The 68,267-nt window shown below is 43.4% G+C and overlaps 1 protein-coding gene across 1 annotated transcript; it reads left to right on the forward strand.

Annotated features, from left to right (window-relative positions):
- Positions 1 to 11,138: 11,138 nt before the first annotated feature.
- On the forward strand, positions 11,139 to 59,835 carry LOC311229058 (RPA-related protein RADX-like). The gene is made up of 16 exons (XM_084315068.1): positions 11,139 to 11,889; positions 16,997 to 17,139; positions 19,355 to 19,547; positions 24,131 to 24,239; positions 24,362 to 24,474; positions 38,153 to 38,272; positions 38,385 to 38,480; positions 38,697 to 38,864; positions 42,036 to 42,187; positions 42,828 to 42,925; positions 44,075 to 44,122; positions 46,519 to 46,655; positions 47,407 to 47,640; positions 52,037 to 52,213; positions 56,566 to 56,717; positions 59,716 to 59,835. The coding sequence occupies exons 1-15, from the start codon at positions 11,310 to 11,312 to the stop codon at positions 56,700 to 56,702; spliced, it is 2,505 nt and encodes an 834-aa protein (XP_084171194.1). The 5' UTR covers positions 11,139 to 11,309; the 3' UTR covers positions 56,703 to 56,717; positions 59,716 to 59,835.
- The last annotated feature ends 8,432 nt before the right edge of the window (positions 59,836 to 68,267 follow it).

The raw sequence follows: 68,267 nt of genomic DNA on the forward strand, positions 1-68,267 counted from the left end.
AACTCTCACTATGTGACAAATAGTCCCGACTGGAAGGATGAGGCATTAGGTTGTGCTTCAGAAGGAAACTGTCTTTCTATAAACTGTAAGTTACATTGTTAATTTAGTTTGTATTCACTTGTCTAGTTTAAGTTAATTCAATTAAAGAAATTGTAACTACAATATTGTATCTACAATTACATTTAAAACATTGTTTGTTTTTCAACCATTCAACCAATCATATAATTTCTTTATATATTTAAGGCTACATCCTGCTACCTTTTTCAGCTTCTCTATTTCAAGGCAATATTTACAAAAACTAAACTAAAACTAGTAATTTCCTATACAAACATGTTTCCTACTATTTATGCATAATAATCATCTGTTCTGTGCGCACGCGAGGGAACATGTATGCGCATGCGTGCACGTGGCGTCCAGGCAGTGAGGCAGCGTCTATTCTTTCCCCAATACATTTCCAGTTCCGCGTTCTGCGATCTGATTGGCGTCTCTACATTTCGTAGCTCCATTTCTGCAGATCCCTCTCTGATTGGCCCACGCCTGTTTCTACACTGGTTAAGCTTAGGCACTCTTTCGAAGTTGGTTAAGGTTAGACTCAGAGTTTGTCTTAGAGCAGGGCGATAGAACGCCAGGTAGTTTGCAGGCTGTTCGACGCGGAAATGGGCAAAGACACAGCTCGTCACGCGATTGGGCAACAGTGGCCAATCAGAGAGGGGTCTGCAGAAATGGAGCTACGAAATGTAGAGACGCATCTGATTGGCCACGGACGTTTCTGGTGCGATCTGATTGGCCACTGACGTTTCTGGTCATGTGACATGTGCGCCCAATCGCGTGACAAGCTGTGTCTTTGCCCATTTCCGGGTCTAACAGCCTGCAAACTACCTAACGCCTAGTTTATCACTGGTTAAGCTTAGGCACTCTTTCGAAGTTGGTTAAGGTTAGAGTTTGGAATCAGGGCTGGCGTTCTATCGCCCTGCTCTAAGACAAACTCTAACCTTAACCACCTTTGAAAGAGTGCCTAAGCTTAACCGGCGAAAGAACTTGCCGTCACACGATTGGCGCGACCAGAAACGTCAGTGGCCAATCAGAGCGCAGAAGGCGAACGCGGAACTGGAAATGTATTGGGGAAAGAATTCAGGCGTCCAGCGTGTTCTGATATTACGACTGCATCCCTGTCTGTGTACACAGGAATGCATTAAGCAACTGTGATTTCCGAATTGCAGGCTGGCTTGACCGCAGTGTCCACTTGCACTGGTACACCGTACACTGGTCCATGGCACTTACTACCCAGCTTTGTAGTAGTAGTTTGGGGGAATAGTACAGCAGTAGGTACATGGCAGTGGAGGTTTCTCTATGACAACACGTGAAACACAAATTCACTCATAATTCATAATTATTATTAATTTACATATATATATACATTTATTTTATTTATATATAAAAAAATAAATTTTTTAATTATTATTATTTTATATTTTTTTATTATAAAAGTTTTCCTCTAAAAAAAAATGCCAGTGAATTTTTTCTTTTTAAAAAATGGCCAAAATTGACAGCTCTGAGCAGGCCTGCACTGCAGTAATGACTGCAGTAATTATTCGTGAAGAAAACTTCACAGGTGTGACCCAATGTTATATAAATAATAAATAACAGCCAATCGAAATAGGCTATTAATTTCGTCTAAGCACGGTCTGTGCAGTTAAACTCTTGCCTTTGAATGGAGGATTGAATGATTGACAGCCCTTGCCATCCAATACATGGAGGTTGAATATGATTGGCAGCCTTGCAAATCCAATCAGAGATTGCTGCATTGCAAAGTCAAAACGGGTCCATCTGCAGGGTAGGTTTAGCTCTGGCCAATCTCAAGTTTCTCAAGTTTCTTTATTAGTTGTCATACAGAAGTACAGAATACTTTTATACAAAATGTAACAGAAATAAGCATTTTGTATAAAAGTATTCTGTACTACTGTATGACAACTAATAAAGAAACTTGAGAAACTTGAGATTGGCCAGAGCTAAACCTAATCTCCGACCCTGCAGATGGACCCATTTTGACTGTTTGAAAGAGCAAGGAAGTAGTTTAGTTGTTGTTTAGTAGAAGTAAGCTGTACAGCTATAACAAGTAAAGTCAAGCTAAATTAAACTTTGCGCCAACATTAGGACCGAAGTATAAACCAGCAACTGAGCAACATGAAGAAGTGGATTTATGCATCTGGATCAGAAAAAACATTGTGGATGAAAAAGTAAGTAGGCTAGTGTTTGTAAAAGCTTGTATGCTAACAGTAGCTACCCAGCTTAGCCTACATCACAATGATAATCACCAAGCTAACTTACTGTACACACTGTAGGGCTGGGCAATTAATCAAAACAGAATCGCGATATCGATTCATAGACCTATGCAATCTCATTTCTAAGTTATTACTATTTTTTTTTATTAATTTTTTTTTTTTTTTTTTATTATTTTATCTGGGTTGAACATGATTTGTGGAACTCCCTCTGGTGTTGTGGTCGTGGTATTCACTGACCTTTGGGAAGTATTTCGACATGCACATGGGTATCTTAGTGGTGTAGTGTATCTTGTAGACCAGGCAAGTTGCTGTACTCTTGTCGTCTACTCTAAGCCATCTTAGGTTGTCAAAGTGGGCAGGGGTGAGGTGGGTTTTAGGAGTAAGGTCAAGCAGTAGTCTGACCAGTTTGTTTTGTGATGTTTGTAATCTTGTTTTTAGTGCCTTTGAGGTGCTTTGGTACCATGAGGTGCAAGCATAGTCGTAGTACCCTTGAATGAGTGCTCCTGTTAGAGTCTTCAAGGTATTCTTGTTTACCAGAGAGGAGATCCGGTACAAGAATCTAGTTTGTTGGTTGACTTAGTTTTATTACATTGGATCCCATTTTGTCACAGGAATGATTTGCCTCTATAGGATGGAACCCATGTAGGGAATTTCATCTTTCCTTTTAAGATAAGATAAGATATTCCTTTATTGATCCCCTTGGGGAAATTCAGGCATCATAGCAGCATGGGGGAAGGGGGGGGGGGTACAGGTAGTGAAAACAACACAAGCTGTGTAAACAAATAGGTCAATATAATTTACTATCTAACTAACTGAAATATATTTTCACAGTGTCACATAAGGTGCAGTATGCATAAGGTAGTGTTATAATTTACTATCTAACTAACTGAAATATACATTATTCATTATTCACAGTATCACAGTATCCACATAAGGTGCAGTATGCCTAAGGTAGTGTAAGTTGTCCTCCTTGGGTTCCTATAAGTCCCAGGTTGATGTCTGGCAGCAGTTGCTGCCCACTGTTGTGGAGCCTGATGGCCACTGGTATGAAGGACTGTCCGAGGCGGTTAGTTGAGTGTCGGGGGGGTATGAGTCTGTGGCTTCCTGGTCACCTTCACCTAATATGTTTTGATCTGGTCAGGTGCGCTGTCACCTAAAATGTTTTGATCTGATCAGGTGCGCTGTCACCTAAAATGTTTTGATCTGGTCAGGTGCGCTGTCACCTAAAATGTTTTGATCTGATCAGGTGCGCTGTCACCTAATATGTTTTGATCTGGTCAGGTGGGCTGTCACCTAATATGATTTCATCTGGTCAGGTGCGCTGTCACCTAATATGATTTCATCTGGTCAGGTGCGCTGTCACCTAATGTTAATATGTTTTCATCTGTGTCCACTGACCACTGACACACAGTGGGGGATGTTTTAAAAATATAATTTAATATATAATATAATATAATAATTTGTGCTTCACCTAAAAATTTGGTCAGCAGCCTCCACTGGTACATGGTGGTAAATGGATGGCTTAGAGTAGACGACAGAGTACAGCAACTTGCAATGGGCCTGGTCTACAAGATACACTACACGACCAAGGTACCCATGTCAAAATACTTCCCAAAGGTCAGTGAATACCACGATCACAACACCAGAGGGAGCTCCACAAATCATGTTAAACCCAGATTCGGCTCAAACAAGGGACTAAACACGTTTCGCAATTATGCCACATCAATGTGGAACGCCCTACCCAAAGCTGTAAAGGAATGTGAATCACTACGCACTTTCAAAAACACTCAAAAAACACCTATGGGAGACTGCAATTCGAAACTGGACCCTACAAATGTCTTAACCCAGTTGTACAGTAAATTACCATGTATGGCTTTGTCAGTATTCCAATGTACAGTGTCCCCCCCCACCTCCAATGTACAGCCCCCACCCACCCAACCTCCTCCAATGTACAGTTTCTACGTCAAATGTATATAGACTCTTTTTCTGGACACTTTTGTATCACAAACAGTACTGTATTTGCAAATCTGATATGTCATAAATGTATAGATGTAGCAGTACTGTCTATCTGTATGTCATATATGTTATGATGAATTGAAAATGGGGGACCCTGATGTAAACAAGACGAAAGTCTTTCTCTGGTCTGCATCCCCTTAACAATTGTGTGTATTGAGCCGTACTGTTTTGTACCCCATTCTGCAATCTGTGAATAAAATGTTCAATCAATCAATACGCATATTTAAGGGGACCGCAAGGATGGTGTACTGGTGGGTGGTGTCCGACCGATCGTGGTGGCTGGTGGGCAAAAGCAATAACTATGCCCTGGTTGAACTTAGCATGTCATTGGCATTTCCACAAACACTGCAACGTGTACAAAGCAATAACATTATTTAGCAACCAAACGAAAACACAATTGTTCAGATTCTTACCTGCATATGGGGAAGTGATTAAGTGAAGAATCAAACACAGGACACGCGGTTGCTCTGGTTCGCTCTTCGTTCGCAAGTAGTTCCTTGCAAGGCAAGTATAATCGACCACCTATTCATTGATCACGTTTCAGACCCAAGTCATAGAAAACAGCATAACTGGCGTTTCCAGCGAGTAGGGGATATCTGCAGAGCCGCAAGCGTCTCTACAATTCGTAGCCGCATTTCTGCAGACCCCTCTCTGATTGGCCGAGCGCGCGCATGCGCATGAGCCGCGACAAGCTCCTCTAGCCAGGAGTCGAAACTCCGTTAAGCTCCAGAGAGAGAGGCTGAAAACCCACAGTTGTTGCCCGACGGATGGGAGCCGAATCCCGGATCCGAGTTTTCTGATGAATAGCCCCAAAACATGGAGGTCGCGAACGCAATTTATACGCATGGAAGCAGTGGCGTAACTCTCTCTCAATGTGTGCGGGGGACAGATTTGGAGGCGTGGCGAGTGACGGCGATGGGGGGGGGGTTAGGGGGGCGTCTACCTAGAGTTTTTTTTTCTTTTAAATACCAGGGGTGCAATACCGCATTTTCCCAAGCGGTGGCGCCATTTCTCCATGTAAACGACACACTGAGTGAATGAATGAATGAAAACTTTATTTAACAGATTGCAGAATGGGTACAATACAGTACGGCTCAATACATACAATTGTTAAGGGGATGCAGACCTGAGAAAGACGTATGTCTTGTTTCCATCAGGGTCCCCCATTTTCAATTCATATAGACATTTATGACATACACAACATACATGACATTACAATGGGGTTGTATCCTACCCAACCCCCCCCCACCTCCAATGTACAGCCCCACCCCACCTACCCAACCTCCTCCAATGCAGAGTTTCTATGTCAAATGTATACACTCTTTTTCTGGATTTTTTTTAGTATCACAAACAGTACTGTATTTGAAAATCTGGTATGTCATAAATGTATAGATGTAGCAGTACTGTCTATCTGTATGTCGGTGTGTCATATGATGAATTGAAAATGGGGGACCCTGATGGAAACAAGACGAAAGTCTTTCTCAGGTCTGCATCCTCTTAACAATTTATGTATTGAGCTGTACTGTACTGTACCCATTCTGCAATCTGTTAATAAACTTTTCAATCAATCAATCAATCATGGACTTATGAACTACGATTATTTTCAAGAGAAACAAACAGGCAAATAGCTATAGCTATATAGTCAATCTGGACAAATACATTAGGCCTATATTAAAAAAAGAAAATCTGCTAAAATGCTGTTACTTGCCTTCCTGTTTCGTGGTGGTGTCGTCACTGCTGCTGGTTTAGCTCTGGGCGACAGCGTAGCAAAACTTAGTTTGCTTTGAAGAAGTAGCTTTCTCCTCTTGGGCGACGGTGCCATCTCGTTGTTGCATGCACGCAGGTAGGAGTCGGACATCGCACTGACTGAATGTCTTATCTTATCTCTCTTTATACCGTATGTGATGACGTATTTTAACACACACCTCGGCTGAGGGGACGACCCAAGCTATTATTATGCAAAGACGAGTACTTTAGCGAGTGGGTACTTGGCCCGTGCAAATGCGACCCCCATCTACTCCTCTTTGCATAATAATAGGACAGGTAGTCAGACGGGGGGGGGGGGGGGACATAACTGCATTCTGAAAAAATGCGGGGGACACAATCCGAAGTCCCCCGTGCGAGTTACGCCGCTGACATGAGTTAACATATGCAAACATAACTATAGACAAGCAACATCTGGGCTGTTTCAGATAACATCATATAAAACATCTGGGCTGTTTTCAGATAACATCATATAAAACATCTGGGCTGTTTTCAGATAACATCATATAAAACATCTGTAGACTTATTTTTGTTGACAACCGCGTCTATACAGTCAGCAGAAGCGTTGATGACACAAGCGCTTAAACTTTCTGAGACAGAACACCGTCTGTCATACAGTAAATGGTAAATGGCTGCATTTATTCACTCACACATTCACACACACACACGGCGGAGGCGACCATGCAAGGTGCCAACCTGCTCATCAGGAGCAGTTAGGGGTTAAGGGTCTTGCTCAAGGACACTTCGACACGCTGCCCGGGAGGAGCGGGAATCGAACCGGGAACCTCCGGATTACCAGACAACTGCTCTACCTCCCGAACCTCTGTCGCCCCCATAAGCCCTGTCTGCTGTCTTGCTCTGTTGTTCCTGCATCTCTACCAGATGGAATACAAGTTATCACAACATGAAGGAAGGAATCCCACAAGGGAGACAGGGTGGCCTAGAGGTGAAGAGGTCGAGCGGTTTGAACTGGTGACTGGAAGGGGGCTCTTTTATTACATCTACGGTGTGCTTAAGTGCCCTTGAGCAAGGCATTGAACCCCCAAACTGATCCAGGGGGCGCTGCACTGTGGCCGACCATGTCTTTGGTTTTTGTTTTGTTTTGTTGTTTAATAATCAAGTTATCTGAAAATCACTCCTGATATATAAATACATGGCACCAAAATAGATGAAATTAAATCTGGATCATCAACCTTTATTTATTCTCGAAAAGACAATTGAGGTCACCCTCATTTTCAATGTCATCAAGACTATATAGTATAAAATTAACATAGGCATAAAATCAGCACACAGATTGACAGAATGAAAAAAACAATGCATACATTGCAGACATAAGAATAGGTAAAAAAAAAGTAGTAGACAATAAAAGTAGTGCAATGTAAACGTGCAGACTTAATAATGGCATCAAATAAGTACAATGTCACTCAAAGGCACCCCCCCCGGAACAGTCAGTCCCCCAAAACACCCCACACATCACACTAATGTTAATGTTACCAGACACATGCTAGGCTGCATGGAGCGTGCACTCCGTGCAGTTGGTTGCTCAGCTGAACACACAAGCTGCAGAGAACACATGTATCTGGTGAGAGAGAGAGAGAGAGAGAGAGAGGGGGGGGTATTTATGCATGTTGCGACTAAAACATGCAACAGCTGTCTGATTTAAGAGTTTAAGTGTGTCTGTGTGTGTGTGTGTAGCAGTCTCCCCAGACTAACATCCTACATTACACAGTTGTTTCAATGACAGCATCACACTCACTGAAGGCGGGTTAACGGCCAGCTCTTGCTGAAAAGAAGAGAGAGTTTCTATGTCCAGCGGTGAGTCCCTTGCAGGGGTGTAAAGTACTTGAGTAATTGTACTTTTTATTTTATTTTTTTTTATCTTTTTCCCCCTCCTATTTCCTTCGTTTTTCTCCCATCCCAATGTTAGTCGTTATGCCAATTCCCAATCCCCTTCCTGGTCGCTGCGCACCTACTGTTTCAGTATATCTTTTATTAAACTGAGGTTACAGCAGTGCGCATGTCAACACATCACATCCGGTCAAGCACCACTAGGTGTCCCTCTAACACAGGCTATAAACATATGCCTGTAACAGTTTGTACATGTCAAAATACTTCCCAAAGGTCAGTAAATACCACAACCACAACACCAGAGGGAGCTCAACAAATCATGTTAAACCCAGATTCGGCTCAAACAAGGGACTAAACACGTTTAGCAATTATGCCACATCAATGTGGAACGCCCTACCCAAAGCTGTAAAGGAATGTGAATCCCTACCCACATTCAAAACCGCTCTAAAAGAGCACCTACGGGAGGCTGCAATTCGAAACTGGCCACCATAAATGTCCAAACCCCCCCACCCCCTCCTAATAGACAGTCTCCTCCCCACCGTATGTATATATTCTCTCCCCACCGTATGTATATTTCTCTCCCACCCACCCACCCCCTCCTAATGTACAGTCTCCTCCCCATCATATGTATATACTCTGTCAGGATCTATGGGTAACAGTACTGTATATTTGCATATCATATATGTCACAAATGTAACAGTACTAAATACCTGTATGTCATGTATGTCCCTATGCCATAAATGTCATGTATGTTGTGTATGTCATAAATGTCACTATGAATTGAAAATGGGGGACCCTGATGTAAACAAGAAAAACATCTTTTCTGGTCTGCATCCCCTTAACAATTGTGTGTATTGAGCCGTACTGTATTGTACCCATTCTGCAATCTGTTCAATAAAGTTTTCATTCATTCATTCATTCATTCAAGTAAGTAAAGTTGACGTATTGTAAATAGAACATTACAACATATACATTGTGACGTATTGTTCTAATAGAACATTACAACATGTACATTGTGCCTAATATTGTTCTAATAGAAAATTACAACACATGCATTGTGACTTATTGTTCTAATAGACTCAAGCATTATTTACAACACATGCATTGTGACTTATTGTTCTAATAGAACATTACAACACACATGCATTGTGACTTATTGTTCTAATAGAACATTACAACACATGCATTGTAACTTATTGTTCTCACATTGTGACATTCATTGTTCCAATTAGTTACATTTTGTAATTCCAGTCCATCTAAAAGCATGTGCACCAGTGTTTTGGTGTTTGTTATATTGAAAGTAGAAAGTATTAGTATTTATCAGCAAGTGCTAGTGAAAATAAAATACAAAAAAGAACCCTGGTCAATCCCCACTAGCATAAATGTGCTATCCGTTGAACAAAGTACCTTAGCTAGTTATCATTGCTCAGAAACTTCATACCATCTTCTGTCCGACCTACGTCTACTCTAAACCATGCCTGTTCTAGTTCATTGCTGGGTTAAGTACTTATATTCTATTCACATATATGCTTACTACATGTATCTATTCTATTCACCTATATGCTTACTACATGTATCTATTCTATTCACCTATATGCTTACTACATGTATCTTGCTCCTATGTCCGCCCACCAGAAACACGCAAACTGTCTAACACCTGTCCCCGTCTCCCTGTGAGTGGATGTCTCATGGTGATGGTCAAGATGAAGCGATCCTCTCTATGTCACCCCCATTCTTCAAGTGGATCCGAACAGAATACATACTCATGTGCAAACGGAATATGACTCTGATATTTTGAGCTCTGAGTCTTGACATTTAGCCTTTATCCTATTTTCATACTAGCGCTCGTTTCCCTATGCTTTTTCTTTTGTTGTTCTTAGCTCTATTCTATTAAAATCTTTCAAAAAATTTCTTATGTACCCCAGTTGCTATTGCATGTACATATTTGTATTTTATTAGACGTATATGTACATACATACCAACTATTTCGCCTGTTTTATTCTCAACCCATCGATCATCCATAGCAACACTACTATCACCGACATCCAATAAGGGGGATCCCCCCTTGAACGGCCCTTCTAAGGTTTCTCTCCTCCAAATTTCCCGAATACAAGGGGATCAATAAAGGAATATCTTATCTTAAATTGCCTGTGGTGCTTTTTTCCTATTGCTAGGTTTTAGTGAGTTTTTCCTTACCTTCGCTGGGGTATGTCTGGGAGTGTTGCATTTATTTATTTTGGATTTCATGGTGGGTTTTTTGTTCTTGATTTATTGTGATGTTTCTTCTTGATTTGTTTAAAGAAGACTTGTCCGGCTGATTCCATGGAGGCACATCTAGGAGGGAGGGTGTGGGGAATGGAGAGAATTTTGATTGTAATACACACAGGCCAAAATATGCTGGTAGACATGAAAGGATTCTGCATAGTATGCCTTTATATGTGTTTGATAAGCTTGTGTGGAGATGAATCCTTGTTAGCGGACTGAAATATCAACAGCACTCCGTACAGATGCCTTACTTATAGCTTGGTCTGGGTCAAATTCCTTGAAAGCAAGTCTACAAGACAATAAATACCGACATACACAATCATGAATGCAGCATAAGGAAATATATAGCTAGTGTAACAGAGTGGATTTGAACCTGGGACCACTAGTCTGCTACCGACTTGTCGTTAGTATTTTACACTACAATACAGCCTCCTCTGCTGGTTGCTAGTGAGTTTGCAGCAGGTGCACCAAACTTGCCCTTTTCTTTTTCTTTTTTTTTTTTTTTACAGAAGATTGGTGGAATATACTTTCAATGGGTTGAAATTATATTTACTGTGAATTAATAACTCGTCGTTATGCTATCAAATCTACTACGGTTCCAATATGACGATTTTTTTAAAATATAAAATGCACGGGAACTATTAGGAGGTGTAGTGGTTACGTCATTATTATGGGCCAAACTCGACTAAACTTTTTAAACCGGAAGTTACGTTTCCAATTTCTGCAGTGTGCGGCAAGGAAACTATAAAAGAAGGAAGAGTCAATGCATCGGAATAATTCCAGTTGTATGACACTTGGTGCGCGCTACAGTGTTGACACTTCCTTCTTTTATAGTTTCCTTAATGTGCGGGGGGAATTTTGAACCAATCTTTGGAGGATGCCCGCGATGGCACGGCTAGCTAGTAACCGCTAATGTTAGCCAACGTTACCGCTGACTTTGTGTATTCAACTGTGTATCTAACATCGGAAAGCCAGCATTCAGGCCACTGTATTATTATTAGTCTAACTGCTAGCTAGCTAACGTTAGCTATCAAGCTGAAGCCCTTGCGTTTAGCTAAAACAACGTTTGTAACCGAACAAGGAAGCAGTGCTTAGCTATGTTAACATGAGATAACGTTAGGTAAGTTAACTGAAATGGAAAATATACAATCGTCTATTTCTCAAGGTTCTTTCTTACATGCGACATTTGAGCTGATACGGTCTACTAAATGTCCCTCTTTGAAGCTTCAGGAAGGGGGTCCTCTCGCTGTCCTATCGATACAACGATATCTGTCGGACTCTGAACGTACTTGTGAACAACAAGTCGACAGTTACAGCTACGACGTGACCATCACCGATGGAGTTTGGAAAACAAAATGCTTCCTCGACCCCAGTTTAAATCATCTGGTGCACAGAAACATCCTTCAGAGTGGAATCGATGTCAACATGACCGAATGCTCCTTCGTTCACACCGAAAGAAGACTGGCTCATGCGTACATTTGCATTAAAGGTGTGAAATGCAGGCCATCGAAATCAGACATTCTAACCAGGGGTGTGGATGTGAACGCTCTCCCCTCATTGCCGACGCACGGGAGCGGGGATGTGGCGTCGTGGCGGAGCGACGTGCCCCTCCAGGTGGGACGCAGCCACTACCTGGCGCTCTGGAACAACGAGGACCCCGCAGGAGGTGGCGCGTGGAGGGCGCGAGGAGCCCCGTCTGACGTGGTGCTGGACGGTGAGCTTGGGAGTGTCGATACAGTGACTCCAAGTATCGATATCAAAATATACATAATATGTATATATATATATTTTTTGCCTGTTAATCGAATTTGACTGCAATACAAATATTGGAATGAGGTGAACAGACAGAAAACATTATCTTTGATAAAGCATTTTTTTTTTAAATATATTTCTATATTGCAGATGTTAACACTTTGATTGCCCAAGGTTAAATTCATGATATACCATCCCTTGCCAGCTCTATTTAACATGGACAAGTTCCCCTTCTTTGCAGGGCTATAACTTTTTAAATTCTATCGCTAGATTGCCATTATTAGGGCCCATTCAATGTCCTATATGTATTGTTCATGGTGTAGCAACGTTAAACTTTTTCATTCACATATTCATACTAAAATATGGTCTAAGGTATAAGTATGTTTTCATCTCTTTCTGCAGCTTTCTCCAGAACGTGATATATAGCCCCAAATGCATTATATTGATGATCAAATAGTTTGGTAGGAATCTGTGCGAGATCAAAAATGTCAACTGGACGTACTTCTAGAATTTACTACACGTCATCTGATGTTGACCGGATGGGCGAGGGGGTGTTTATAATTCCGTGGGCAACGTTATACCATTCATCTAATGTGGGTCATATGTTCATCATAGCAGTTTATATCGAACACGGTAATACTACACGGTCTGTTTTTCTAACAGAATGATGGCAGGGACAGAGGAGAAAGTGCTTGTGTTACTACAACATTCTATAATTTAATATATAGTGTGTTTTTCTAACAGAATGATGGCAGGGACAAGTGCTTGCTTCATTCATTTTTATTCAGAAAAAGCAACTCAAAATCGACATGCTATCCTGCATTTGGATCATACAGATGTGATCAGATTATTAGGCACAGCAAGTTAGACATTACAGCAAGTTTATATGTAACGGAGATGAGGTCACCTTTTTTGCGTTGTGTTTAACTTTCTTCGATGCCCCGAGGGAGTTTAGAACCCGGGTCTGCCGTGACACGGGCGACAGACAGGTGACAGCACAGACCGCTACACCAAGGTGAATTCACTCTTCATGACGTGTAAAGTGTGTCTTTTTAAGTGGAGTGAGTTTAACTCGCAGTACCGCTACTCGCCAGTCACTTCACAGCGCTTGAAGTCCATCGTGAGTCTTCGTGACTGACAGTGCCTCGCGCTACCATCTGTTATATATAGGGATGCTCGATATTGGCTTTTTTACCGATACCGATATTCCGATATTGTCCAACTCTTAATTTCCGATACCGATATCAACCGATACCGATATATGCAGGGTTTCCCCGTCCAAAAAACTGAATAATTTCAGGTAACTAATAATTTCACTGGATATATAACAAATATTGTTATTGTTTTTTTTTTTTTTTTTTTTAAACCGATACCGATATTTTCCGATATCACATTTTACTGCCGATATCGGCCGATAATATCGGTCGGCCGATAATATCGGACATCCCTAGTTATATATATGTTGGGATTATTAGGATACACATTTATTTGTCTTTCCCAGTACTCCACGGGATTCTCCAACGCAAAGAAACTCGTAATGAATTCCTATGTCGACACTTGTGTTGCCGGGATGTTCCGGGGAACATAGGGATGATCCCGTGTTGGGAACCAACCCCGAAGCCATTTCCTGAATCAGTGACGCGGAGTGAGGCTTCGGGGGCGGTACACCCCCGACCGAGGCTTCGGACGTCATCAGTACGTCACCTGATACGCGCCTCGATTAGGGATGGGTACCGAATTCGGTACTTTTGAGGTACCGAACCGAAACACGTCGGTACTACCGAGTATCGAATCAAGTGAGAAACCGAAAAAAATATATTTATTTATTAATTTTTTTTTTTTTCCTTTTTTCTTTTCATGTCAACGTTCACACGCACAATATATGCTTACCTAGGATTTGACTTGATTCAACAACAAAGCAGTCGGAGCAATGACAAGCCGAAAACTGTCGAAATTGTAGTTATTTGAAGTTTGGATTTTTTTTTTACGACTGAGGTAGGTACATTAAATTTCTTGAGACTAAAGTACCGAAAAAAAGTACCGTTGGGTACCGGTATCGATTCACAGGTACCGGTATCGGTTCAAATGTGAAAGGTACCCATCCCTAGCCTCGATACAGGCTCCACTTAAAAAAAGCTGGATTGCTCGACACAAGCTCCGAAGCCTCGCTTCAAACGTCACATCACTAGAGATCAGCACTGTGTGTCAAGGCTGCGGAGGGGAAATATGATTTCGATCACAGAATTTTGAAATATTGATATCAAAGACGAGTTACGGCGTCCTCTGCAACTTGAGCATGGCGGGGAATGATGAGTTCCGGCGTTTTCGGCAGTTAAAGTGTTAACAACGGTTTTTGTTGAGGGCATACTTTGCATTTGAAAAAAGGTAATACATTGCAATATAGCACAGTATCGTGATATTACAATATTGTGACTACTACTAGTATTGTGTATGTTACACCCGCTAAGTCCCTAGTGTAAGAATGACAACTGAGAATGTAGGTTTAAATGGCAATATTATTTATTACAAAGTCCTGGTTTACAAAAGACATGTAGGCCCAAGTTGACTAACAGCCAGGGCAGGGGCTATTTCCACTGCACACCTGTGGGTAGGATTCACTGCACAGCAAGACGGATTAAAACTTCACACAATGAATGAGTAAATAGGTCAGGGTGATTCAAGGCGTATCAGACGCTTGTGCTCAAAGTCACTGCAACCAGTGCTGCAGTGGTGATTTCATAAGGGGTTGCACTGTGTTTTAATGACGCGCATTCGCATAAATGTTCCCTCGTGAATAAAGATGATTCCTAATTGCCTCTAGGAATGGAATGTAACCCATTTCATTCACAGGTTTTGTGTTGAATGGTCCAACTGTAGTATTTGAACTAGTGATGGCGAGATGAAGCTTCATGAAGCATTGAGGCTTTCCATCCAATTGTACCACACATGTGTCGAAGCTTCATGATGGTGCATTTGCTCTACTGTGCCATCAAGTGGACAATAAATGTAGAACAGGCAGAGTGATGATGATGCCAATAAACAAATAATAATGTGTCTGTTTATCTAACAGAATGATGGCAGGGACAGAGGAGAAAGTGCTTGTGTTACTACAACATTCTATAATTTAATATAGTGTGTTTTTCTAACAGAATGATGGCAGGGACAAGTGCTTGCTTCATTAATTTTTATTCAGAAAAAGCAACTCAAAATCGACATGCCATCCTGCATTTGGATCATACAGATGTGATCAGATTAGGCACAGCAATTTAGACATTACAGCAAGTTTATATGTAACGGAGATGATATCATATGGTCACCTTTTTTGCGTTGTGTTTAACTTTCTTCGATGCCCCGAGGGAGTTTAGAACCCGCCGGGTCTGCCGTGACACGGGCGACAGGTGACAGCACAGACCGCTACACCAAGGTGAATTCACTCTTCATGACGTGTAAAGTGTGTCTTTTTAAGTGGAGTGAGTTTAACTCGCAGTACCGCTACTCGCCAGTCACTTCACAACGCTTGAAGTCCATCGTGACTGACAGTGCCTCGCGCTACCATCTGTTATATATATGTTGGGATTATTAGGATACACATTTATTTGTCTTTCCCAGTACTCCACGGGATTCTCCAACGCAAAGAAACTCGTAATGAATTCCTATGTCGACACTTGTGTTGCGGGGATGTTCCGGGGAACATAGGGATGATCCCGTGTTGGAGACGCGTTGCGCACCAACCCCGAAGCCATTTCCTGAATCAGTGACGCGGAGTGGGGCTTCGGGGGCGGTACCCCCCGGAGTGGGGCTTCGGGGGCGGTACCCCCCGGACCGAGGCTTCGGACGTCATCAGTACGTCACCTGATACGCGCTTCGATACAGGCTCCACTTAAAAAAAGCTGGATTGCTCGACACAAGCTCCGGAGCCTCGCTTCAAACGTCACATCACTAATTTGAACACACCTGACGACCTGAGCTATTGTTATGCAAAGTAGCCAGGTGGGTACTTGGCGCAGAGTCGAGTGAAACGCATTCTTGTGTGCACGCGAGTGCATGTGTGTGCGCAAACGGCGCATGCTCCTGCTCAAAGAGGTGGAACGGCATGCAACCCCGTCCCATGACCACTGCATCACTGACTGCAACCATTAACGTTTACACACATGCTTAAAATCACTGCAACCAAACACTAAGCCTGCCCTGACGCCTGACCAACGGTCTGACTGGGATTCACTAAACATTGGGGAAGCGGTACTGTGGGGGAATAAACGGACGAACAAATAAACAAACGAATGGAGAAAAAAGAACTAGTCTGCCCTAAGGGCAACACCTATCTCTTTTGCCCGCTACCGGCACACTAGCCAGGGCGAACTAGACACAAAATAAACACCAAAATAATAAACCAAACGTAATCTTACGGCAAGAGCAGTTGTACCACTGATGCTTTGCCGGGAAACAAACATAACACTATTAAAAACACTTTATTATTAAAATAATTAACATACATAATTATTAGACAAACATTACATGCTAAAACTAAGTGCTGCATTAAAATACCTGGTAAACTATGCACCATACATGAGTGAGGTGTGCACATGCCTCACTGCACCGGCCGGAACAAACAACTTCACCTCGCGTTCCTCCCGCAGGTAGCCCTATATCAATGAACCAGTGGCTCATTGAGGCCCCTCTTTTCCCAGTGGCACCACCCGCCACATGTAAATGGTAAATGGCTGCATTTATATAGCGCTTTTATCCAAAGCGCTTTACAATTTGTTCCTCACATTTTACCCATTCACACACCGATGGCGGAGGCAACCATGCAAGGTGCCAACCTGCTCATCAGGAGCAATTAGGGGTTAAGTGTCTTGCTCAAGGACACTTCGACACGCTGCCCGGGAGGAGTGGGAATCGAACCGGGAACCTCCGGATTACCAGACGACTGCTCTACATGTGCTGTCGAGGTTGTAGGAGCATTTTGGTCATGGTCAACCCCCCCCCCCCTGTTTGAAAGCCAACTAAACAAACAACATTTTTATTTATTTTTTACGTACAGTGTATCTAATGTTCTCTTTCAACAGTGTCTACTATTACCCTCCTGTGTCACCTGGAGTCGGCCTTCAGAACCCAATCAAGATTGCGTCCTCTCCTTGTCAGAGTACTACACAAATCCAGATTGCGGTATTATGGCACATTCAAACACCAAATTGATGTTCCCTACCAGGTGAGTTTTAGATTTAAGAAACTGAGATTCATGGCTTAAAGGAATACACCAACATTATGGGAAATGTGCTTACTGTCTTCTCCAGAGTCTGACAAGAAGATGGATATCATTTTCCTCTGTGCGTTCAGTAGAAAGCTATCCGGCAAATGAATGGAAGCGGATACGAACCACTGGCCACTAGCTGTGACAAAATGGCATCCAATGTAATAAAAAAAGTCAACCAACGAACTAGATTCTTGTACCGGATCTCCTCTCTGGTAAACAAGAATACCCTGAAGACTCTGGCAGGAGCACTCATTCAAGGGTACTACGACTATGCTTGCACCTCATGGTACCAAAGCACCTCAAAGGCGCTAAAAACTAAATTACAAACATCACAAAACAAACTGGTCAGACTACTGCTTGACCTTACTCCTAGATCCCACCTCACCCCTGCCCACTTTGACAACCTAGGATGGCTTAGAGTAGACAACAGAGTACAGCAACTTGCAATGGGCCTGGTCTACAAGATGCACTACACGACTAAGGTACCCATGTACATGTCAAATTACTTCCCAAAGGTCAGTGAATACCACAACACCAGAGGGAGCTCCACAAATCATGTGATAACCAGATTCGGCTCAAACAAGGGACAAAACACGTTTTTCGCAATTATGCCACATCAATGTGGAACGCCCTACCCACAGCTGTAAAGGAATGTGAATCACTACCCACTTTCAAAACCACTCTCAAAGAGCACCTACGGGAGACTGCAATTCAAAACTGGCCCCTGTAAATGTCCTAACCCATCCACCTACAATGTACAGTAAATGTCCTAACCCAATAATACACAAGACTAGGGCTGGGCGATATGGCCAAAAATGATATCGCGATAACTATCGATAACAATATATCATTCGATATTATCGATATTGTTATAAGCAAAAAAAAACAGATGTATGTTTATTTTGCAGCAATTCTTTGTCGTCGCCATATTTAGTGTTGCATCCCCTCACACTCCAGTTCTCAGGCTGCAGCTGGTTTGAAAGCGAAAGTAAACCGGCTTCTCTGCTGGCTGTGGCTCCAGGGGAGTTGAACAGTTCTGGCTCTGCTAGTTTATTTTCTATCTTTTGGCGCTTTTTTGGTGGACAAACCACCTCGCATGTGCACCGTGACTCGCGACTGGAGACTAGCTCTACTAGCACACATAGCCTACTGTGTACAGACTGTTTCAAACTGTATTTTAAATTAGAAAGCAAACCAAATAAATGGACGAGAAAAATAAATCAATTTGGTCCGTATTGTCATTTGGACAAGCAAAGCCATGACTTTTAAGTTGCAGGCAAGAAAGACAAGTCTGTCCACTGTCTCTGGTTTTAAAACTGCCCTGTTGCAGGTCACAAAAAAAAAAAAAAAAATAATAATCGATATTTTTTTCCCCGATATCGATTATTAAAATATATCGCGATAATTATCGTTATATCGCCCAGCCCTACACGAGACCCTCTTCTTGGGTTCAAGTAAGGTTTCGTCGATAATCCAATGTACAGTTACCCCACCCCGCCTACCCACCACCCCCCCCCTCCACCCCACCTACCCAACCACCTCCAATGTACAGTTTCCCCCACCCAACCCCCCCCCCCTCCTCCACCCCACCTACCCGACCTCCTCCAATGTACAGTTTCTTCGTCAAATGTATATACTCTTTCTTAGACTCTTTTTGTATCACAAACTACTGTATTTGTAAATCTGGTATGTCATAAATGTATAGATGTAGCAGTACGGTCTATCTGTATGTCATGCATGTCAGATATATGTTATGATGAATTGAAAATGGGGGACCCTGATGTAAACAAGACGAAAGTCTTTCTCTGGTCTGCATCCCCTTAACAATTGTGTGTATTGAGCCGTACTGTACTGTACCCATTCTGCAATCTGTTAATAAAGTTTTCAATCAATTCAGCCTAGCTGTTGGCAAATAACACCTCCTGGAGTTTTAAGCTAGGCTAGTGTTCCGTATCCGCTTCCATTCATTTGTGCTAAGCTACGCACAGAGAGGAAATTGGTATCTATATTCTTGTCTGACTCTGGAGAGGACCGTAAGCACATTTCCCATAAAGTTGGCGTGTTCTTTTAAAGTTACTTCAAGTCTCATCTCGTTGTTTAAAAATGTTTGCATACATTTTTTATCCCAGATGATTTATTACAATTGGGTTATTCTTCTTTTCTACCATAGGCGTATTTTGAAGTTGCTGACCAGAGTGGAATAATGTCCCTGGTGCTTTGGAATGAACTCTGTCCAGAGTGGTACCAGAGACTGACCGTAGGAGCCGTACTGTATCTACAGGATTACTCACTGAAGAGAAGCTACCGACTCAGGTCACATCCTCAAATGGACCACCACAGAATGGCCTTCTTTGATGGAGTAGGTATGTAGTAGGGATGCTCCGATATTGATATTGGATATCGGCCCCGATATGACTAAAATAGCTAGGTATCGGAGACGATTTTAAATATTTGTTTAAAAAAAACGTTTTTTGTTATTTAATTTGAATAATAAATAACAATTCAGTACATTTATATCTGTGTTATTTTGTTTCACTAAGTTAGGAAAGTAATGTTTTAAGTCTAGCCTGATGTTGCCTTGCACAAAAGAATGATCCCAGTTAGGGATGCCCCGATCACGTTTTTTGCCACCGATACCGATCCGATACCGATCGTTTTTTTTTTTTTTTTTAAATAAAATATATATATTATATAATTAGACTTGTACTTGTATTATCTGCGAGACGTCGCCACCACGCAACAAGTCAAAATGCTCGCTATCTGCAAACAGCTCCACTGTCTGTGTGTACTCGAGTAGCCTCCAGCTACGGCCAGGATTCTCCGGCGCTGCAGCTGGACCCTAGTATTGGTATAAATCACATTCAGCAAGCCCTCAGCTCGAATACGCATCGAATCAATGTTATAAGACATTGATATCGGGAGCTATCTGTAGCTACTGCTAGCCGACTAGATAACGTTAGACAACGCCTCGGTGAACTATTTAGTTTAGAGCTAACGTGAGGTAACTTATCATGCACTCGACTATTGCTGGAGCATTTGTTGATATCAGCAGCCATCAGTAGCTAGCCAGCTAGATGACGTTAGACAATGCCTCATGTAGTCACTGGGTCATTTAGTTTAAGCGGTAACGTTAGCTCGGTAGGTACTGGTAGCCAACGTTGGCTCACGTCGCATCATGCACCAGACTATAGCAGACTGCGAGGCTCTTGTTTACATGAGTGCGGGAGGGGCTGGGGAGGAGGAGGCGCCGTACGCTGCAAGCAGCTCTGTGTGTCTGAGAGAGAAGTCAGCAGTGACTGTGAGATCTCCGCTAAGAATTGGATCATGTTTTTCGATCGGTTTTGACGATCGGCGAAAATAAAGCATTATCACCGATCGCATATTTATACTGATTATCGGCCGATAACGATCGGTGGCTGATCGATCGGGGCATCCCTAATCCCAGTCTCTTCTACATAGTGAGGCATACAGTTTATTAATTGAACAATGCGGATCGGTACTCGGTATCGGCTGATACCCAAAGCCCAGGTATCGGTATCGGGACTGAAAAAGTCGGATCGGTGCATCCCTAGTATGTAGCTACCGACCAAAGTCTTGCAGTTCAAGTAATAAAATGAGGCTAAAATAACAGATTACTTATTGACTGGCTACTTATTTAGTGGATTGTGCTACATTGTTCACTATTATTTTGCATGTGATATTGTTGGCCAAGCAGAAGCACCCCATCGGTTCTCTCTTCTGCCTTGCGTTTCTAGTTTTGGTTCTAGTTTCGTTCTACTATCTAACTACAGTATTAGGAATGTCTGACCACTAAGTGTGTCTGACTCTTAACCACCAAAACCTGCACAGACTACAACATATGACTTATATATCATAGTCATATGATATAACCAGTTATGGTACCTTATGTATACTGTTTACTCTTACTCATAGTATTCAAATTCTTTATTGCCTATATTTATTATAATAGAACTAGGGCTGTCCCCGACTAAGGATTTGGATAGTCTACTTTCATTGGCCGAAATGATCCGATAGTCGACTATAAAAAAAAAAAAAAAAAAAAAAGTATAATAATAATTATCATTCCATTTGGGCTGTGGGGGACCCACTGGGGGTGCTTAATGTCTGAAGGAGTCGACGGAAGGCTTCTTGTCCTCTGCAAAAGCATGCAATTGGTCCACTGATGGATACATCTTGATATTTGTCTAGTCTAGTGTGTTCATTAGCAGTGGTGCAGTGGCAAATTGACAGTAGGTCAAACGGCGCATGCGCGCGCGCATGCACAGTTTTTTTTGGCACAGATTTATTTTTTTTTGCCTTGAAATAGAGAAGCTGAAAAAGGTAGCAGCGTATGAAACTTTTGTATCACAAACAGTACTGTATTTGCAAATCTGGTATATGTCATAAATGTATAGATGTAGCAGTACTGTCTATCTGTATGTCGTGTATGTCATATATGTTATGATGAATTGAAAATGGGGGACCCTGATGTAAACAAGACGAAAGTCTTTCTCTAGTCTGCATCCCCTTAACAATTGTATGTATTTAGCTGTACTGTACCCATTCTGCAATCTGTTAATAAAGTTTTCAATCAATCAATCAATCCCGCAGTGCAATACTCCAATTCAGCCATTGGGTGGGACGGTCATGTGACCCAAATCAGCCAATGGAAGCGAGGGTCCTTAAAGTGTGGGTCCTTAAAGTGTTGCGGTCCTGAGAGTGTTGGTGCTCTCGTCCTGCAGCTGGATACTATTGCCTCACAGCGCGGCCGTCAGCGCGCGGCCCAGAGAGCGCCGCTGGCTCTGCGGCTCTGCAGCTGCATGCTTCTCCGGGAGTCCGGTTGGATAATGCCATGTAAAAAGTCGCATGCCTGACATATCGGCATGTAACTCGAGAACCGAGGCACGGATTTTGGCGATCCAGATGGCATTCGAACGGCAACGAATAGCGCTTTATTCGGTAATTTATATGTTCGGCGAAAAATGCAGCCCGAGCCTTCAGATGCTCGCAAAGGGCCGTGAAACTGAAACTGAAAAACAGTGAAACCCCGGACATTTCGATGAATTAATAAACACCCCCCGGACGCCCCGGACAGGGCGTGAAAAGAGGACATGTCCGGGCAAAAGAGGACGTTTGGTCAGCCTACTCTACCTGTGCTTTTGTTATGTAAAAACGGTGGCCGCGAGCCGAGCCAGTACTTAGTTACAACGAATGGGAACAGTGGATTTTTGTGTGCGTGACTGCGCGTACACGCGGGAACATATCCGTGCGCGATTGCGCGTACTTCAGCCTCAGTGACCGAGGTAAAACGCCGTTATACCGCGTTATACCAGCACTGCAACACTGTTCATTAGATGGGTGAAATCCTCTTTCAGTGCCTGAGTGCCATTTTTCCCCCCGATATCGATTATTAAAATATATTGCGATAATTATCGTTATATCGCCCAGCCCTACACGAGACCCTCTTCTTGGGTTCATGTAAGGTTTCGTCGATAATCCAATGTACAGTTACCCCACCCCACCCCGCCTACCCACCCCCCCCCACCCAACCACCTCCAATGTACAGTTTCCCCCTTCCACCCCACCCAACCCCCCCCTCCACCCCACCTACACAACTTCCTCCAATGTACAGTTTCTTCAAAATGTATATACTCTCTTTCTTAGACACTTTTTGTATCACAAACAGTACTGTATTTGTAAATCTGGTATGTCATAAATGTATAGATGTAGCAGTACTGTCTATCTGTATGTCATGTATGTCATATATGTTATGATGAATTGAAAATGGGGGACCCTGATGTAAACGAGACGAAAGTCTTTCTCTGGTCTGCATCCCCTTAACAATTGTGTGTATTGAGCTGTACTGTATTGTACCTATTCTGCAATCTGTTAATACAATAACATTTTCAATCAATTCAGCCCAGCTGTTGGCAAATAACACCTCCTGGAGTTTTAAGCTAGGCTAGTGTTCCGTATCCGCTTCCATTCATTTGTGCTATTTTTATCCCAGATGATTTATTACAATTTGGTTATTCTTCTTTTCTACCATAGGCGTCTTGTCCTCTGCAAAAGCATGCAATTGGTCCACTGATGGATACATCTTGATATTTGTCTAGTATAGTGTGTTCATTAGATGGGTGAAATCATCTTTCAGTGCCTCTGTGCCTGTTTTCTTAGGCAGTTAGCCTCTGGTATGCGTGCCATTAGCGTTAGCCACGCTTCTAGGCCTCTTTTCTTTTGGAAAGAATGATAAAAAAAAATTAATAAAAAAAAATATATATATATATATATATTTTTTTTGCATTCGACTAAGATGTTGGCAGTCGACTACGGCTCCTTTTGATCGATTAGTCGACTAATAGGGGTCAGCCCTAGAACCGATAAGGAATACAGACCCTCATCTTCACCCTTTTTATTTTTATATATATATTCTTTTTATAAATTGTTTATTTTTCTCATTTTTATATTCAGATCAAATTTTATTGACTTTCTACTATTACCCTGCCCATACCTGTACCTCCTCTCCTCCATGCTGCTATGATGCCTGAATTTCCCCAAGGGGATCAATGAAGGAATATTTTATCTTATCTTATGTTATCTTAGTTTTGGTTCTACTACGATGGCCATGGACTTTTCCATCATGTTACAAACTTTCCCCCGAGATTCAAAGTTGATAATATTATTTATAATAAATAATAATAATTATCTAATATAGCACCTTTTCAAAACAGTGCTACAAAGTGCTTTACAAACTAAATACAATAGGCTAAATCAAAAGTGAAAAGAGAGACCGCAAGAGAGGTCAAAGGTTCAAGTCACCTTGAATGAGGATTCTATAGCCAAACATGCAGTAGAAAAATCTGTGGGTTTACTGGGTTATCACATCCAGATGAATACTGAAAAAGGTAGAACTCCTATAATATAGTATTTATTTTTTTACTTGCAGAGATTTGCCTTAATCCTCGGAATCTGACTTCAGTCATCACTGTCGTCTCACCAACGTGTGTGCAATCCCAGTGGGCTTTGCCAGAGACTTCCTACAAATTCATCACCAGGTAAATTGTAGGCTTGTTACTGACTATGCATTTCAGTTTAGTTTAAAAAGGAGGAAACTATTATTGTTTCTTTGTCATTGAATCTTAACATTTTATTTCTATTTTATGTCTGGTTCTTCCAGGTCAGAGGTGGAGAATTTGTCCCACAATACAGCATGTGATGTCATCGGCCTGGTAACATTCGTAGGTCGCGTTGAGAGAGTCAAGAATAAGGAGAGCGTGGGTAGAATGTGCGGTTCGTATTTCAGTCTGCTAACAAGGAATCATCTCCACACATTCCCCCACAAACTCCTTAACACTTAACACATACTATGCAGGATTTCTCACCCTCCTACATATTATTTCTGCCTGTTTGTGTAAAACTACAATCAAAATTGTCTCCATTCACCACACCCTGCCTCCTTCCCTCCTAGATTCAAGAGTTTATTCATCACATACATACCAGGGCATACAGTGAAATGTGGTTGGCCATGCCCGCTACGATTGTGCAATAAAACAATAGTAATAGTAATAATAATAATAAAAAGATAACTAGAATAGACATGGTAAATAGACATGTTAATCGCTTCAAGGCACTGGATCCTATGTACACTCTTATACAATGTGCAGTTTTTCTTATAAGTCTCTATGCTATACTCTTTTCTTAAAGTGTCCTTTTCTTGTTTCTTTAAAGTGACCTATGGTGCGTTTGTGAATGTGCGAGTGCAGAATGTTGTGTGTTCATGTGTGCTTGTGTGTGGAGAGATCAGTGTTCATTGTTCTGATGGCCTGAGGGAAGAAGCTGAGCCTTAGTCTCTCTGTTGTTGTTGCGTGTATATGGAGGCGCTTTTCTAGGTAAAGGATCTAGGTGCCCTGTGGAATCAGCTTTGTTTGTCGGGGGAAAAACGATAGCTAGCTAACAATACTTTAATGCAGTGGCGGCTGGTCCATAGAGGGTGCTAGTGCGCCGCCTCCCCTGGTGGAGAGAAGAAGAAAGAATAAATAGTGGTTTTAGATTTCGACCCCTAAAAATATAATAAACATTTAAAAAATAAATAATAATTACTCTTTAAGTGTTTGTGTTTAAAAATGCACAATAACGTGTAATATATCAAATATAAATCATTGTTTGTGCGTCCTATTCATCCCCCCTCTCTCTTCTCGGGCGCTAGAAATCAGCACCAGTGTCAGCAACTCAGCCAATTGAAAAATTCACAGGGCAACATGAATGAATTTAGCAACTAAATTGAATCCAATCAGCATATTCAAATATGATGCCTGTGGGTGCTTTTCTCTAGCGCCCGAAGTAGAGTCATTGTCTCACACAAGTTGGAGAACTATCTCTCTCTCTCTTGCTCTCACACACACACACACAAAGGGAGCCGCATGTGATTGGTGGAGGCGGGACCCTTACAAAAAACTGTTGTTGCTAATCATTGACACATGCTAGCCTGTAATAATCCCCCCCAGAAAAATCTACTTTGCATTTGATATATTGCAAATATATGCCATCACACACTGGCATTTAAAGGGTTAGAATTATAAAATGAATATGTGGTGTTATGATCAGGGCTGAAGTTGAATAAAAGATTTTTTTTTCAATCTGACATTACAAAAAAACTGAATCCATCAAAATCAGTGTTGTTGCTAATCATACATATGCTAGCCTGTTTTTTAACAATAATCTGTGATGCCATCACAAACACTGGCATTTAAAGGTAACAAAATTAAAAAAAAATCCTGCACCATAATGCAGGAAATTAAGTCTTTGTAAGAAAAGATTTCCTGGTGGGGGACCCCCAGACCCCCCACTTAAAGGAAAACTCCAACATTTTGGGAAATTAGCTTATTTAACATCTTCCCTGGAGTTAGACAAGAAGATGCATACCTTTTTTGTCTCTGTGCATGCATTAGGCTTAGGGAACAGCCGCTCCGTTAGCGTAGCTTAGCTTAATCACTGGAAGTGGGGGGGCAATAGCCTGACGTTCCCTACAGGGTCTTACAGTCACCAAATACACTCCAAATACAACTCAAACGTTCCTGTAAACATGTTGTGACCTGTGTATTTACCACGTGGAGAAATAAAAAATAATTGAATTCGACAATTACTAAGCAGATATACTCTGAACTATTTTTTGCCTAAGCACTCGTCTCTGGGCGCAGTGATTTCAGTGCTACTTTCTAACATGACGCCGTGTTTGTTTACATTCTCATTTCATTCAAATGATCCGAACCGATTGAAGTTTATGGATACCATGACTTAAAATCTTCTTACCTTGACGATTAAAAGCCTCCCCAATTTAGAAAACAGTAATCCAATGGCTGGTATTGATAATATAATACTAACTACTGCACGAAGCTAACCGGAGCTAACACAGACCCGGACGGTCGCTAAAGCAAATATAATGACTTCCTTTCTGGGTTTTCAAAATAAAAGAGCGACGTCTATAGCAGCAGAAAACGTTTATTTTGTACATTATCTAACGTTAACACGAACCTAAACTAACGTTACAACTAACCTAAAGTTAGTTTAGGTTCGTGTTAATGTTAGATAATGTACAAAATAAATGTTTTCTGCTGCTATAGACGTCGCTCTTTTATTTTGAAAACTCAGAAAGGAAGTCATTATATTTGCTTTAGAGACCGTCCGGGTCTGTGTTAGCTTCGTGCAGTAGTAGGGATGGGTACCGCATTTGGTACTTTTGAGGTACCGAACCGAAACACGTCGGTACTACAGAGTATCGATTCAAGTGAGATACAGAAAAAAAAAAATTATTTTTTTTAACTTTATTTTTAATTTTTTTTATTTTCATGTCAACGTTCACACGCACAATATATGCTTACCTAGGATTTGACTTGATTCAACAACAAAGCAGTCGGAGCAATGGCAAGCCGAAAACGGTTGAAATTTTAGTTATTTGAAGTTTGGATAATTTTTTTCTAAATACATTTTTTTTAGACTAAAGTACCGAAAAAAGGTACCGGTATCGATTCACAGGTACCGGTACCGTATCGGTTCAAATGTGAAAGGTACCCATCCCTAGTAGTTAGTATTATATTATCAATACCAGCCATTGGATTACTGTTTTCTAAATTGGGGAGGCTTTTAATCGTCAAGGTAAGAGGATTTTAAGTCATGGTATGCATAAACTTCAATCGGTTCGGATCATTTGAATGAAATGAGAATGTAAACGAACACGGCGTCATGTTAGAAAGTAGCACTGAAATCACTGCGCCCAGATACGAGTGCTTAGGCAAAAAATAGTTCAGAGTATATCTGCTTAGAAAACGTAATTGTCTAATTCAATTATTTTTTATTTCTCCACGTGGTAAATACACAGGTCACAACATGTTTACAGGAACGTTTTGGAGTGTATTTGGTGACTGTAAGACCCTGTAGGGAACGTCAGGCTATTGCCCCCCCCCCCCCCCCCACTTCCAGTGATGAAGCTAAGCTACGCTAAAGGAGCGGCTGTTCCCTAAGCCTAATGCATGCACAGAGACAAAAAAGTATCTTCTTGTCTAACTCCAGGGAAGATGTTAAATAAGCTAATTTCCCAAAATGTTGGAGTTTTCCTTTTAAAAAGTGTCCTGACTGGGGCTATATTTTGCACTATATTTCCTGGCCTGAATGATTTCCCCAGTCCGGCCCTGGTTAAAAGCCTCCTTATTATTGTGTGTGCGTTTGAACGTTTGCATGTTTCAACCATACATTTCCATTATAAAAAATATAAATAATAATGACATTTATTTAAAAAATGTTTTTACCTCTTATAATAGTGGGGGTCGCGGCTCTCTGACACCGTTATTTGGGGGTCGCGGCCTGAAAAGTTTGGGAACCCCTGGCCTACTACACCAACACTGCAAATGACAGTGGATAAATAAATAAGAACTAAAGCTAATCGCGTGGAAATAGACTGCATTAATATTCCATAAGTCTTGTGTGCGCCAGTATAGCCTACATGTCTAATGAATGAACAGTAGGCTTATATTATTCTAATTACTTGTTTCATTAGGATTTAGTAGATACTATATATATGCTCTGCCCTATACAGTAAGTACAGTACACATATTAAGGCCGCCAGAGTCTGGCAGCGGACTGGTGTACTGTATCTGCAATCTCCTAATAAAACAAGTCATCATTAGAATAATATGTAATAAAGTACTGCGTTCATTCATTACGCACGTAGACTATACAGTACTGCACGCGTGTGGGGGGGGGGGGGTGTGCGCTGCGGCAGGTGGTCACGAGTAGTAGCCTGTATTCTGTATAATGACGACAATACATTAATCTAATCTCATTTTGATCGGTCGCAAAGCGCTTCCGCCACCATTTTCACACGGCTGCATCATTAGTTGCATTTAATGAGCTGGACAGGTGTGTCTAAACTTTCTCTTTCATTTGCACACGGCACAGAGCCTGCCTTATAAGGAGCTCTGGAGGCGTAGTTTTGTATGCAAATTAGTTACCTAGACGGCAACACACGTTCATGTTTCAGAGCGGTGACATTCCTCATCGCGGCATCTCAGCTGTGATAGTTTGAGCCACTTAAGACATCTTCCCCACGCGTTGGGGACTCAGAGTGAACTTGTCGTAGATTCTGTCTCAGTCAGTTCCAAGATAAGTCTTCCAAGAGAAAGAAAATATTTGGGAATGAGACCCAATGTTCTTTTGTCTAAGTGAAACATTTTTAAGATGTCCACAGAATCAACACAGTGGTTTAAGTCACACCTGGAGGGGAGACAACAGTGTGTCAAGGTCAATGGGGAGAAATCCAAACTGCTTGCCAACAGCATGGGAGTACTACCGCAAGGGTCTGTAATTGGGCCACTGTTGCAGTGATCTCCTGGTTGTTCCCCACCTAGGTTATCTAACTATTGCGCTGCTGCAACTAGGGCTGCAACTAATGACTTTTGGTAGTCGACTAAACTGTCGATTATTTTTTCGATTAGTCGACTAATCGAAAAACAATTATATTTTTTTTTTTTTTTTTTTTGCACTACCTATCTTTGTGAAGTGGCTTCTCAGCTCTGGTCCAGCTGAAGACAGAGCAGAGGAACAGATTGGACATTGAGCATGACCTCAGAGTTGCTTTGAGACTCTTGTCAGGACCAAACATCCCCAGTTATCCCATTAGTTCCCCCAAACTTACTGTTGGTCTGTTATGTTAAGCTAAGAAGTCTTCAGCTGGCTGGACCAGAGCTGAGAAGCCACTTTCACAAAGATAGGTAGTGCAAAAAAAATGTATAATATATATATATATTTTTTTTTAATGACTAATCGACGCAACAATTCCTCGTCGACGATTTTTTATAATCGACGTCGTTGATTATGTCTACTAATCGTTGCAGCCCTAGCTGCAACTATACACTGGCCTGGCCTGCTTCTAAGTTCAGTGGCCTGCATAAAAAAAACTGTAGTAGGCTACATAGTGTATTTCAATATCTGTTTTAATGATATATTTGAAGGAATGCAAGTTATAGCTATATCAAACAAATGTCTGTCCCATTAATCATGGGATATATTGCATGTTGGCTCTAACCTGCATTCTTTCAAATGTATAATTAATCAATAAAACAGATATGTAAGAAATACAAATTCCACAGAAGGTATTAAATAATTATTATTTTCAATCATTTCACAATAATTGCATAATTGTGTTTGAATATCGTGAGTAATTAAAGTAATTATACATTTGTCCAAAATATCTGGTTCATATATGGTTAATCCAGCTGCCCTGTGATCAGATTAATCAATATTATTTATTTATCTCACATCTGCGTAATTTCTTATTGTACAAATATTGTCATATTTATTTTAATTATGATTAAGTAATTAATTCCAAGGATGCCTGTAGGGTTGACATGAAGGAATCACTATGATTCCTCCCAAATAAAGCCATTTAAGAACATGGAGAACAGTCTGTCAAGTTAATAAGATTTTCAATGAGTCAATCAATCAATCATAAGTGTGCTCCTCAGCACTCTTAAATTCTGCTCTCAGCCACGGCCGAATCCGATCTCAGGGAAATTTGGGGAATCTCGCTACCAGCCCTAATGTCTTAAATCGGCAGAGATTTCTTGTCTTAAATCCGTTTGGGAATGAGACTCATTGTGATTAACTGTCAAAGGCCTTTTTTAGGTCCAGAAACAGTCCCTACAACATTTCCTTTGACTAATAGACCCTATGTCTCAACAGGCTTCACAAGCCCTCGTCACAGTGGAACAACACCCCCCAACGAGCAGTAGGTGTTGAGGTGGGCAACTGGTGATTGTTGAAAACTAGCTGGAAGTACAGTATTCTTTTGCTAAAAGTGTGTTTCCATTGAAACAAGTGAGAAAAAGAAGCCTGAAAAGACGGCTCTCCTATGGACACACGGCCTGAGAAAACAGTGGTTACATACCATTGGAAACGCATGCTCTGATGAAGACCACCTTATTCGAAACTACGTAGCCGTGCCATACACGATAAAGGCTTTTTTTTTTTTTATCCTCTTTTTCTCCCATTTTCTATATTTTCTCCCATCCCAATTTCGTATCATCCAATTCAACCCTCCCCTGTCACGAACGCTGTTTCTTGCCTCCCACAAGCCGGCTGCAATGTGGACTAAGTCATACATAGCACAAGTCCCCTCCGGTACTTGAGGTAACAGCAGTCGCATCTTTTCACCTGCGCAGCTCGATCCCTCAGTGGCGAGGAGTAACGCGTGGGAGGCTCACGCTGCCCCCGACACTTCCTGATTATACTGCGCAGGCGCACCAACCGACCTGTAGGAGTCGCTGTCCACAACGCCCGATCCCCACCCATCAGTTTCCCACCCCCTAATACGGCCAATGTGTATTAGTACGGACGACCAGCTAAACTGAAAGCAATGTGGAGCGCTGGGCTCGAACAGGCGAGCCCAGCGTATCCGCATTTGTGGCGAGCGCCTTGCCCACTACGCCACGTAGCCGCCTACACAATAAAGGCTTTTTAAGATATTTTCCTTCCTGCTATATTTTGAGTGTCTGGGATCTCGTCTTTTCTCCAGTTGTCTTCTCCCAAAGAATGTGGGTTCACCGGGTTACGTCAGTGAGACCTTCACCTGCAGTGTCCTATGAGACACACCTACTTAGGTAGTATAATGAGTAACAGCTGTGTGTTGCACTGGACCTGTATTGCTTTTGACAGCGTGAAATAAACATCACAAAAGAACATTTGGACTGGACCTTTACATTATTACATTGGCGACGAGGATAAACTAAACAGCTTGGAGTTTTAGCCGAACATTAGAAAAATGACGACGTATGGGAAAATCCAGGAGTTTGATCAAGAAACAGATGATTGGCAGCAGTACGTGGAACGTCTGGAATTCTACTTTGTGGCTAACAACATCACAGATGCAGGACAAAAGCGAGCCATATTCCTGAGTGCATGTGGAGGAAAAAGCTACGCTCTGCTGCGCGATTTGTGTCTGCCGGGTAAGCCAGGAGATTGGGACTTGACGGGGCTATTGAAACTGTTGAGTGATCACTTCACGCCTAAACCCAGTGCCATTGTGGAGCGTTTTAAATTTCATTCGAAAACGAGACAGCAAGGACAGTCTGTGTCATCATTTGTAGCCGAGCTGAAGAGAATCACTGAACATTGTGGGTTTGGCGCTACGTTAAATGACATGATTCGAGACAGACTGGTGTGCGGGATAAATGACGATCGCATTCAAAGGCGTCTGTTAACAGAACCGGATGACAGACTCACGTTGGCCAGGGCTATTGAGTTGGCCATCACTATGGAAACAGCGGCTAAAGATCAAGTTCAAGTTCTTTAATAGTTGTCGTACAGAATACTTTCATACAAAATGCTTCTTACTGTTACGCTCCAGAGACTGTGCTAGACAAGATAGTATCAAATAACATAATATAGCATGTAATTTAGAAGAAGAAAAATGAGGTCACAGTGTTCGGTATAGACATATGTACAATGTTCTGAGTTACCATATAATATACAATACTATGCAGTGTACTAATGTACAGTACTATCTAGTGCAAAGCAGAAATGGGATGAGGTACAATTTTAGGTACGGTGTACGAGTTGTAGTGCAATCCTTCATCAATAAATATAAAGTGTGGGGAGTGGGTGCTACAGTGTGTTTGTTTAAAGTGGGTGTGTGCTATAAAGTGTGTGGAGTGGGTGCTACAGTGTGTTTGTTTAAAGTGAGTGTGTGCGTGTGAATGTGTGTGCTATGTGCGTTTGGTGGTTGTTGTTGTGTAGTGTTCATTCATTGTTCGTTTAGCAGCCTGATGGCCTGGGGATAGAAGCTTCTTCTGAGTCTTTCTGTGCTCGCCTTGAGACTCCGGTATCGCTTGCCTGACCGCAGCAGTTCAAAGAGGCAGTTGTTCGGGTGACTGGAGTCTTTAATGATTCTCTTAGCCTTGCCCTTGCAACGCTTGTTGTAAATGTTCTGGAGGGTGGGGAGCCCCCCTCCAATTGTGCGTTCGGCTGAACGTGTCACTCTTTGTAGTCTGCTTCGGTCTTGTGCAGTGCTATTCCCAAACCAGGAGGTGATGTTGCCGGTCAAGATGCTCTCTATTGTACATGAGTAGAAGTTCTTAAGGATCTTCTGACTGACTTGGAACTTCCTTAGGCGCCTGAGGAAGTAGAGGCGTTGTCGTGCCTTCTTCACAACACTGTCAATGTGTGTGGTCCATGTCAAGTCCTCGGATATGTAGGCTCCGAGGTACTTAAAGCTGTTGACTCTCTCAACCGGTGCCCCGTCGATGCTGAGGGGGCTGTAGTCCTTGACTACAGAGATATCGCGGAGCTGCAGCAAACGGGAGTGGAGGGACCCATTCATAAATTACAACTACAACCTGCAGCACCGGAGCGCAGACCACCGTCGGCAGGAGTCGGATGTTACAGATGTGGAGGAAATCACGGGCCGGCGGATTGCCGATTCATAGATGCAGTTTGTCACAACTGCCAAAGACGCGGACATCTAGCTAGAAAATGCCGCAGCCCCAGGCAGGTCAGACAGCCCAGACAGAACCGGGGAAATGGACTGGGTGCAACCCACACACTGGAGTATGAAGAGGAGGATTATACACACAATCTGTATAATCTGGATGATGGAGAGAGAGTGGAGCCATACAGAGAGCAAGTGTCGGTGAATGGACATGACATTGACTTTGAAGTAGACACTGGTGCAGGTATGACTATTATGAGTGAGGAAACCTACACTAAGATGGGAGGGGGGCCACTCCATCAAACAAAAATAAAACTGTACATATACACCAGAGACAGAGTAGGAGTGTTAGGCAAGATGCACGCACAAGTCACCTACAAAGGGCAGACCAAGAAATTAGCATTGCTGGTGGTAAAAGGGGAGGGGCCTAATCTGATGGGGAGAAATTGGCTCAAAGCTATGCGGCTAGACTGGAGAGCCATTTTCAGACTACAGATGGGTCAGCAGCAGGAGTTAAATGCTCTGCTAGCACAACATGAGGATGTTTTTAAAGGCGAGCTGGGCACTTTAGTAGGGGCTACAGCCAAGATATATGTGGACCCAGAAGCCAAGCCACGGTATTTTAAAGCCAGGCCATTACCCTATGCTCTCAAGGAGAAAGTGGAGGCAGAGTTGGTCAGATTGGAGAGGGCAGGCATAATTGAGCCTGTGGATTTTTCAGAGTGGGCAGCTCCCATAGTGCCCATACTAAAACCAGACAAGACAACCCGAATATGTGGGGACTATAAAGTGACAGTGAATCCAGTGTCCAAGTTGGACAACTACCCTATTCCCAAAACAGAGGACTTGCTGGCGGTATTAGGGGGGGGACAGAAATTCACAAAATTGGACATGTCACAGGCCTATCAACAGCTCCCACTGAATGAAGAATCTAAGAAATTCACAACAATAAACACCCACCGGGGTCTGTTTCAGTACACCAGGCTACCCTATGGGGTGTCATCAGCACCAGGCATATTCCAGCGCACCATGGATAACCTACTACAAGGCCTTCCCCAGGTGGTGGTGAGAATAGATGATATTCTGGTGACCGGTGACGACGATGCCAGCCATCTACACAACTTAGAGGTAACTGCACCACAACTTAGAGGCAACTGCACCTCCTCATCCATCACCCTCAACATAGGGGCCCCCCAGGGCTGTGTTCTGAGTCCCCTCCTCTACTCCCTGTACACACACGACTGTGTGGCTCAGCGGAGTAGCAATACAATCATCAAATTTGCTGACGACACAGTGGTGGTGGGCCTGATCTCTGCCAACGACGAGAGGGCCTACCTGGAAGAGGTCAAGGTCCTGGCGGGATGGTGCCAGGAAAACAGCCTCTCCCTGAACGTCAGCAAAACAAAGGAGATGATTGTGGACTTCAGGAGGTCGGGGGTCAAGGACTACAGCCCCCTCAGCATCGACGGGGCACCGGTTGAGAGAGTCAACAGCTTTAAGTACCTCGGAGCCTACATATCCGAGGACTTGACATGGACCACACACATTGACAGTGTTGTGAAGAAGGCACGACAACGCCTCTACTTCCTCAGGCGCCTAAGGAAGTTCCAAGTCAGTCAGAAGATCCTTAAGAACTTCTACTCATGTACAATAGAGAGCATCTTGACCGGCAACATCACCTCCTGGTTTGGGAATAGCACTGCACAAGACCGTAGCAGACTACAAAGAGTGACACGTTCAGCCGAACGCACAATTGGAGGGGGGCTCCCCACCCTCCAGAACATTTACAACAAGCGTTGCAAGGGCAAGGCTAAGAGAATCATTAAAGACTCCAGTCACCCGAACAACTGCCTCTTTGAACTGCTGCGGTCAGGCAAGCGATACCGGAGTCTCAAGGCGAGCACAGAAAGACTCAGAAGAAGCTTCTATCCCCAGGCCATCAGGCTGCTAAACGAACAATGAATGAACACTACACAACAACAACCACCAAACGCACATAGCACACACATCCACACGCACACACTCACTTTAAACAAACACACTGTAGCACCCACTCCACACACTTTATATTTATTGATGAAGGATTGCACTACAACTCGTACACCTTACTGTAAATTGTACCTAAATTGTACCTCATCCCATTTCTGCTTTGCACTATATAGTACTGTACATTAGTACACTGCATAGTATTGTATATTATATGGTAACTCAGAACATTGTACATATGTCTATACCGAACACTGTGACCTCATTTTCTTCTTCTAAACTACATGCTATACTATGTTATTTGATACTATCTTGTCTAGCACAGTCTCTGGAGCGTAACAGTAAGAAGCATTTTGTATGAAAGTATTCTGTACTTCTGTATGACAACTATTAAAGAAACTTGAAACTTGCTGAAGAGACTCTCAGCTGCAGGACTGCGTCTGAGCCGGAGAGACAAATGTGTGTTCATGGTACCAGAGGTGGTTTACCTGGGTTATCGAATTAACCACAAAGGGATTCAACCAGTGGCTGACAAGGTACAGGCCATTGTAAATGCCCCACAGCCGACTGAGCAGACACAGTTAAAGTCTTTTCTGGGCTTCATGCTAAACTATTATCACAAGTTCCTGCCAAATGTGTCGACCATATTGGAGCCACTACACAAGCTTTTGAGAAAAGAGATCCCATGGAGATGGGGAAAATGTCAGACCCAGGCATTTGAGGAGGCAAAAAAGTGCCTCCAGTCTGAAACATTATTAGTGCACTTTGATGAGACAAAGCGCTCTACTTGGCTTGTGATGCATCACCTTATGGCGTCGGAGCAGTATTATCACACCGGTTTCCAGATGGCTCCGACAGGCCAATCGGATACATGTCACGGTCACTGTCATCAGCAGAACGGGGCTATTCACATCTAGAGAAAGAGGCGCTGTCTATCATTTTTGGTCTAAAGAAATTCCACCAATATCTGTTTGGAAAACACTGCACTATTGCGACGGATCACAAACCACTACTAGGCCTTTTGGGAGAGAGTAAGGGCATCCCACAGCTCGCGGCAGCCAGAATGCAAAGATGGGCATTAATTTTAGCCGCCTATGAGTACACCTTGGAGTATAAGGAGGGCTCAAAAAACGGGAATGCAGACGCACTGAGCAGACTCCCACTGCCCATAAAGCCCGGAAATGTACCACAGGAGGAAGAGGTGGTGCTGCTTATGGAGCATATGAATGGTACACCACTGCAGGTAAAAAACATCTGAGACTGGACTCGTCGGGACCCTATCCTGTCCAGGGTCCACCAGTGGTTGTTGCAGGGCTCCTGGCCCTCACAGAGCACAGACCCAGAAATACAGCCTTACACGAGACGACAATATGAACTGAGTGTGGAGGACGGGTGCATCCTGTGGGGAAGTAGAGTGATAATACCACCACAAGGAAGACGGACTATGATCAAGGAGCTTCATGAGGCTCATCCAGGGGTCTCAAGAATGAAAACATTGGCCCGCAGTTATGTGTGGTGGCCAAACATGGATGCAGATTTAGAGTCAGCAGTGCGCAGCTGTCATTCGTGTCAGTTGAACCAAGCCGCCCCAGCAGCAGCACCTTTACACCCGTGGGAGTGGCCAGACCAACCTTGGATGAGGCTGCATGTGGATTTTTGTGGGCCAGTATATGGAAAGATGTTTCTAATAGTCATTGACGCCTATTCAAAGTGGATTGAGGCTCACCCAATGCAGTCTATTACTTCATCCATGACAGTGGAGAAATTGAGGAGCATTTTTGCCACCCATGGAATCCCAGCAGTCCTGGTTAGTGATAATGGACCAAGTCTGGTTAGTGCAGAGTTCAAACACTTCCTAAGAAAAAACGGCATAAAGCATGTGACAACAGCACCATACCATCCATCTTCGAATGGCTGTGCTGAGCGTGCAGTGCGGGTGTTCAAGGAGGGCATCAAGAAGATGGGGGAGGGTAGTGTGGAGACAAAGCTATCCAGGTTCTTGTTTAAGTACCGATCAACCCCTCAGACCACAACCGGAGCTACGCCAGCTGAGCTACTCATGAACCGGAGAATCAGAACTCAGTTGGATCTAGTGCGTCCTTCACTAGCGAATAGAGTTGGACTAAATCAGGACAAACAAAAAGAGCAGCATGACAAGCATGTCAGGGACAGGATGTTCACAGAGTCTGACTCCGTCTATGTGAGAGGGTACTCAGGCCAGAAGTGGATTCCCGCAACACTCACAGAGAGGACCGGTCCAGTGTCTTGGAGGGTGACACAAAAGGACGGCAAGTTGGTGAGACGTCATCAGCATCAGATGCGTCCATGTTATGATCAAAACACCACGCCAGCAAGTTTACCGGAGGAGAGCTTTTCACCACAAGAAGCAGTCCATCCAGGGTCAGAGACTCCTGCACCCGAGGCAGTCGTGTTGAGGCCTCCGGAACCTCCTGCACCCGAGGCAGTCGTGCTGAGGCCTCCGGAACCGGGTCCAGAAATAGGACGTCGTTATCCAGGTAGAGTTAGGCAGGCACCCACTTATTTTAATGCAGGGGCAGAATAATCCCCTTGGGTGTCTGGAGGAGGGGCAGTCTACCCCCTACCTTGTAGCTGAGATTAAGCTTAAAAAATGTATACCAATGATATTTCAAGACTATGGGGGAAGGGATTGTTATAATGTGGGTTCACCGGGTTACGTCAGTGAGACCTTCACCTGCAGTGTCCTATGAGACACACCTACTTAGGTAGTATAATGAGTAACAGCTGTGTGTTGCACTGGACCTGTATTGCTTTTGACAGCGTGAAATAAACATCACAAAAGAACATTTGGACTGGACCTTTACATTATTACAAAGATATTTTCCTTCCTGCTATATTTTGAGTGTCTGGGATCTCGTCTTTTCTCCAGTTGTCTTCTCCCAAAGACCCAAGAGCCTGATTGTACTCACTAGAGCACAGGCCTAGTTGAATTCTGCTGCTTACATACCATTTTTCCCTTCATTTTAGGCCCAGAGAAATACTGGAATTACCGCTGGGTACATGCAATAGATGGAACATCTAACCTTCCCTTCTTGTTGGAGATCTTTGCCTCCTCTCAACCGGAGATCTTCAGTGCCATATGCCCAAGTAAGTTCCAGCATTTAATAATCTGATGGCTCAGCTGTGAACACCTATGAAGTTTTACCCAACAAAATGAATTTGCAGGTATTTCTGTCATGATCCCTTCTGACTTTCGCAGTGGCATACCTGATTTGCACTCAAATGAGGATGTGCAAAGTGGAAGGCTCATTGTCGTACCTCACCAGCTGCTGTGAGACTGAGATCTTCATCACAGGTGAGATAGGCTGTGATGCGTCCCAAGAAGTATACCGTCTTGAGAACCGACAACCTAATTGATCTCACACCAGAGTGTTTGTGTAATTGACGATATTCACACGGTGGCCATTTTGCTCCTAATGAGAATACCTGCCTTAGTGTGACATAAGAGCAAAATGGCCGCTGTGTAAATATAGTCACTATTGTCTACAGCTATTGTGTATTTGTCCAACAGGATATCACAAAGGCCAGCCATACGTGTCTGACCCTAAGGTGAAGAGCTTCATTCAGTGGACCAAGACTCTGAAGGATGGCGTCATGCTTGGGAAGACTCGTGTTGGTGGACATTTCTGCTTCCCTCCCGCCCCGCAGGTCTTCACTCAGTCCACCGTGGACGGCTCAGGTGTGATTACACAGGCAGAATTGCTAGCCATAATATACATTCACTTTTGCTTAAAGTAGTTTGAGAGAATGTTCACCCACTCTGACTATTGGCACATATAGTGCAACAAAAAATATTTCAAGATAACGTTTAATAGGATATCATTGTGTTCTAATAAAAACGATTGCATTATTTCAAAGTGTAAAACGCATTCAATAAGTATGTATAAACGTATCAAAATATAAAATACCCTGCTCCCAGGTTTTTATCTTGTTTACATTGATTGCTTTTATTTTTTATTTCTTTATTTCGCACCATTTCAGCAAAACAGTAAAAACATTGACCATGACAGAAAGTGTATAAAGGTGCAGAGTAGAGGCAAGAGACCCAGATGGGCCTATACAGGGCCTCAACTCATAAAATCATTGGATTAAATAAAAAAGTAAAGTGAAATAAGTTCATAAAACAATTTTCATAATATTAACACTTTGGCGACCGATGGGATGCGTCTAATATGGTGGTTGAGGACCAGGGAATGTAAACAAATGTGTGGGTTTTTGTACAACTATATCTATGCTTTATATGCCTCTTTTCCATTGCATGGTACCTACTCGACTCTACCCTACTCTACTCGCTTTAGGTACCTGGTACTTCGTTCCTTTTCCACTGCAGGTACTAAGTACTCAGTTTGTCTCTGTGTGGGGAGGCGGGGCCGCTGGTGATCAGCATGAGAGCTCCAGCATAGCTATGTCCGTGAGCTTGGCAAGCCAGAGTAAAACACAGTTTTCAATCAATAACAACATTAACCAGACTCGTTGTGTCTATTCTGCTAACGCTAACGTTACCTCTCATTGTGTATATTCTACAAGCTTTAACGTTACCTAGGCTCTCGTGTCTATCTGCTAACGTTAACGTTAGCATTAGCATTAGGCTAACAACGTTACCACTCTCGTCCCTAACCCTAACAACAAGCTTAACTAATCGGCGATCTTTTTGTGAGACTAAACTCTCCGCTCTGTGGCAAATTGTGTTGATGTCTGTTTTGTTTCATCAATAAATGAGGCAGAATACACAGTGACTGTATCCTTTTTTGTTTATTGCACTTGTTTCCTGCTGCAAACATAATGACATCCTACGCGAGCCATTAAAGATGGCGGCTTTCTGTTTTTGTTCAGAGGCTCCAACGAGTGACGCGTCTCTCTTCTGACCAATCAGTGGTCTGCAGTGTTTCATGTGACTTTTCTGGTACCACTTCTACCGGCTTGGCACGCGCTTGGAACCTCGACAGAGCAGGGACTAAAAAAGTACCCAAAAAGTACTCAAAAAGTACCAGGTACTTTGGTAATGGAAAACCGAAAATGCAGAGTAGAGTAGGTACCATGCAGTGGAAAAGGGGCAATAGTGTTGCTATCTGTCCATTCTCATTGTCAATTGAGTTCATAAACCGTCCCTTCAAAATGGCTTAAAGAAAGAAATGCATCGGTAGGTTGTCATTTTATAGCGCCGTGAATATAAGCTTCATCGCAGATTTTGTCTCATATATTTTCTGGAAAGCTAGTTATGGAGCTAATAACTACTAATGTTATATTCAACGGCATTACCGTTTTATTATGCTAAAGAAATAACACAAACTGCATATGATCCGGGCTGTCCCAGAGCATGTATGCATGAAAGGGGGGGGCGGGGGACGTCGTTTAGTATTATTGATTACCAATACAGTGTCCGTGTAACTAGCCACATTCACTGATCGACTGCTTGCGTGTCACAGCAAGGTCTGATCCGGCTGTAATTTAGGTGAAAAAGGTCTTACCGTGAGCCCGTGGGATACCCCCCAGCATTTCCCCTTTATCGATCGGCATCTGGTAGATCGATGTGTCCATTGGCTGATGATTTATTCCATGGTGAAATCTGCGATTCGAAACGTGATCCACAGTACATTGTGCTGGTTCAGGATCCGGCTACAATGATACTCGATTGGAAGAAAAAAAAAGAAAAAAAAAAGTTTTACATTCGCCCACAGGGCATACTGCAGTGGAGCGATGTCGCCCCTAAGAGGATCTGGCCGGTATTGCATGTTCTCGATTCCACAGACGAGGGTAGATGTGCAGAGCCGGTCGGGGACCTTGAGCCGGTTATTAAAATGGAATAACAGCAATAACAAATGCCACAGCTATATACGTGCCTCTGGTCCGCATGGCACCGAAACACGTATAAACTCGTGGCTGGTCCAAGATAATAATAATGATAACAATAATAATCAAAGTAATAATAATAACAAACAACAACATTAATAATTAGTCTAAACAATTTAACATGAATCTGTAAAACAAAGTGACATTAATGGTTTTATGAGATTGAAGCTATTAATTTAACAATGTATATTTAAGCTTTGATTTGAGTGATGAAATAGATGAGCACATTTTTATTATGGAGGGTTTTGAATTCCAAATAGTAGGACCTCTAAATCTTATACTGAACTGACCTAATGTTGTGCGGAGGAAATTACAATGAATATTGTTTGATTGCCTTGTTGGATATGAATGAATACTGGAGTTTGATATGAAAAAATAATAGGAAATACATCTAAATAGAAAGTGCAGTTAAACATAAAATACATATCTGGTATACATTAATATCAAAGATTGATAGTGTGTTGTGCTTAATCTTTTAGTTTTTGTATAAAATAATTATAATCTGAGGGGAGAACACAATTTAAAAGTCCTAAATGTACGCACTACCATGAGAAGACACTGCATCTCTATGTGGAGTGAAACTGTGGAACAGTCTAAATGTGGTGATAAAGCAATGTCCAAACATGAGACAATTCAAACTGATGTATAAGGAACTGATGTTCACAAGGTACAGGGATGAGGAAGGGACTTGATATTCACGGGTGTTTACATTTTTATTTTATTTCGTTCATGTTTTTACATATCGTTTTTTTTTTTATATGTTTTAAAATAGTACACTCATTTGAGTAGTGGAAAAGGGTTAGGATTAAATAAGTGTATACTTCTTCCTACTCCTTTTCGAACATGTAGATTAGTTGTGTTTTGCTTTTGTTATCGTTTGTTTGTATTCATTGCATGTTCGAAATAAAGATTTCAAATCAAATATATATATTGTAAGCGGCAGCCCTATTAGAGATTGGCCGCTATGCATTTGTTGAATGACCTTTCCTTTCTCTTGCAGCTCAAGTTCCTCTGGTTGCCATGGCTGAACTCCAGAGGGGATTAGAATCCCTGCGGTACAGGGAGCACAGAACACTTGCAGTCCAAGGACGGATCACAGCTGTACGATACCTGAGGTTGACCCAGAGGTCCACAGAATCGGACCAGGAGCAGGTAACGTATTTTTTTTTTTACTGTACATCTGTTTTTAAATATTTTGCACAACCAACACAATCACAAGTATGGATGCACGATACCGATGTTTGATATCGGTCCGATACCAAGCTAAAATAGGGTATCCGAGAATTTACCCAATACTAAAATCCGATACAGAGAAACGTGTAACATGCTAGATATCCAAGCAAAGTGACCTTTAACACATGGAAGCATGTTAGATCTCTCTAATGGAGAAACATTTATTATTCATCTCAATTGTCCAATGACCCCAAACTGATCTTAGTCTATCATATACAACTGATGAATCTGTACTTGGTATCGGCTGATACTGAAGGTTTAATGAATCGCTATCAGCAGTGAAAAAGTGGTATCTGTACCTCACAAATATCAATCCAAATAATTTGGAGTGTGAATGTTACACATCACATGAAAGTACACAACCTCTGCCATCTCAAACTATGAATGTACCTGTAAAACGTAAAATACTGAAATGTACCGTGCTATGATAATGGCACAGGATTTCAAAGCCTTACTAATCTGAAAATGTAAAATGGACATATAGTTCTTAATTCTTTACTAGCCGTTTGTGATGGGAGTTGATGACCAGTATCAACCATAACAACTGGCTCTTCTGCAGGGATCAGGAGTGTCTGATGAAGCTGCTCCTCACTTGGTTGACCTGATACTGCCCTCAAGCAACACACCGTCAACCAGCAGACAAACGCATAAAAGGAGGTACGTTGTCATGATGCCAACAATAGCTCTCTATCTGGTAAAGGTCTGATTTATATAATAAAAAAAAAAAAAAAAAAAAATCAAACCTTTATTTCAACTCGTAAGACTGAGGTTACCATCATTTACAGTGATGACGACAACAGTTAATCAACAATTTCATACATGACAATAAACAACAAAAATCAGTTAAGACCGTTACAAGTTGACACACAGTGGTTGGAGATCATACTTGTGAAATACTTAACTGCCGGCCGAATCTGCTGACCGACCTTTCCATCACGGTGGAGAATGTACAGTCATGTCTCGCCTCGACTACTGGAACGCACTGCTAGCTGGTCTACCGACCACTGCAACCAAGCCACTTCAATTCACACAGAACGCAGCGGCCCGCCTGATCTCCAACCTACCGAAGTCAGCCCATATTACCCCACTTCTTAGGGACCTGCACTGGCTCCCCATCGCCGCACGAATCCGCTTCAAGGTCCTCAACCTGGCATATCGCACAGCGAAGGGAACGGCTCCCGCCTACTGTACCTCCGGTCAATGGTCTGTAACTACATACCCTCAAGACCCCTCCGCTCTACATCTTCTGGCCGCCTCAGACCCACTCCTATCTGAGTTCCGGGAGGCTCATCAAAGAGAAGCTGCCTATTCTCCTTGCTCCACAATGGTGGAACGAACTTCCCACCCCAGTTAGGACAGCCGAAACCCGACCAAGCTTTCGCCGTCGACTAAAAACACACTTCTTTAATCAATATCTGAAATGAAAGATTGACATAAATAAAAAAAAAAAAACGCTAACCTTCTTACTGTCTTCTACTATCATGCACTCTTCCACTAATTCATCTTCCTTGCCTATATTACTACCTACTATAATATGTCTACTACTATGCACTCAACACAGCAGCACCCAAGTTTCAGCACTGTTTGATGAACATTGTTACTCAGCTGAAAGAGTTGTGCCCTTCCTGATGACTTGTCGTACAGAACTTGTAAGTGGCTTTGGATAAAAGCGTCAGCTAAATGACTAAATGTAAATGTAAACTGTAGATGAGAGGTGCAACCTCTGAGATATACATTTTCTACCTTTCTTACTAATTAAAATGGCATGAATCTGTGACTTGAATGTTGATTTAAAATGTTTTTCAGATTGGTCAAGAAATCCTACATCACTGGTGCCAAGAGACGTGTTGAAGGGTAATATATTTATTTTGTCCGTTGCATATTGTGGCTGTGCAAAAATAATGGCCTGGCTTTATATTGGTTGATTTTGTGTTGGTCTATCTTCTTCCTCTTTTGAAACTTAAATCAAAGATTTGTCAGATCATCCCCAAAAAGTTATTAGATAGGGGAGCTCCCGTAGCTCACCGCATATCTCTGCGCTATTTCTGCGTCGGGGAAAACCGTGCTCGTCACGGATCTGGGGGACACGAGTTCGATTCCCGGACCCGCCGTCATTTCTCAGAATGTCTTCCCCTGCTCTACATCCCATTTCAACCTGTTTCTGTCGGTCATGCTTGACCAGAAAAGCGATAAACGCTAAAAAAAAAAAGTTATTAGATAAAGGTATTTAAATATATTGAAAAAATAATTATGACGGGGGGGCAGGTGGCGCACGGAGATTACGTTCGTCACCAACACCGGGAGACACTAGGATTCGCCTGTTCGAATCCAGCTCGCGGCGTTGCTATCAGCTTGGCTGGCCTCTCACACTGATACAATTGGCTGTATCAGGGGGTGGGAAAGCTGAAGGGTGGGTCTTGGGCGTTGTGGACAGCGACCCCTACAGTTCGGTCGGGGCGCCTGCTCAGCGAGGGTTGGAACTGAGGAGAGATAGTGTGGCCTCCCACACGCTACACTCTCCCCGGTGAGAACCTGCGCGGCCAGGTTGGCCTGCCCCAGGCTGCACATGCGTCGGAGGAAAGCATGTGACAGTCTCCGGTCTCCCGGACCAACAGTAGGGGAAAGTATGCAACAACCAGGAAGGGTGGGATGGGAGAAAAATCGGGAAAAAGGAGGGGAAGAAAGATAAAAAAAAAATAATTATGATAATAATAATAATAATACGGTATTTTTTTTATTTTTTTTATCTACGTTTTCTCCCATTTTCTATTTTTCTCCCATCCCAATTTCGTATCGTCCAATTCTACCCTCCCCTGTCTCGAACGCTGTTTGGCCATGCCTCCCACAAGCCGGCTGTAATGTGGACGAAGCCATACATTGCACGAGTCCCCTCCGGTACTCGAGGTAGCAGCCGTCACATCTTTTCACCTGCACAGCGCAATCTTTCAGCGTCGGGGGGTCTGCGCTTTGGAGGGACGCCGCCCTCGTCGCTTCCTGATTCTACTGCGCAGGCGCACCAACCGACCTGTAGGAGTCGCTGTCCACAACGTCCGATCCCCACCCATCAGCTTCCCACCCCCTAATACTGCCAAATGTATTAGTATGAACAACCAGCAAAGCTGAATGCAATGCGGAGAGCTGGGCTCGAACCCAGCGTCTCCTGCATTGGTGGTGAGCGCCTTGCCCACTGCACCACCTAGCCGCCCTTCTTTTTTCTTTTTTTAAGTTGACCTATGCGTTCAAGTCTTCCAGTTGTATTATTGCAGTTTGCATTTTCTTAATTTTCCATTGAGATGGTACATGATGGAAACGGGTAATTTGGGGAAACTATATAACGGTGGTAGCATCCCACATCATATTTAGTTTAGTTTCCATCTGTACTGTTTGATGCTAACATGAAATCACCATTGCATGGCAACAGTTTGGAATTCCAGACCTTTCCCATAGGCGATTGCACCCAGCACCCCAAATACAATCAGGTTTTCAAGTACAATCATGATGTAGAGTAGACGCTAGGTGGGTCTCTTCTGTTTCTCCTTTATTGACATGGCAACACTTGAGTGTGTGTGATACCTCCTCTAGGCCCTGGTTTCATTGGCCAACTGCCAGAAGGCACACAATGATTTAGATAGTTCTCTTTCTCATTACACACCCTTTTACAAACACTGCAAACTAAAATTAATCTTTGAACATTTTATATGCTATGTTTTCTTTTCTTTTTTAGATGCGTGTGTGTGTGTATATATAAGATAAGATATTCCTTTATTGATCCCCTTGGAGAAATTCAGATGTCGTAGCAGCATGGGGGAGGGGAGGTACAGGTATGGGCAGCAGGGTAATAGAAGAAACAAGAAATACATAGATATAGGCAATATAATTAAATCTGAATATAAACATATGATAAAATAAACAGTGTAAACATAGGTGCAGATGGGGAACTGTATTCCCTATCTATTATATTATATATTATCTATATATATATATATATATATATATATGATAGATAGAAGGTTTTGGAGGTCTTTCTTTTTCTTGTTAAATACAGTAAACCTTTTCCCATAATGGGTTGAACCCTCACATTGATATACTGCTAGTCCTCCCTCTTGTCCTTTATTTACCAGCCTGGTTGAATTAAAACTTAATTATAAATATATATACTATGATTGCTTTTCTGTTTTTATATTGGCACTAGCGAGGTGACAATAAATCTATTAAACTGTTGTGTGAACTCTATACTTGTTCACACACAGGCCAACTGGGCATGATGATACAGAGGACGGAGAGGAGGAGGAGGAAGAAGAAGAGAGTGATTTTGTATCGGAGGAGCCGCAGGAAGAATGTCATCAGGGAAATGTAAATCAAGACTCCGGACCGCAGGATGACCCTGGTATGCGTCATCTGATAACGAAGTAGACTTAGGAACACCTGCTCTTTCCATTAAATAAACTGCCCTTGGCTATTAAGAGGTTAAAAGCTATTATTATTAGCTTATTAACTACACAGACTAAATCCACTTGTCCACTGTAACGAGGAGAATGAAGGGGTTAGGGACAAGTTAAATGGCTTTCAAGCCTCAAGACAATTATATTATGTAAAAGAAGGATGTAACTCAATACTGGTCAAAGTGGGTATCAAACAAGAGGAAAGACTGTCGGGTTTTAAACTGTGGATACTAAACGGAAGGTAAAGACTACTTTGAACTGTACAGTAATCCAGAAATGTTTTATTGCACTGTAAATTCTTTTTTGTGATTTTATAGTATGTCTGCTCATTCCATCATTCATGTATTTTCTATTCTACAAAAACTGAATCAAACCATAAACAATGTGGCCTGTTGGGATGTTAGATCCTAATGTGAAAAACTGATTTTCTATGTCTGCTCATTTTACCCTTGCTATTATTTTACTTATTTGAACTTTTATCTCTATGCCCCTCTATCCGCTAGTTGCATACTCTAACTCTTTATGTCTTATTTCTTACTGATGTAAAGCACTTTGAACTGCAATCCCCTGTATGAAAGCTGCTATACAAATAAAGTATTATATTATAATACTGGGAGGTAGTTCCTAATGTTTTGTAGACCGTTTACCCAAATATCTTATACGTACATCAATTGACAATGATGTGTTTGCTTCCAGACCATGACAGACTATCATGGGAAAGCAGTGTTTGGCCAGAGCAAAGGGGTGAAGTGTCCCAACATCTACGTCCAGGCGGCCTCCACCCGGAAAGCCTCTCTCGGCGATACACGCTGGATGACGAGAAGTGGCTCCTGCTGTGTAGCAGCCTGCACCCTGCTCAGTGGACAGCAGAGCACGACGTGTCCAGCCCACCTGTGGACAGCCCAGGATACTACCAAATAACAATATTGGGTAAAAAAAAACGTTTTATTTATTATTCTTTTAAAATCTTTTTTATAGTGGGTAGTTTTCTGTGGTTTTATTAAAGGTGCTGTAAGTAGTATCTTTTGTGTGTGTGGTCAGTATCCCAGTCCCTCCTGCTCTGCAATAGACAATAAATAAATGTTCTGGTATCCCGTTCCCACTTTATCCAATCAGGAGAGAGAACTCCAGACTGAAAAAATACAGTCTGACAAAAATAAGAAGGTTTTAGGAGAATATGTGCTTAACCTGTTCCACCCGTGGAATATTTTCTGAAAATTCGCCTAAAATATATACCTAGGTAAATGGAATATTGCTCCACGTCTACAAGGTCCATTTGCATATTCTTGGTATCTAGGGACATCTATGGACCTCAGGGAATGTATTCAGTGTCCGAAATATTGTGTCTATTACTAGGCTTGCTTAAATTGTGATGAAACAAAGGAGAATATGAATTATGATTTTTCTTTGCATCTTTGACAGTGAATAACACCATGCTAATAATGACCAAACATTAACAACTTCAGTTTAGTACCTTCTTGAGATCATGTGTACAAAAAATCTAAGGAAATTAATAAAGGGAAGATGATTAAACGGAAGGTTCTGTAGATGCAGTAATAAATGATAATCGATTTTAATTATAAATTCATATTTGACCTTGACCTTATTATGGCCAAATCATACATCTACGGATAGGGAAAAGGCTCCTCTTTCCAATGGCAGGGTTAAATCTGGATTTAGTCATTTCCTCACGGTTTTACGATAAAAGAGATATATAATTAGCATTTTTTCGATAAATTCATATTTTTACTCTTGGCTCTTTTTAAATAAAAACATTACCTCTTAACATCCAAGGGCCCACATGTGGGCCCTCATGAGGACGCTGACCTCTGGCGGCTCGGGTGTGCATTTCTTTTAATACAATATATAGATATAATTATAGCCCTATTTGTTGCCTGTCAATTGCCCTTTCACATGACTATATCCGTTCAGCGGTTCTCGAGTTCCATGCCGATATGTGAGGCGTGCGCCAAAGTACACATTACCACCCCCGACCTCCGGGGGCTCTAGCTCCGTCAATCACTTGGCGATCCCGAAATATTTTGGACAGGGTTGTAGCCAATGAGTGTGGCTTTCCAATGATACCCCATGATATGATAATTGGGGATCTAATACGGTCTCTATTGATCGATTTATGATAAAGAAAAGCAGGGTCCCCCAATTGGGAGACCTACAGGCTTAACAGGTTAACAAGTTAAATAATCTGCCAGTGCAGTAAGCAAATAATGGCGTGGCAAGATTTCTTGAAATAAGTACAAATATCTAGGGTTATTTCTCCTGATTGGATAAAGTGAGAACGGGATACCAGAAACAAAATTGTGTTTACTGCAGTGCAGAGTGGAGGGACTTGGAGACCCATGTTACTGACCAACACTGTCAGTGATGGCTGTCCTTTTTAAATGGTGATGACTTGTGTGCACGGAACAATCAAAATGCAGAAATTAAATTACTGTACAGTACACACACAACATAAACAAAATGAGGGCTTGCATTCAAGCAGACGAGAAGAAATAGTTGTGTACTCGTATATAATAGAATTATTTTACTCTGTGTAATTTGTGGTCTCAATATGTGTCAACACAATGCGTCAGAAGCTTTAATGAACCCCTGAAGTCTCAAGAAAAGCCGCTTCTATCAACCCACCCCAGAACACAAGTCACCTTTCGATATTCCTTTGTTAACTGAAGGAATTCTGTTCTCTATTTCAGCCAATAAATGTGATATTTAGGCAGCTGGGTGGCGCAGCGGTCTAAGCGCTCGTCACCAACGCAAGAGACACCGGTATCGAATCTGGCTGTCAGCGTTGCCTCCGGCTTGGCCGGCCGTCATACTGGCTCAATTGGCAGAGTCAGCGGGAGGGAAGCCGGTGGGGTGGTATTCTGGTCGTTGTAAACAGCGACTCCTACAGGTCGGTCAGGGCACCTGCACAGCAAAGAAGGGATATGTTGAAGGTAGTGTGACCTCCCACGCGTTACACTTCACCAATGAGAGTCCGCGCTAGCAGGTGAAAAGAGGTTGTGATGGAGGAAGCATCGGTTAGACTTCAGGACTCCCTAGACCGACCAGTGGGGGGCACATGCGAGCAACGACCAGGAAGGGGAGGGGGGAATTGGCATAACGACGAAATTGGGATGGGAGAAAATCAGAGAAAAACAGGAGAAAAAAAGTGGATCAAATTTTTTTTGATATTTATTGTTGTTAGTGGTTTGTTTTGATGACATCCCTTGGTGATGAGCGAGCATTGCTGTATTGACTTGCTTTCCATCTTCAAAATTCATGCAGAGTACCGAGTTAGTCTTCCATTCATTCCAAACAAATGACAGAAGCTGTTGCTGCCGGTGACATAAAACGTATCGCTCCCTGTGTCACAAGATGTAGTGTTATTCACGGTTTGCACAAGGTCCTTGAAGTGCTTAAAGTGCTTGATTTACTTTTTTTTTAAAGTCGAGGCCTGAAATTCTTTGAAAACAGCCAATTTTTTAACGAGGTGCTTAAAAAGTCCTTGAAATTCAAATCAACCATTCACATTAAAAGTTTTATTCATCCATGATCAAATTTTATTGTTCTGAATCAAGACATTTAATTTTTTTTAATTTAAAGTAACTAATTGTCAGAAATTGGTTTGAAGCCATAAATATTGGACCAGATTTGTTTTTCTATAAAAAACAGCATTTAACACATTAATTGCCAATAACGAGTAAGAGGTACTGTAAGAGGAATCTAACATTATTTCCAGCTCGATTGTCCATTTATTTCATTGCAATCTGTCCGATCAACGTATGGTGTCTTACTAAAGAAAGCCGTTAGTGACAATCAAGGAATCATAAACGACCCCCCCCCCCCCCCTTTCCTTCACGCATGATGGAGCATAATGTATAGCGATCATATGCATTTGAAATTTTAGGGTGTATATGGACGAAACGCCAATCGATAATGTATAATACGCGCCTGGGCCTATAGCGCGAGTTCTAGGAATTACTGCTATACAGTCTAAAAACATACGTATATTCTCGACGGTACTAACACGACAATGTATGAATGGAAAAATATAACATTCCCACATCCGGAACGCTAGATATCCGATGTTGAATGGGCCATAGTAATGTCGATATAGCTATAATATTTAAAAAGTGATAGCCCTGCAAAGAAGGTGAGCCACTCCATAGGCGTACAGCACTGGCAGAGAGTGGTAAAGATGGGCATACTGCATGGCACCCAAAGTTAACACTTTGTATGCCACTCACAGCTTTTCTCGGGTTTACGCCCCGACCGGTGAATGCCACGTCACGGGTATTCTCGTTTTTTTTTTTTTTTTTTTTTTTTTTTTTTTTTTTTTTATTAGCGATCTGAAATCATATTGCATCACGCAAGCCTACCGTTGGAGATCCAGGGACCGCTGGCGCTCAGATGTGAAAAAAGCGCCCCTATCATCTCCCAGATGGTAAATCACCCTTTTGGAATGGACTCAATGAAAGTGAATGGGAGAACGGATTTCTGACTCCACATTTTACTTCGCACTGATGCAGCCGGGGTCTACCAGAGTTCATTCTGGAGCCTCTGAGCCACGGCGAATATGGGTTATACTGTACACACGATGGATCAATACATTTATCGATTTTTTCGAATGGCGATCGGAAATTGTAATAAACCATTTGGATACCATCTGACCTCAGGTAAGGAATCTATGTTATCAGTGTTAGGATAATCGGACTCGTTTTCACAGATATATAAGCGTTTATGTGATATGTGATATGGCTGTTATGACTGTAAAAGCCATGAGGAAATAAGAGCAGCGATTATCAGCGCACGGCACGAGCGTGCATGCGCACACATATACTATCGATCATCTAGCGTTTATTTGAAAACGATTCATAAATAGGCCGACAAATGACAACGTTCTGGAATATTCCAGTAAAAGGCGATTATCATAGGCATGGGTTGTTTTTTCCCCGAAAACGGGTGATTTTCTAAATGCTATCAAACGGAAATTAAGCGATAAAAATACAATCTGCCTTGACAATGTTGACTGGAAAATGATTCTTTGATAAGCGACGGGCAGATTAGACACATAGCCATAATTTAAAACATAGATTAAGCCATAATTTAAAACATAGATTAGGCGATATTAACGTTAACATTGGCCGTGGATGGTGGCATTCAAGGGGGTAAAAAGGAAAACACGGCTGGCGCCTAAAGTGTTAAAAGGATCCTTTTTAAATGACCTTTTAAAATGAAAAATAGTGCTTAGAAAAGTACTTGAAAGTCATTGAATTTCATTTGCAATGTCTGTGGGAACCCTGGTTATTGATTTCCATCTTTTTGACAGGCATAAACAAGCAGATGGCCATTGATGCCGCGTTCTTTCCAGTTACGTCGTCAGGAGACCCCAGGGCTGTAGGGCTTCCTCAGGACCCTCACGACAACACGCTGCTGTCCTGCCTCTCTGCAGGCTTCCTCTGCCCTCTCGGCAACCCAGACAGCCCAACCATTCTCCCTCAGCCAGGTAACCACCTGACCGCACTGCGGGTGGGATTATTTAAGATAAAAATAAGATGATATATTCCTTAATTGATCCGCTTGGGGATATCCAGGTGTCAAAGCAACATGGGGGAGGGGAGGTACAGGTATAGGCGGGGTAATGGCAGAAAGACATAAATATAGGCAATCAAATTTGATCTGAATATAAAAATATTAGAAAGAATAAACTGTGTAAACAAGATAATGAACTCTGAATATAAAAATAAACAAGGGTGCAGATGAGGGTCTGTATGTCCTATCAGTTATATTATACGTTGCAATAAATAATTTAAATCTGAATATATACTATGAGTAAGAGTAAAACTAAACGGTATACACAAGGTACCCTAACTGGCATGATATACATCATACGTTGCAGTCTGTGCAGGTAATTAAACACCATTACTCATTGATTTGAGAACATCATATGACGCTGATTAGCTTTGCCGGTTGTTTCCATCCTCAAAGCTGATTGGCTGACACTGTTTCTACAGTGACTGTAAATCCAGGTGTGGTGCGGGGTCTGTTATAGGGAAGGAAAGCTTCTAGACCAGAGGGGTGACTTCACCCTGCAGAGTCAGACCGCCCGCCACAAAGTCAACAAATACAAAAAAAAAAAAAAAAGAACGAACACCTCTTCCCTGATGATTGGGGGTAAATAATCTTTTTGACTAAATATTACTAATCGACCACAGGAAAAAAGGTACTTAATGTAGGTTATGTTCTAGCCATAACTAATATATTGACTTATTCTACAAGTAATATATTTATGTTTTGTATAGGCAAAAGTCCAAAACAAAGTCGACGGGAGTCAAACTAACAATGATTGTGGTCGCGAGCGAGTGCACTCACCACTAGACACACCCACCCACCCTGATACAGCAATACTATGATGATGGTTCATTTTAACGTTTAACAGTATGGTTAATATAGAAGGTTATGGTTAGTTTAACGTAACATTGTGGTTAGAGTTTGGGTAAGGCTACCAGAAAAGTGTGTCTTGGTAGTCTTGAGGTAAAGGCACTTGCCTCCCATGTGAACATCCTGAGTTCATTCCCCACCAAGGGAACTCGAACGTTTTCTGAAAACATTGAAAGTAAAAAATAAAAATAAAATAAAAAAGTATATGTACCGTACTTATTTGTAAATACGTCAATATATTACTTGGCTATAACATAACATGCAATATGTACCTTTTTCCTGTGGTCGATAAGTACTTTATTTACATATTTTAAGCAAGATCGGGCTGGGTTTTGTTATTAAGTATGGTTTGTTTGTCAATTGGCAACGTGAATCAAAAGCGAACCTATACAAACTGCAACAAAAGGAACTATTTAACTTCTGATTTGGACCATTTCCCACACTCTTATGAAACGCCCTCAGAGTTCTGGGCCCTCATTTATCAATAATGCGTAGAAAGTGTTCTATTTTTGTTCCTAAGCACGGAATTTAGAATGTCTATGCACAGAACATTTGGGATTTATCAAACGTGCGTACACGGGTCCTACGCACACCTGCAAGTACTCAGTGTTCAGGGTCCGAATGGCGGTGGGGAAGAAGCGGGTGGTTTTGGAAAGGATGGACTTAAAGCGCCTACCTGAGGGCAGGGGCTGAAACGGGGTGAGCTGGGTGTGAGGGGTCTTTAGCTATTTTTCTGGCGCGGGTTGGTTGGTTGGAGGCCTTGTTGATGATGCGCTGAAGTTTTTGTATGGATAGTTTTTGTGCGGAACCGTACCAGACTGTTATTGAAGAGGTGAGTATGCTTTGTATGATGGCGGTGTAGAATTGGACCAGCAGGTGGCGTTTGACCCTGTACTTCCTCAGTTGCCTGAGGAAGTACAGGCGCTGCTGGGCCTTTTTTGTAATGTAGGTGATGTTGGTGTCCCATTTTAGGTTATTGTTGATGTGGGTGCCTAGGAATTTGAGTGAGTCCGTCAGAGTTATGGATTGGTCAGTGATTAATAGTGGGAGTTTGTGTGTTTTGTTGGCAGATCTGAAGTCGATGGCTATTTCTGTAGTTTTGGAGGTGTTGAGCAGGAGGTTGTTGATGGAGCACCATCTCACTGCTCTGTCCACCTCTCGCCGGTATTTGCATACAGAACCGCCTCTAATTAACCATATATGGTAATGAAACACCCCCATGGAATGTAGAATAATGGACTAAGCGGACTTGAAACTTCACTGAGAGCGAGTCCTCCGTGATCAATCTCGCTCTGTGAAGTTTCAACGGAGGTCTTCTATTCTAACCAACAAATTGAAGCTAGAAAGCATTTCGTTGTGACCAATCTTATTTGGAAACATGACACAAAATAATAGTATTCCGCTTTTTATTTTAAACAATATTTAATCGCGTTTGGAGTAGGGATGCCCCGATCGATCGGCCACCGATCGTTATCGGCCGATACTCAGTATAAATATGCAATCTGTGAATTCCGATAATGAGTCATATTCGCCGATAGCGGAAACCGATCAAGCGAAGCTCTCACTCGCTGTCTGTCTCAGACGCACACGACCTGCAAACTGCCGCTGCTCCTCCTCCCTAGCCCCGCCCGCCCCCGTGTACAGTTTGTAAACACAGAGGACTGAGAGGAGGCTCTGCTCGAGTCTATAGTGCATTCGACGTGAGCTAACGTTAGCTACCTAGCTATCGTTACTGTTTAAACAAAATTACCCAGTCAACTATTCACGTTTAGTAGGCATTGTCTAACGGTATTTAGCCGGCTAGCTACCGATAGCTCCTGATATCAACAAATGATCCAGAAAGTCTAGTAGTCCATGTTCATACCTCCGTTAGCTTGCGTTAGCTGACGTTAGTTTACTGTTCAAAACTAAATGTCCCATTGAACTAAAGTTCTGTCTTAACGTCATCTAGCCGGCTAGCAGTAGCTACAGATAGCTCTTGATATCAATGTCTTATAACATTGATTTAATGCGTATTCGAGCTGAGGGCTTGCTGAATGTGAAATGACCAAAGCACAGTAGCGTTACCAATAGGGTCCCGCTGCAGCGCCGGAGAATCCTTTTTGGAGCTGGAGGCTACTAGAGTACACAGACAGTGGAGCTGTTTGCAGATAGCGAGCATTTGGACTTAAACGTGGTGGCGATGTCTCGCAGATAATACAAGTACAAGTCTAATTATATAATATATATATTTTATAAAAAAAAAAAAAAAAAAACTTTTATATAAAATAATTTTTAATTTCTTTTTAATCAAAAACAATCGGTATCGGATCGGTATCGGCCGATATGGCTCACGACGATCGGTGATCGGTATCGGTGGCAAAACGTGATCGGGGCATCCCTAGTTTGGAGGTGGGTGTTCTGCGTCTGGGTTTGACAATAATTACCCTACTGTCGCTATTTTACAATTAACTATAATGAATTACGGGTCATACAGAACACAGTGTTGAAACTAATGCATGAAAGTCCATCTCATGTTGCAGTCTTCATATTCTACCGCTTGGTGACATGTACGCACGGTCTGAGCTGTGCGTAGATATATGCACAATCTCAAGCACACGTTCATATTGATAGTCCCACACTTTGCATAGAAATGATCGTACGCACGGTTTAGGCACATATCTGTGCGTACGCACCATTGATAAATGAGGGCCCTGGTGACCAATGCCATCTTGCTGAGCGACCACTACTAGTTATCTGACATAGAAATAGGCTGTTCTTTAGCATTAGTTTTAAATTAAAAGGTCTAATGTTAGGCGGCACACCGTCGCCTCACAGCAAGAAGGTCCTGGGTTTGACCAGGTTGCCGGGTTGCCAGGTACCCAGAGGTGGGGTATCTCCCGGGCCTTTCTGTGTGGAGTTTGCAAGTTCTCCCGTGCTCGCAAGGGTTTCCCCTCCAGAAAAAGAAATAAACCCAATGGAAAAACATGCAGAACAGATCACTAATGCTGTCACATCCCTGACAAAGACAGACAGGAGCACTTGGATTGGTCCCCAGGTGCGGCCCCACGCCGCAATCCATGTCTGCTCCTGGCTGCCCTTGGGGGGAAGGATGGCCGGATGGGTCAAGCGCAGAGACTAAATGTCATTGGCGACCCCCAAAAAACAAATGCATGTGTGTGTCGCATGTGTCTCACTGTTGCTGCATGACTACGTTGCAATGTGTGAAATGAATAAAGACTTCTTCAAAGTCCAGTTTAATCTTAATTATGTAGTCTTGTGTAAATCTTTCACGTTTTACTTACTTTCTTTTTAACATGCTGAAAGGTGCTATATAAATAAACCGTACTTACTGTATTTTACTTCTTGGTCCACAATACAAAATTGTCTTGCTGGTCCCAGATAAAAATGCTGCTGTAATACATTCTTTTTTTGCAGAGGAAATCTTGGCGACTGCTGAGGAGCTGGAAGATGCACGTCTTGTGTGTATCCTGGAACTCTGTCATCTAGGAGGAGACAAAGTGGAGGTCCTGATCAACAAGGTGTACAGAGAGACAGATGTTGCCCTGATCTAGAACTCTAGATGCTAAGTACGATCAAAGGATACTTTTTTTTTAGTATTAAATAAATAAATAAAATGTAAAGTATTAAATGACAAATTATTAATTAAAGTATTAATCATATATACTGTGTACAGCTTACCCGTACTTTTCGGACTATAAGCCGCAGCTTTTCCCCCCATTTTTCGACGCTGCGGCTTATATAACGGTGCGGCTTATATGTGACTCGACGTGACCAAACCCGAAAATGTAAAAATCTAAATATTGCTTTTTTGACTGCATTGAAATGTTATTTATCTGTTCCCTTATTTGCTAAACTTAATACAACTTGTAAATGAGTTAATTCTTGTTATTTGTCCGACAGTATTGTGTCCCAATGCTAATTACATATGGTAATTAAACATTAAAACACCTGCGGCTTATAGTCCAGTGCGGCTTATATATGTACACATCATTCAATTTAGCTGCTGCGGCTTATAGTCGGGTGCGGCTTATAGTGCGAAAAGTACGGTAATTATGTTTGCATATGTTAAATCATGTCACTGCTTCCAGGGTTCCCACAGACATTGCTAAATGAAATTCAAGGACTTTCAAGTACTTTCCTAAGCACTATTTTACATTTTAAAAGGGGATTTAAAAGGACACAATTAACTTTAAAATGCTGTTTTTTATAGAAAGAAAAATCTGATCCAATATATATGGCTTAAAACCGATTTCCGACAATTAGTTACACTTTAAATAAAGAAAATTATATTTCTTGATTCAGAACAATTTTATCGTGGGTGTACAAAACGCTCAATGCGAATGGTTGATTTGAATTTTGCGAACCCTGTGCTTCATTTCGTCATCATCGCTATCTGTCTGTTGACATGAGTTAACGTATGCAAACATAACTATAGACAAGCAACATCTGGGCTGTTTCAGATAACATCATATAAAACATCTGGGCTGTTTTCAGATATCATATAAAACATCTGGGCTGTTTTCAGATACCATCATATAAAACATCTGGGCTGTTTTCAGATAACATCATATAAAACATCTGGGCTGTTTTCAGATAACATCATATAAAACATCTGTAGACTTATTTTTGTTGACAACCGCTTCTATACAGTCAGCAGAAGCGTTGATGACACAAGCGCTTAAACTTTCTGAGACAGAACACTGTCTGTCATACAGTAAATGGTAAATGGTAGGCTTGGGCGGTATGACTTTTTTCATACCGTTATACCTTGATTACCTAATACCCCGGTTTACGGTATATGACGGTATGACTTTCATTATCATCAGCGGGGGGGGGGGGGGGGGGGGTGGCAACCCGTGTTACCAAGTAACAAATCACGGAGATGGCCAGTTCTCCCGCAGCAAGCTAGTGCTAACGTTAAGCTCTCAGAATGCTAGCAGTTCTCCCGCAGCAAGCTAGTGCTAACGTTAAGCTCTCAGCTCTCTCGTTAAGCTCTCAGAATGGTAGCAGTTCACACAACAACAACACACACTATCGTCACAACGCTTTACGGTATTTTCACAGCACTGTCGCAACATTACCGTAAAGCGTGAACACCGTTGTGATCATACACAACACTACAGTTAGCTCTCCGAATAGCCAGTTAGCCCGCAGCACCAGCAACGGTAAGCGTGTCTCATTTAATTTCACTCACTGAAGCGGGGTTCCCCTCCTCCTCCTCCTCCTGTGTGTAGAGACAACCAGCTCTGCATGGCTCGCCCCACTAGTGAGGACTAGTCTCGCCCTCTGCTGGCGCGTGTGTGCACTACAACAAAACTCCGTTTAGACGGTATTGATTTTCAATACCGTCGGTATTTCGAAATACCCCGGTATATCCTAATACCGTCATACCGCCCAAGCCTAGTAAATGGCTGCATTTATTCACTCACACATTCACACACACGGCGGAGGCGACCATGCAAGGTGCCAACCTGCTCATCAGGAGCAGTTAGGGGTTAAGGGTCTTGCTCAAGGACACTTCGACACGCTGCCCGGGAGGAGCGGGAATCGAACCGGGAACCTCCGGATTACCAGACAACTGCTCTACCTCCCGAACCTCTGTCGCCCCCATAAGCCCTGTCTGCTGTCTTGCTCTGTTGTTCCTGCATCTCTACCAGATGGAATACAAGTTATCACAACATGAAGGAAGGAATCCCACAAGGGAGACAGGGTGGCCAAGAGGTGAAGAGGTCGAGCGGTTTGAACTGGTGACTGGAAGGGGGCTCTTTTATTACATCTACGGTGTGCTTAAGTGCCCTTGAGCAAGGCATTGAACCCCCACACTGATCCAGGGGGCGCCGCACTGTGGCCGACCATGTCTTTGGTTTTTGTTTTGTTTTGTTGTTTAATAATCAAGTTATCTGAAAATCACTCCTGATATATAAATACATGGCACCAAAATAGATGAAATTAAATCTGGATCATCAACCTTTATTTATTCTCGAAAAGACAATTGAGGTCACCCTCATTTTCAATGTCATCAAGACTATATAGTATAAAATTAACATAGGCATAAAATCAGCACACAGATTGACAGAATGAAAAAAACAATACATACATTGCAGACATAAGAATAGGTAAAAAAAGTAGTAGACAATAAAAGTAGTGCAATGTAAACGTGCAGACTTAATAATGGCATCAAATAAGTACAATGTCACTCAAAGGCACCCCCCCCCCCGGAACAGTCAGTCCCCCAAAACACCCCACACATCAATCCCTAACAGATCCCCATCCAAGACGCACCCCCCGATAAAGCACGTCATGACTGAAGGAAAACACAAACAGCCCGCGCACCACTCTCACCGCCATGCACGGCGACGGGAATGCCACCCCTGCGGGCCGCCCCATCTCCCCCAGTCACCTTTACATGTTTACCTTTAACCTATAGGAGCCGCCATGAGGCCCTGGTCAGAGGACCTGAAATAATAATAATAATAATTTAGGACCTGCTCAGAGGTCATCAATCGATGCATGCATGCGATTCGTATCTGCGATTAACCCATCCCGTCGTCCTTCCCCCCCAAGGGCAGCCGGGAGCAGACAGGCGTCAACGTGAGCCGCGCCAGGGGACCAATCCAAGTGCTCCTGTCCGTCTTCGTCAAGGACGCCACAGCGTTAGCGATCTATTGTTGTGCATGTTTTTCCATTGGGTTTATCTTATCGGGGGGGAAACCCTTGCGAGCACGGGGAGAACATGCAAACTCCACACAGAAAGGCCTGGGAGATACCCCACCTGGGTAACTGGCATCATGGAAACCTGGTACCCAAGCGGGAATCGAACCCTGGACCTTCTTGCTGTGAGGCGACAGTGTTAACCACTACACCACCGTGCCGCTCAAGAAGTGAAAAAAGCCTTGCAGGGGCCCAGACTCCCAGGCCAGTATCCCAGGCCCATGCACCCACTAGGGCTTCCTCCTCAGGGCCAACGAGATCTATCTGAGTCAAGGATGTTCTGCTACATTTACAAGATGCAGACAATTCCTACCATGAAACATATAATTTGCTGGGAGAGTGAGCAGGGACAATATAAACGGACAACGAGGGAAAGTACTCCAGCAGCAACAGAGGGAGAGAGAGACAGAGAGAGAGGGGGAAACAGAGGGAGAGAGACGGAGAGAGAGGGGGGAGAGAGAGACACAGAGAGAATGAGAGAGGAACTAATACGATAGCTTGAATCTGGATGAAATCAAAGTTTATTGACTTTGACATTGCTCTAATAGTGCGTTCCTGATCCCTGCCTAATGTTAATGTTACCAGACACATGCTAGGCTGCATGGAGCGTGCAGTTGGTTGCTCAGCTGAACACACAAGCTGCAGAGAACACATGTATCTGGTGAGAGAGAGAGAGAGAGAGAGAGAGAGAGGGGTATTTATGCATGTTGCGACTAAAACATGCAACAGCTGTCTGGTTTAAGAGTTTAAGTGTGTGTGTGTAGCAGTCTCCCCAGACTAACATCCTACATTACACAGTTGTTTCAATGACAGCATCACACTCACTGAAGGCGGGTTAACGGCCAGCTCTTGCTGAAAAGAAGAGAGAGTTTCTATGTCCAGCGGTGAGTCCCTTGCAGGGGTGTAAAGTACTTGAGTAATTGTACTTTTTATTTTATTTTTTTATCTTTTTCCCCCTCCTTTTTCCTTCGTTTTTCTCCCATCCCAATGTTAGTCGTTATGCCAATTCCCAATCCCCTTCCTGGTCGCTGCGCACCTACTGTTTCAGTATATCTTTTATTAAACTGCGGTTGCAGCGGCCCGCCTGATCTCAAACCTACCGAAGTCGGCCCATGTCACCCCACTTCTTAGGGACCTGCACTGGCTCCCCATTGCTGCACGTATCCGCTTCAAGGCCCTCGACCTAGCATACCGTGCGGCAAAGGGAACCGCTCCCGCCTACCTCCGGTCAATGGTCTCTAACTACACACCCTCAAGACCCCTACGCTCTGCATCTTCTGGCCGCCTCAGATCTACTCCTATCCAAGCTCCCCGAGGGTCATCAAAGAGAAGCCGCCTATTCTCAGTCCTTGCCCCACAATGGTGGAATGAACTACCCATCCCAGTTAGGACAGCCGAATCCCGTCCAATCTTTCGCCGTCGACTAAAGACTCACTTCTTCAACCATTATCTGAAATGATAAAAAAAAAAAAAAAAAAATCTAACCCCGACTAACCTTAATGTCATGCACTTGTCCTAATAAACTAACCTACACTGTAACACGCAACACTTTGATGAACATTGTTACTCAGCTGATAGAGTTATACCCTTCTTGCTGTCTTGTCGCACAGAACTTGTAAGTCGCTTTGGATAAAAGCGTCAGCTAAATGACTAAATGTAAATGTAAATGTACAGCCCTGCGCATGTCCACACATCTACAAGATACACTATACGACCGGGGTGCCCATGTACATGTCAAAATACTTCCCAAAGGTCAGTGAATACCACAACCACTACACCAGAGGAAGCTCAACAAATCATGTTAAACCCAGATTCGGCTCAAACAAGGGACTAAACACGTTTCGCAATTATGCCACAACAATGTGGAACGCCCTACCCAAAGCTGTAAAGGAATGTGAATCCCTGCCCACATTCAAAACCGCCCTTAAAGAGCACCTACGGGAGGCTGCAATTCGAAACTGGCCACCATAAATGCCCAAAACCCCCACCACCTCCTAATAGACAGTCTCCTCCCCACCGCATTATATTCCCTCCCGCCGTATGTATATTTCCCTCCCACCCACCCACCCCCTCCTAATGTACAGTCCCCTCCCCATCATATGTATATACTCTGTCAGGATCTAGGGGTAACAGTACTGTATATTTGAATACCGCCTATGTCACAAATGTATCAGTACTAAATACCTATATGTCCCTATGCCATAAATGTCATGTATGTTGTGTATGTCATAAATGTCTATATGAATTGAAAATGGGGGACCCTGATGGAAACAAGACAAACGTCTTTCTCAGGTCTGCATCCCCTTAACAATTGTATGTATTGAGCCGTACTGTATTGTACCCATTCTGCAATCTGTTAAATAAAGTTTTCATTCATTCATTCATTCACATCCGGTCAAGCACCACTAGGTGTCCCTCTAACACAGGCTATAAACATATGCCTGTAACATCTCCTTTCCTTTAGCCGTTTGCAAATAATGATATGCTTGCATCTTGTTTATCAATCACAACTTCAAATGACATTCCAACATAACATTGTCCAACTCTTCTCTCCTTTATTTTTAATTTTTTTTTTACAAGTCCAGTCGTTGTGGTGGCCGTGACATGCGGCCACTCCGTGAGTAGACACCATGGCCTGCCGTGTCAGTACCCCCTGTCGTCACGCCCGTCACCGGTGTCCTCGGTGCGTGTGGCGTGCAGGGATGTTCCTCGCCGCCTACCTCCCCCTGACTTGGGACAATCTGCGTCCCGGCAGAGGCTGTCACTCCAGTGACATGACCTTGGTCAGGACTGCTTCGCTCCGGCCGTAGTATGTCGGACTGTTGTGCTTGGGCTGAGCGCTCCACCCGCGGTAGAAGCAGGCTGTCTGTGACCGGCAGTGAAGTCTTGAGCCTGCGTGTCATTAAGCGCTGGGCCGGGCTGCTGTCCATCCCCTCGGTGGGTGTGTTACGCCAGTGAAGGATGGCCAACCATGTATCCGTGCCATCCAATTTTGCCCGCTTACAGAGTGATTTGACAATCTTAACGGCCGACTCCGCCTTGCCGTTGGATTGAGGATGTCGGGGTGAAGACGTGACATGGGAAAAACCCCAGCTCGCTGCAAACCTCCTCAACCGCTCGCACGCAAATTTGAGTACAGGCGTGCTGGTGACCATTCGCTTCACTTCACACACCGCATCTCCGTGTTTGGGTTTTGGCAGAAACCTTGCTAGATACGTCAGAAATCCAATAAAGCACTGCACCGTTTTCACGTCTGTGGGCGTCGGCATTTCCAGCACGGCATGTGTTTTCTCTGGGTAAATGTTCAGTCCCTCCGGAGACAGTATGTGGCCGTGGAAGTGTACAGCCTTGAGTTTGAATTGCAGCTTGCGCTCACTCAGCCTGAGTCCCACTGTCCTAGAATGAAGGACACACCTTTTATGGGAATGTGAGAACATACCCCCACGACAACATTGCCTGATACCAAGGGAGAGTTGAGTGTGACCTCATGCAAAGGTGCATCCACAAAGCCTCCTCCAAAGCCTTGAACAACGGCACCGGAATGCAATGAAGACTTTTCTGAAAACGGCTAAATCCCCTCCAGAATGAGGGACTGAAAAGCTCCTGTATCTCTCCATATCGTTATAGCCTGCTTTGACTCTAGTGCATCAGTCAGGGAAACAAATCCATCCATAATAAATGTTGAGGAGCCCTCAAGCTCTTTGTTCGCACCTTTGATACTCCCCACATCACCCTCTAACGTCGGCATAGGTGTTCTGCATACGGTTTCCACCAGAGCCACAGTTTTGACATTTCTCTGTTCAAGCACAGGGCACCCAGCAACGATATGACCAGGCTCCTTACAGTAGAAACATATAACCCCCTCTGGGAATGCACTAGCAGAACCACCAGGCCTCGGAGTAGAAGTAACCTGATCAGCAGACACAGGTTTTGGGAAACGGCCCCCCTGAAAAGGACGCCTACCCCTGGACTCAACACGGTATTCCTCCACAAAGACGGACTTGTGTGTCAACACAAACTCATCAGCCAAGACAGCAGTGTCGCCTATCTTCAATACCTTACGCTTGTTTAGATGAGTGGAAACGGTATCAGGAACACATCTTTTAAATTCCTCTAGGAGAATCAACTGTCTAAGCTGCTCCTTTGACTCTGCCTTCTGAGAGGTGCACCATCTGCCTTCTGAGAGGTGCACCATCTATCAAATAGGTTCTCCTTCTCTTTTCCAAATTCAACATACGTCTGTCCCTCCGACCTGCGATAGCCTCTAAAACGCTGACGATAGGCCTCTGGAACTAACTCATAAGCCCTCAATATGGAAGCTTTAACAAGCTCATAGTCAGCACTTTGTTCAAGGGACAGAGCAGTATACGCCTCCTGCGCCTTACCAACGAGAACACACTGCAGCAGCAGCGTCCAAGCCGTATTAGGCCACTGCAACGTGGTTGCCACCCGTTCAAAAAGGGGAAAGTACCTATCCACATCCTTCTCAAAAAAAGGAGGCACCATCCTAATATATTTGCCGACATCAAAAACGGAACGCGACTCTGAATGCAGAGCACCCGCCTGCAAGGCAGCATGCTTATATTCAAGCTCCTTCAGCGCAAGTTCGTGCTCCAACAACCTAACCTCTCTCCTCTCCTCTTGTTCTAGCTGTTTTTCCTTAAACGCCAACTCTCTAAGCCTCCACTCACCGTCCGCCATACCAGATAGTAGCGGAGACACGTCAGAAAAAAGAGGCTCCTCCACCCTCGCCACAAGCACCTGCTCCTTAATGAGTAAAGCCCTCAAAGTACCCAAGGCAGGTGTGGTGTCCACTAAACAAAATATTTTAACAGCATACAAGTAGTCAAATCAAATCACAAATTAAGGGCATACTCACCTGTTTGAAGACCGGCTCAAGCCCCCATCAGGTTACACAACACCTGATCACTACCCAAACCACAGCACCAAGACACACCATGCAAGAAGGAGAAAAAAAATTAAAATTAAAAATATCCTTTTCTCTTTTTTTTGTTTTTCCTTTACCAAAGGCATTTGCCTAACCAAACAAATCTAGGGGTATCCGTTTTCCAAATTAACTCCCGGACGAGCGCCCAATTGTTACGACCCTGGCAACATAAGGGCACACAGACACCAATGGTCTGTGTTTAAACCAAAAAACTATACGTATTATCCTATTCAGTGCAAAACTAAAGATCAAAGTGGTGGAAGGGGGAGAGACACCGTTTCAACAATGTCTTCTAGCAACAGTGACCGTGCATGCGTGGGTGGGGAAGTGCCTTTGAGCCTGCCAGGCAGGTGTCCAATTAGCAGCAATCAGCCAATTAGCAGCAGTCAGCTGCAGCACAGGACACAGGATTAACATGGTACATAACAATGGGCGTGCGGTGGGAGCGTGGCAGCAGCATGTGTGCGGTGGGAGCGTGGCAGCAGCAGCATGGGCGTGCGGTGGGAGCGTGGCAGCAGCATGTGTGCGGTGGGAGCGTGGCAGCAGCATGTGTGTGCGGTGGGAGCGTGGCAGCAGCATGTGTGTGCGGTGGGAGCGTGGCAGCAGCATGGGCGTGCGGTGGGAGCGTGGCAGCAGCATGGGCGTGCGGTGGGAGCGTGGCAGCAGTCAGCAGCATGGGCGTGCGGTGGGAGCGTGGCAGCAGCAGGGGTGTGCGGTGGGAGCGTGGCAGCAGCAGCATGGGCGTGCGGTGGGAGCGTGGCAGCAGCAGCATGGGCGTGCGGTGGGAGCGTGGCAGCAGCATGGGCGTGCGGTGGGAGCGTGGCAGCAGCATGGGCGTGCGGTGGGAGCGTGGCAGCAGCATGGGCGTGCGGTGGGAGCGTGGCAGCAGCATGGGCGTGCGGTGAGAGCGTGGCAGCAGCATGGGCGTGCGGTGGGAGCGTGGCAGCAGCATGGGCGTGCGGTGAGAGCGTGGCAGCAGCATGGGCGCGCGGTGGGAGCGTGGCAACAGCAGGGGCGTGCGGTGGGAGCGTGGCAGCAGCAGGGGCGTGCGGTGGGAGCGTGGCAGCAGCAGGGGCGTGCGGTGGGAGCGTGGCAGCAGCATGTGTGCGGTGGGAGCGTGGCAGCAGCATGTGTGCGGTGAGAGCGTGGCAGCAGCAGGGGCGTGCGGTGGGAGCGTGGCAGCAGCAGGGGCGTGCGGTGGGAGCGTGGCAGCAGCAGGGGCGTGCGGTGGGAGCGTGGCAGCAGCATGGGCGTGCGGTGGGAGCGTGGCAGCAGCATGGGCGTGCGGTGGGAGCGTGGCAGCAGCAGGGGCGTGCGGTGGGAGCGTGGCAGCAGCATGGGCGTGCGGTGGGAGCGTGGCAGCAGCATGGGCGTGCGGTGGGAGCGTGGCAGCAGCAGGGGCGTGCGGTGGGAGCGTGGCAGCAGCATGGGCGTGCGGTGGGAGCGTGGCAGCAGCATGGGCGTGCGGTGGGAGCGACCGTAACGCTTACTACCTGGCGTTCCATCGCCCTGCTCTAAGACAAACTCTAACATTAACCAACTTCGAAAGAGCGCCTACGCTTAACCAGTGTAGAAGCTTGCGGTCCCACGATTGGGCGTACATGTCACATGACCAGAAATGACCTGGCCAATCAGAGACGCGGAAACAAACATTTGTTGTCTAAAGTATTCAGGCAACCGTAACGCTTACCTCCGCGTGTCCGGCGTCTAAACGGCATCTAGAGCAGCGGTTCTCAAGCTACGGGTCGCGACCCAAAGTGGGGTACATTTAAATGTTTTTCATTTTGGCAAAATATGCCTAGTTTTAGAAATGTGTATTAGGTGGCGGCTGGGTAGCGCAGTGGACAATGCACTCGCCTAACACCGCAGAGACTCTGGGATCGAATCCAGCTGTCGGCGGTACCTCCGGCTTGATCGGTCGTCCCTACTAACACAATTGGCAGTGTTAGCGGGTGGGAAGCCGGCGGGGTATGTGTCCTGGTCGTTGTAAACTGCGGTTCCTACTGGTCGGTCGGGGCGCCTGTTCAGCAGGGAGGGGATCGGGGGGAAATAGCGTGAACCTCCGCACGCGTTACGTTCCCCCGTGAGAGTCCTCGTGGTCAGGTGAAAAGAAGCGGCTGGCTGACTCCACATGTATCGGAGGAGGCATGTGGTAGTTCTACACCCTCCCCAGGCCGACAGTGGGGCAATGCACACAACGACCAGGAAGGGAATTGGCATAACGACTAAATTGGGATGGGAGCAAAAATACAGAAAAAGTGAGAACAAAAGAATATTAGCAAAAATGTTTTAAATAAATGTGTATTGATAACATAGTGCTGTAAGAAAATTTTCTAATAAATATGCATAATCAAGTTCAACAACATGTGCTTTTATTTTGATATTCCTTAATTCCACATTGAAATTATGCGATACATTAAGTGTGGGGTCGCAAAAGAAAACCTGCCTATTGTACTCAGTTTTACACTGCCCACCTCGGGTGTAAGTATAGCACAGCAAAAATGAAAAAATGCAGGTAGCATATAATGATGCATTTAGGATCCTTAAGCTCCAAAGATGGACTAGTGCAATCTATTTGTTTGTGACAAAAAATGTCCCCACCTTCCATGCTCTGCTGAGGAACTTGATGTTTAAATGTATGTGTCGACTATTAACCCTTTCACTGCCACACGACAGAAGGTTAACCCTTTACTATCACACAACCGACGGTCTGTCGTGTGGCAGTGAAAGGGTTAACCTTCTGTCTATTGTTGTCGCGGTGAAAAGGGTTAACCGTTTGGTAGCGCGGCAGTGAAAGGGTTAAGAGTAAAAAGAAACTGGATAATAGGTGCCATTATTGATGTCAAACAAAGCGATAGAAGGTACTCCTCTGGTTTGTGGAAACATTGGAACCGATGCCTTTATGTATTTTAATCTATGTTGTTGTCCTTGTTTCTTTTTTGTATTGTTTTGTATATGTGTAATATGGACCTTGAGTCTCTGGAATAAAGTCTTCATCATCATCAATACAATTTTATTCAAATCTAATCAATCTACACTCTGCAATCACAGGCAAGACAGTAGGTGCACTTCATTTGGCGATAAACTCAAGAATCTGTCACCTTCACGACGACGAGAAGACAACTCCCCGACCCAAACACTGAGTCATCCAGGGAAGACCGTCAGGTTTTAAACTGTGGTTACCAAACAGAGACGGTTGTAACAGTAATCCAGAACTATTTTATTGCACTGTAAAAAACTGATTTTATATGTCTGCACTTTATGTATTATATTAAATTATTGTCTATTTAAAACTGAATCAAACCATAAACAAGGTGGCCTGTTGGGATGTTAGATCCTAACTGTGATTTTATGTCTGCACTTTATGTGCTCATTTTATGCCTGTCTTTTTTCTGTTGGGAAGCACTTTGAGCTGCAGTTTCTGTATGAAAGGTGCTATACAAATAAAATTATTATT

This window comes from Notolepis coatsorum, assembly GCF_963971535.1.
Source record: "Notolepis coatsorum genome assembly, chromosome: 5".
NCBI classification, from domain to species: Eukaryota; Metazoa; Chordata; class Actinopteri; order Aulopiformes; family Paralepididae; genus Notolepis; species Notolepis coatsorum.

Bases quoted from the DNA above. Each gene is read 5' to 3' on its own strand.
- LOC311229058 (XM_084315068.1), top strand. From the start codon at position 11,310: ATGGAAAATATACAATCGTCTATTTCTCAAGGTTCTTTCTTACATGCG. The intron at 17,140-19,354 runs GTGAGTTTTAGA...TTTCTACCATAG, and splicing joins AAATTGATGTTCCCTACCAG to GCGTATTTTGAAGTTGCTGA. The intron at 24,475-38,152 runs GTTCGTATTTCA...CCTTCATTTTAG, and splicing joins GAGCGTGGGTAGAATGTGCG to GCCCAGAGAAATACTGGAAT.